Genomic DNA, 70,709 nt, shown 5'->3' with positions numbered 1-70,709 from the left:
TTATTCTGCGTGGCTTTAATAAATGTTTGATATGCAATACATGGGGACTTTCTAATTCCAAATTTTTACGATTTAACAGTTGGGGCTTTTTCCCATTAATTCTCGACACACAAAGTTTACCATTTGCATTGTGGGCATTTATTAAATAAATATGACACACACAAAAAAAAAAAAGTCGGGAACAAAATTATAGCGGGGAGCGTGTGGGGGGGGGGGGGGGGATTAGCGCACGCGAGTAAAACAAAAAGTTTCAACTACCGGTGCGTTTATAATACAAACTCCTGGCTCGTGCGCGCTGGGATCTGGCAGATGAAGTATTTAATTCTTTGCTTTAATAGATTTTTTTTTTTCTTTTTGGGGTGGAAAATATGGAAATGCCCTTGCTCCAGACTTTCCCCACACGGTGTTAGCAAATCTCTGTGTTTGTCCTGCGTTGATGAGATTTTAAAGTCTTCTGTCGTTTCTATAGACGTCCGTAATGTTTTCCAACTGGCAGATTTACAAACAGAAGCATCTGGAGACTCTACTTAAGGGTGGCTTTCGTCTGTCTGCTCTGTACTCCTTTAAAATTCAAGGATTACCACCCTCTGGGATTTGGTACATGACTATCCATACCTTGTGCCGTGCTTTTTTTTAAATTTATTTTTTTTACACCTAAGTCTCTGCGAGAAATGATTCTGCGTTTCGTGCGGGAAGAGAAAATCAAACTAAAATATATCTGAACACAATATCAGTTTTTTTCATTCACTGAATTGCTGAGGAGCAAATTCATGTTGTCATTTCAAATGACTTCAAATTCAATTTTTTATGGTTTCACCCACACAGACTTTGGTTTCTTTTGTTGTGATCGCTACACGTCCATGTCCCCATTGCACATGGTTTGAATGAGGAGCTTCAAAACGACAGTTTTCATCTGCGATGTGTGGTGACTTGTGTTATTATTCATGTGTATAACACATTCAGATAGCTGTCCACAAAATATATATATTTTGTTTTATTAAATCATTCTGGTAATCAGTTTTAAAGACTTTTCAAGATGCTAATTTCTTTTACATTTCAAGCTCATGTTTTTAGTTACTTTCTTTATTTAAACACAAGATACAGGCGGGAATCGAACCCTTACCGCTGTATTTATGTGGTGCATGGTACTTAACCTCTTGGCTTCAGTAACAGACGCCGTGCGCTAAAGACGTTAGCATCGAATTTGGGTTTGATTAGTTCATGTATTGCTGAGTTGACGTTAGTTGACCGTTGTCTGCATGTGTTTGTGGACTATTACACTATCTAGTGCACTTTTTAGGAGGAAACTCATTGAAACTCATTGAAAATCGCAGTCACATTTCCCGTAGCCCAGCATCACAGTTTCGCATTAGCATTGAAATGAACTACAACGTATCCTCATACATCCTCATCTCATATCTGCAAAGATTTATGAAAAAAAGGTGGTTTGGTTTAAAATAATTCTGCAAGTGACGCAACAAACCTTCAACTCAAATAATCTATCACTGCAAAATGTGAGAGACGTACAGTTAGCTAACATTACATCACCCCAAATCATCCGTAACGTACTCTCTAAAAGGAGACATTTGACTTAATTGCTTCTTTTAAACCTATTACCGTAAAAGTCGGGTCATAAGCTGTTCCTGCCTTCGGTGGGTGTCCCCGCTGTAGCAGCGCTAGCGGAGAGCTAGCAGCAGAGCTAGCTGGCTACAGCAGGGAGCTAGCGAAAACTCTCACCAAAGGTAGTTGCGGCTTGTAACGCGATTTTTACGGTAATGGGATTCAATCCAACTGTAGAAAGAGATTAGACTCAACGACTGCTGAAGACCAACGCTGCAGCGAGGAACCAACACATGACACGATTAATCATAAGATAATGAAAAACACGCAGAATCTGTGCCCAGACAAGTCATCGCTATACGGCGTTAAACAATAACGGAGATGCTGTACCACCCTGACATGGAAATAATCAACATTTCTATAAGCTGCATGGTCAGACAGGTTTACCAACAACAACTTCAAACCAGATGGTACAAGCCTGTCTGCCTGTGACAGTTTGTGTTTCATGAGATGCTAAGGGGCTTTGCTGTTCATTATAAGGTGTGTGTTGAGATTGAATTCGTCATTATATACTAAAATAGCACATTTATATTTAAATCTATCATTTGGTGCATATTAAAGCTCACACAAGGCCGGATGTGAAGGTTTTTCCAGCCTCAGCCATCAGCACGAAGGCGTCTCTGAGTTCTCAGCCCACAATAAGTGGTGTGGGCAACATTAATGTTTGCTCCTGCGATTTAAGGCTCATTGACACTTACAGTTACATCCTAAAGCTTTTTTATGGGCCCACTCCTGTACATTTGAATGATGGCGATACTTTCTTTTTCTTTTTTTTTCAACATTGCCGTTGCCGATTCATCTGGAGCAGGTTCATGAAAAGGAGACGCGTTGTCACCAAATGTCATCAATACAATTGGATGTGTGCTAACACGCTGACAATGGAGCAGTTAGCATGACCTGATGAAGATCCAATGAAGACCCAATGAAGACCTGATGAAGATCCAATGAAGACCCAATGAAGACCTGATGAAGACCTGATGAAGATCCAATGAAGACCCAATGAAGACCTGATGAAGACCTGATGAAGACCTGATGAAGATCCAATGAAGACCTGATGAAGACACAATGAAGATCCAATGAAGATCCAATGAAGACCAAATGAAGATCCAATGAAGATCCAATGAAGACCCAATGAAGACCCAATGAAGACTCAATGAAGACCAAATGAAGATCCAATGAAGACCCAATGAAGACCCAATGAAGATCCAATGAAGACACAATGAAGACCAAATGAAGACCCAATGAAGACCCAATGAAGATCCAATGAAGACCCAATGAATACCCAATGAAGACACAATGAAGATCCAATGAAGACCCAATGAAGACCCAATAAAGATCCAATGAAGACCAAATGAAGACTCAATGAAGACCCAATGAAGATCCAATGAAGATCCAATGAAGACCCAATGAAGATGCAATGAAGACCCAATGAAGATCCAATGAAGACCCAATGAAACCCAATGAAGACCCAATGAAGATCCAATGAAGATCCAATGAAGACCCAATGAAGACCCAATGAAGACCCAATGAAGACCCGATGAAGACCCGATGAAGCTCATATGTGGATATTCTTTGTTCATTTTTCCCTCCATGAAGCAGTAAAGAGACAATTTCAGACGTGGCCTCTGACTCCTAGAAACATCTGTCCATCTCTAATCCATATCTGTCTCAATCCATCTCTTATATCTGTATCTAGCTGACTAAATCTATATCTGTATCCATACATCGCTCTCAATCTATCTTCATATCTTTATCGAGCTATGTCTCGATATAGCTGATTCTGCTCTTTCTCTATGTCTCCATTAATGTCTATATCCCTATCTATATATCTATATGTCTCAATCTATCTCTATGTTTTTATCTATCTCGATATATATGTCTCAATCTATCGCTTTCATATATTTATATATCTCTCTATATGTTAATATCTCAGTCCATCTCTATAAATGTCTCAATGTATTTCTACATCAGAATATATCTCTAATATGTCTCTCTGTCTCCGTATAGCTCTTTTTATATACAAGTATATGTCTTAATTGGTGTCTATATCTTTATGTCTCAGTCTATTTCATTTTCTCTATCTCTATTCTCGGTGCATATGACAATTGAGCCAGGAATAATCTGATAAAAATCATAGATTTAAGTCTACGATTTGTCGTCAATGTGATGTCACAGCGACACATCATTCCCCACAGTTAAAGTCTTCATTCATAGTGGAAGTTGGTAACGGTGTTGTGTGTTTGTTGTCTCTGTTGAATCAGTGCGTCCGCTGTGCGGCACTGAGGAGTCGTGACCTTCTGGCGTTGGCGCTCGAGAGCAAAGCGTTTCGTGGAGTTGCTCGGAGGTCACATGACGACAACACACACACACACACACACACACACAAGAAGGAGCGGCCGCAGTGTATAATGTGTTTGGCTGACTGTGACCCTTCAAACAACACAGACCCACACGTTCACATGCTCTCTGCCTTCATGGTGCTTTTTTTTCCTCCAAAATAAATGTCGCGCCCCACGAGGCAGACCTCCTCTTTGTGAGCAGGAGCCGTGACGAGCTGCGAGATCAATTACTCGAGGGCCGATCAAACCTCTACTTGGTTTAGTCTTACCTCCTTTTATCTGTTTGGTTTTCAGAGGCCGATACAAATGTTTGACATGTTCAAGTCAGTGTTGTCCCTTTGTGCGTCGCACGGCTCCTCGTGCAGGTTGCCATGAGGTCGCTTTCCTGAAGCCGAGCGGGTGAACGTGAACGGGGGTCGACGACCAATAAACTGTTTGATTAAAGACCGACTTGTAGAAGCGTGAAGCTTCCTCTTCAATGGAAACATCAGCCGACAGCGGATCTGTTTGCAAACTCCACCTTTCAGAGCCGAGGGTTTGAAACGTGGAAGAGGAGAAGAGCGAGTCACGGAGGGGAACGTGAGATGTCAGATGTGATTTTCCTCCAAACTCAAACTCCTTCAGTCGTAACTCCGTCAAATCTGGACTCACAGACGAGACGCACGTTTTTTTAGATTCATTCTGATCTCCATTTGCAGTCAGCGTCGAAAAGGTACTTCAGGCACTTGTACTTTACTTGAGTATTTCCATTTCAGGCTAATAATACTCACGACTACAATATATATATATATATATATATATATATATATATATATATATATATATAATATACACTACTATCATACATGCTTTGGGACATTTACGTATATTTACGTAACAAATCAAGAGTTTACATACAAATTACGAACAATGTCTACTTTAATAAAAAAGATCTGTAATTTTAATATCAAAATATAATTTATGCAATACGTCTGCTCAAGTAAACACATTTGTTTTACGTCACAAAAGATCCAAATGTAAATGTAATTTTGTCTCTGCTGTTACTTTACCTTATAAAGGTTGCGTAACACGCACATCAGCGGATGTTTATAGCAAAGAGTCCAACATAGCTAGCTCGCTAGCTCGCTAGCGCTACAGCAAGCTAATGTTGTTTACTACCCAAAAATCCTTCTTATACTTTCACACATGACGAAAAAATATAAGAATTTTCTTCTTTTTTTAACTAATGGGAAATCTTTAACTAATTTAACTAATTTAACTAACTAATTTTTAACTAATTTTTTAACTAATTTTAACTCCAGACTATTGATCTCATTAATTGTACAAAAAGAAAACAGTTTCTATTTGTATGTCTTTTTTTTTAAGCATAGAACTTATTTTTTACAGTCAAAATTAAATATGAAATGACTTCAAAAGCTTTTTATTCATATTGGTAAAATGATTTGGAAGCTTTACATAAAATGGAAATTTTCTTGGAAATCATGTAAAAATCCTCGTTGACACTGCACTTGACTCAAAAGCATCGCGTTCGGTTTCCTTCAGTATCAAAGTATCTTGCGATACTGACACGATGACATTCTGCACACAGGAACTGGAAACAAGCGACGAGGTCGATCCCCTTGTGCGAAACGTACAAATATTCAAAATGGACGCCACCGAGGCTCCGAAATCTGAACCAAGACTTCATTCCTCCTCTCGGCCTTCACAGAAGCAGCGTAAACCAGATCCACTCCTTTTGTTTGACCCTTCACAATAAAAGCCCTGGACATTCATCAGAGGGAGCACATTCACTCAATAGAAACGTAGCTTACAGCAGCGGAGGCTGAGGCGCTGCTTCTGGGTCAATGAGATCTCGGTCGTTGGTCTTCGTGCTGGCGCTAATCTCCTCAAAGCGTTTATTGAAGTGTTGCAACTATTCCAAATTCACATCGCTGCCGATATGAATAGTTTGGATGCAAAACATTGCTGTGTCGTTTCCTTCTTCCGTGTTGTTTATCCGTCACGCCTTTATGCAGATGACTTGTGTTTATACTTCAGACTCAAAGGTTCTTTAATGCTACTTTACTCTCGTGAAAAAGGATGTATATTAAAAAAAAGGTCTGTATACTGTTCTCCAAACGTGGCACATTATTTTTTTTCAAGCGCTCGCTTGGTATTGATGATCAATACGTGATGAAATTGTTGAATCTCTGGTCTGGACGTGTGTCTGTCACTTCTACGCTCCGGTTAACCCCGACCAGTCGGCGCCAGACCTCTATTGAACAATTTGTCTCGTACGCTGGAGATAAATAACACACGCTTTATCTCTGTGCGTGTGCATGTGTGTGTGTGTGTGTGTGTTTTAACTCTCTGATGCTGAATCAATGCGACACCTCAGGGATGGCCCTGTGGCGGAGGAGGAGGGGGGGGCGAGGAGGGCCTCGTGCATGTGCCAGGCTCGTTCTTCACACTCTTTTTTTCCGTTCTGTTATAAAGGAAAAAGGGTGTGTGTGTGTGTGTGTGTGTGTGAGCGAAATAATACCCGCTCATTAGGAGCGTGCGGGCTCCTGGTTAATTCATCCTGGCCTGTCACGGGCCTGTGTACGACCCCCGGGTAACACATAAATCACGCGCGGAAACCAAACCGGTGGAGCGGGCCGAGCGCCGCGCCCCTAACGCCGCTGATTTATCAACCAAATTACTGCGAGTTCCTGCTCGGCCCCAACACTTTGCCGAGGAAATCACCGACTAACCCCTGAGCGTACCGATTTATTGAAAAGATGTCCCTCCTCCCTCCCTCTACCTCCCTCCTTCCCTCTCCACCTCCATCTCTCCCCGCCCCTCTTTCTGTGTCACTCCACTCATCTCTCACTGACTTAATTAAAATCTATCCCGTTGGCTCGCTGGCATTTATTACAACCACTGGGCTAATGAAACAAAGAACACGACAAAACCAAAGCTGCTTTGTGCCCATAAACGTTCATTACACCACACACACACACACACACACACACACACACACACACACACACACACACACACACACACACACACACACACACTGACTGTACTTATTGGCATTTAAACAAGGTGGGCTTATTGGGATGTGTGAGTCTCAGTCAGCATCTACAAACCCCAGAGGGGGTTTTGAGATATTGAAATAAAAATAAAAAAAACTATTAAGTGCCCAAAACACCCCCTGTGTTTGTTTTGCCTTTGATTTTTTTTTTTTTTTTACTTGCTCGTTGTTTGAGATTGCAAAGCTGCAAGTACCACATTAATAATAATAGTGCTTGTAATAATAGCTGAAGCAAAAAATGTTAACTTATTCTGACCTTATTAAAACCCGACATGGAGGAAAGTGGTGAACTTTCCTGTTGCTCTGCCGGCACATTAAATACACAAAGTGTTGTTGAAGCACCATGAGGAAAGAGTTCATATTGAATATGTTAATATATAATATACTCACAATTTGTTCACTTTCAATCAAATGTCTGTTTTATTGCTTAATTTCTGATTAATTACTGGACAACGGGAAAGATGCGACTCCCTGTTCAGCTATTTCGAAACTCCGATAACAGAAATTCAAAATTGACTTATTTGGGATTTGGGAGTGCTGAAGATACAATCAACACAAATCACAGAGCGCCTGAACGTCCATCGTGTTTCAGCCGGTTTTACAGCAGCAACGGGACGTTTTCCTCCAGGTGATGAGTCACGCTTGTATAAGCTTTTGTTTTTATTGGGGGGAAAGTCTTGAAATACACGACGACGCAGCTTAAAAGTTGCACTTAAAAGAGAAAATGTTTGACTAACAGGCTATTAAAGTAGGAAAAAGTTGTTGAATACTTCTAATTAACTTTAATTTAATAACTCCAATTAGTTGTGAGAGTATAAATTGATTCAACCCTCGTACGGTGTTCATGTTTTTGTTACTCAGCAGGTGTTGTGGGTCTGTTGGACCCGCCGTATTTTGGGGTTTTTAATTCAACACAATCAAACAATTTTATGTTAAAAATACTCAACAGATGTTTTCTTCATCCCAATTAGAACAATATAAACAGTAAATATGGTGATTAGCTCGCTATCTGGGCTGAGCCGCTCGTTTTTTAAAGGGGCCTCATGGTTTTAAACACATTTGATTGAGCTCGAGTGATTGAAAATGTATATTAATTAGGAGGGAGGGACTTTAGTTTTTGTTAAATCAGCCTTTTCATCCTTTTAACCTTGGAAATAATAATAATAATATATAGTTTGTTTGAACCTAAACTTTGGGAGTACTTTTCCATATCTCATGCTCTTCATCGTCGAGTCCATCAGTGATGAAAAAGTAACTTTAATAGTCTAGTTACTACAAGGTGCTTCATCGTGCTGAAACCATGCAAGTAAGTCTCAGTTTTTTAGTTCTCCAATGCATTATACATGTGTTTATTATATGACTGCATAAGAGGGAGTTTATTAGGCCTATAAAGCGCTCAGTGAAGCCAGCAGTCTGGCAGAGGAGGCTGCTGCTGCAGGCCCTTCAGCCGGATCAAAGAGCCCAAACCGCACCACAAAAGCTGCTAATTTACTCCGTGTCGGAGCGAGGGAGGTGATGGAGAGTCAGAGAGGAGGAGGAGAAGGAAGGAGAGGGGGGGGGGTAATAGGTTCTTGAAATTACGTCGATAATTAATTGTGCAAATTTGTTTCTATTAAATAAAAACAACACGTATTGAAGAACTCAATTAGCGTTAATTAATCTGCTTCTAAACTGAGTGAGATTGGAGGACTCTCTCTCTCTCTCTCTCTCTCTCTCTCTCTCTCTCTCTCTCTCTCTCTCTCTCTCTCTCTCTCTCTCTCTCTCTCTCTCTCTCTCTCTCTCTCTCTCTCTCTCTCTCTCTCTCTTTCTGACCTCTGGGGCTTTTTCTTCTTCTGCTTCTTCCACTCTTGGAGGTTATATGCAGCCATTGGACTCTCTCCTCTCCTTTTCTTGTCTGCTCTCCTTGTTTCCTCTCCTCTCTTCTCCTCTCCTGTTTTTTCTTCTTCTCTCCTCTCCTCTATGTTTTTTCTCCTCCTCTACTCTTCCTCTCCTGTTTTTTCTTCTTCTCTCCTCTCCTCTGTTTTTTCTCCTCATCTCCTCTCCTCCTCTCTGTTTTTTCTTCTCCTCTACTCTTCATCTCCTGTTTTTTCTCCTCATCTCCTCTCCTCCTCTCTGTTTTTTCTTCTCCTCTACTCTTCATCTCCTTCTGTTTTTTTCTCCTCCTCTCCTCTTCTCCTCTCTGTTTTTTCTTCTTCTCTCCTCTATTCTGTTTTTTCTCCTCATCTCCTCTCCTCCTCTCTGTTTCTTCATCTCCTCTCCTCCTCTCTGTTTTTTCTTCTCCTCTCCTCTCTTCTGTTTTTTCTCCTCTCTTCCCTTTTTCTCCTCCTCTCCTCCTCTTGAGGATTGGAAATGGGGGGATGGAGACGGGAATGTGGAAGGTGCTAAATTAGCCGTCTGATCCGCGCTCGTGGCCGCATACATCCCTCCATTACCGCCGCACGGCGCGCTTAGTATTCCGTCCATGGGCGCGCGCCGTCTAGATAGCAGATTTATCAAATGGGAAAATGAATGTATGATGATCAGTTAAATTGAAAATCAGCGCCCGGGTGACAGGCCGCGCTGACACCTCGGTAATTAGAAAGAAAAATGATGGCGTCCGAATGCATAATAGAGCAAAAACAATTTACGCCCCCCCCCCCCTCCCCTCTTCTCTCATCCCCTGCGCGCGCGAGCCGTAATGATCGCGCGCCTCCAAATTGAAAATTTTCTCCCGTTTTTCGGAATTGAATTCATAAAGTGTGATGCATGAGCGGCACGGACACAGCGGGAGGCCTGTCCGGTCCGGGCTTGATCGATTGGTCGTTTTGTGCTCGTGCCATCTCTCTCTCTCGCCCTCTCTCCCTCTCCCTCTCCCTCTCTCTCTCTCTCTCTCTCTCCATGCCCTCCTCCCACCCCCATGATACATGTTGAAGCCCTGTGCATCGATAGAGGTAAGTTATAGTCTGATCCATCATGTTTCTGCGTTAAGATATGGACACACAGGCCTTTTCTTTTTCCAGAATTGACAGGAAAAAAAAAACAATAAAAAGCATCCAAAGCTGTTTCTGCATCTGATTGGCACCACGCGGCCATAATCTGTGCAGAGTTCTACTTTAAAAGGCGTTTGGCCCGCAGATTTATGGCCCGTCCCTGATTGTGAGGCCTTTTAATTACAGCCACAGGTCCACACGGCGCGCGCACGCAGTGAGATACTTTGATAAGCTTTTAGGGGGCGTGGCCTGTGATGATACGGAGGCTCAATATGTCCAAAGTCAAATCATAAGCCTGTGTTTCAGTTCATTTATTTCATTATTTTAAGGGGGGGGGTGGGGGGGGGGGGGGGGGGACTATATAACTCCAACAAAGGCGCATGTGCACAAATAAGGCCTTGCTGAGGGGAGATCAGACCTATATGTTGTAATTAATCACAGTCTTGAAGCCAACCGATTATAATAAAAGCGTTTTCCCTCCACCCTCCCATGTCTCCAAAAAAAAAAAAAAAAAAAAGAAGAAAAGTAGAAATTTCACACCGCGCACGCGAAGTGAACGATTTAATGTGATTGTTTCGGTCGAAGGGGACGTTTCCGAGGCTTGTGGGGAAATAATGTCCTTATGAATTAAATAATAGGGTTATTACTTTCATTGATTTTAGCTGTCTGGAATTTAGTGCTCAGCTCCGGTCTTAACCCATCCTCCTCCATCCTCTCCATCCTGCTGTGCCCCCCCCCCCCCCCCACACCCCTCTTGCTCGTCCTCTTGTCTAATTATTCCCCATAAGCCCCTCTCCGGCTTCCTTACCGCGCAAACAGCGGAGTCACCGAGCGAAAATTATGTAAATATTATTAAAGGGACTCAGGCACGGAAATTCATTTTGGGTTCGGCGCGAGCGAGCAAAAAAAAAAGAAGAAAAAAAGAAAAAGTAAAGCTCCGTCCCTCGGATCCACCCTCAATTTATTTGCAAATAAAGGCGAGGTGACCGGGAGGGATCAGGGATGTTTAGCCGAGGCTGTCAACGCGCCTCCTGCGCGCAGAATAATGGTTTTAATAATTGGGATTTCACTTCCAGGGAATTGGTGGCGTTTACACTTCATAAGCTAAAACACACTCTTCCACCAAACACACAGAGAGAGAGAGAGAGAGAGAGAGAGAGGAGAGAGGAGAGAAGACGAGAGAGAGAGAGAGAGAGAGAGGAGAGAGAGAGAGAGATGCAAGTTAAGGAGAATCCGTCTTCTCTTCTGTCCCAAAACATCTTTTAATTCAGTCATTCGTCACTTTCTTACTTTTTTGTGTGTCTTTCTTTCTTTAGCTCAGCCAACAATTGGTCAAAAAAAATTATTAATGCACGCCTGGCACATCCCTCCCCTTTCCTTCCCTCTCCTATATCTTTATCTGCCCCCCCCCCCTCCATCCACCCTCCTCCCTCGAGGGACTCGCAGTCCTATTAGACAAATGACGAGGGGCCCAGGCGCTTTTGTACCAAAAAAAAAAGAGAAAGAAAAGGCGCAGGCGGGCGCGCGCCTGTCCTATTATGTGCGACACATGATCAATAGGGCGATACGCAGCAACATCAATATAAGCGACAGAACAATGAGGGATATCATCGAACATCTATCTTAATATAGCCGACTACAAGGGCCGTCTGACAACCGCGGCAGCTCATGAAATTCCGCCCCACGAATCTATAGCGCCATCTCCTCCTCCTCCTCCTCCCTCCTCCTCCTCCTCCTCCTCAATAGACTATATGCGCACACACGCGCCCGCTTGCAAAACCAGGCGCGCGCACACACAGACACAGACACACACACACACTGATGCAGCTGGCGCGGCTATTATTTTCCCCATTTCAATTTGACACCCCTGCCTTTCATGCTAATTCTATTATTGTAGGAAGTTATGTGATTCCGTATCACTAGAAATCGGTAATGTCTAATACCCTTTGGCTGAAAGAGGGAGGAAGAAGAGGAGGAGGAGGAGGAGAGGGAGGAAAAAAAACTAAAAAACTGCCTCGAGACCCGCGGCAGCCAGTGGGAAAATAATTACTTTCATATCAAAACTCAGCAGGAGGCGCAGGGTCCTATAGCCCGCAAGCCACTAACCTCATTCCAGCTCGGCCTTTCAAATGAATAAATTTGTTAAAGCAATAAATACAAACAGCCAGACGGACTCGAGGCCCCGGCTCACTACACAGAGAGGGAAGAAGGGGGATTTATCTGCTTTGGAACACGACAAAAAAACGTCCAGCCGCCATGATCCAAGGTCCTGCTCCACCCTCCTCCTCCTCCTCCTCCTCAACAGGGGGAAACACAGTGATTCAATTTAAACAATAACTTTATTTATCAAAATGTTCACATATAATATCATTTTCTCGTTGTTTTTTTTGTACAATATCTGAGGATCTTCGTTGTGTGTGACAGGGGTGGCCGAGTTTCTTTTGTTACAAGAGGACAGAGAGAGAGAGAGAGAGAGAGAGAGAGAGAGAGAGAGAGACACAAAGAGAGAGAGAGAGAGAGAGAGAGCGAGAGAGAGAGAGAGAGAGAGAGAGAGAGAGAGAGTTAGAGAGAGAGAGAGAGAGAGAGAGAGAGAGAGAGAGAGAGAGAGAACCTGCTTCTGGTGTTTGGGCCCTGAAGCCTGAAAGCTTCCTTTTTTTTCAGGGGATATTTGGGTGAAGGGGGAGGAGCCCATCTGGATTGATCACACGTTATGATTAAAAAATAGATGAGAATTAAAGTCTCCTGATTCCTGATATGTTTCTTTTCTTTCCGAGTGTCTCAGCGGAGCGCTTTGGGAATGTTTGAATAGTCTTGAGCGGTGTTTTCCTGGTCCTTTGTGTTTGTGTGTCGCTCCATTGCGAGCGTTAGTCCATATCCACGTCCTCTCCGTCTGTCCCGGGTGTTTCGTGACAGTCAGTCTCGCCGCGGGGCCCCGGGGACGCTCGCTCGCCCTCGTTGATGGCGGCGCCGCCCGGCTCGTCGGCCGTCGCCGCTTCAGTCCGAACCCTCGCGCTCCCGCCGCCGCCGTCGTCGCTGCTGGTGTCGCCGGACCGCGCCGAGCTCGGCCCGTTTGGCGGGGGAGACCCAGGGAGCCTCCCGCCGCCGCCGCCATCCTCCGCGTCCGTGTCTCCGTCCGCTCTATTGCTAATGTGGTCGCGGCGCTGCTCCGCGCGAGCCGAGGCCGCCGGGACGAAGCCGAGGAGGTCGGAGGGAGCGGCGGGGCTCCCCTCGCTCGCCACGCACCTCGGCCCGGAGCCGAGCCTGTGAACGCCGTTGTCCTGACGCGGCGACGAGGCCTTCAGGGCCGCCTGGGGCACCAGAAAGCCCAATGGCTGATGGGTGATTGGGTAAAGCAAGAAGTGGCCTTTACCCACCAGCGTCCTCTGGCTGGGCAACGAGGGGAAGTCCAGCTGAGGCTTCCGGCGGGGCGTGGCGTCCGAGAGGAGGCTCTCCACGCTGAAAGGGTTGCGTTTCTGCAGGGCCGAGGCCCTCGGGCCCCCGGGGCTGCTGCTGCAGCTGTGCGTGCTGCCCGGAGAGACCTGCTCCGGTTCTCCCGCCCTCGGCGTTCTTTGGTTTTGCTGGTTTTGCAGGTGGCCGACGAAGTCGTGTGGCGTCGTTTGGTCACAGCTGGATTCGGTCTGGTGGCCCCCCGGGCCCTTGGTCGCCGGCAGCTCGATGTGAATGGTCCCGCCGACGCTCGACGACTGCTGCTCGCTGTCGGTGAACTGGGAGACGCCGCTGTCGCTCTCCGACCCGCCGGGCGTGTGGAAGCAGTCGCCGGCGAGCAGCTTGTTCTGCGACTTCAGCAGCTTGCGCTCCTGCTTCCGCTTCTTCTTCTCGGCGCGCTCCAGGTCGCGGCGGGCGATCTCCTCGGGGTCCATGGGCTCGCCGCTGCACGTGGTCGGGTGGGAGTTGTGGGCCGGCCGCCCCGGGCCCTTCTTCGTGTTCTCCTTCTTCCTCCACTTGGCGCGTCGGTTCTGGAACCAAACCTGCATGTGCACACGGGACACAACTATGAAGCACACACACACACACACACACACACACACACAAACACACACAGGGAGTTTCCTTCCATGGAGGCTTTTGTCAAAACACCGTTTTATTTAATGGTTCATAATTTGGTTTTGCAGTTTTGTTGGATTTAAGTCGATTAGTGGATTATTCCATTACCAGATAATTAATTGTCAACTATGTTGATGAGCGCATAATCATCTGAGTCATTTAAAAAAAAGTCTGATATTTGCTTTGTTTTAGCTTCGTGGTGATTTTCTGCTTTCTTATTATTTGTTATGTATTTTTCTAAATGAAGCATCGTTGTGTTTTTGGACCGCTGCTGGACGAGTGAAAGCAAATTGAAAACATGACCTCGGGGCTCAGTGGATTTTTTTTCTTCTTCTTCTTCTTCTGACGTTTTACAAATCAAACAATCCTGAAGTGAACCGGCAACAAACCCAATCTCTCTCTCGTTGGGGCCAACGATGAACAAAACAGCTTTTTTATAAAACAGCACATTCATTTGTTTGCACTGCATCTTGGGACACAAACACCTCCAGTATGTGATGCAACACAGGCTGATAATCCTGCAACAAACACTTCCTGTCTGGACTCTCAAAATGTTCACTTTCTGCCAGCGTGCAGATCCAACGTGAAGTCATTTCATGTGCACGACTTTGTGTATTTGGACTAAATTGTCCATAATAATTTACCCCCATCTGATAAATTAAAAAAAGTGTATGGCTGCACACATGTCCTTTAAAGTGTGTGTGTGTGTGTTTAGACAACAACAGACCTCACACCTGCCACATAGCAGTGGTGATAAATCATTGTCAGCGCGGTTATCAGACGCTATAAGGACGAAACCAGATTGCCCACAAATCCAAACAAATTCCACAAAAGCCCGCAGACGACAGAGAGATCATCGTCGCTGCGGATCCGCGTCGTTAGTTCCGCGACGAGAGGCGACCCGGCGGACGCGCACAGATGTGTGCCGGCTGTTTAATTGAGTCCGCGTGACGCGTGTAACTCCGCCAATTACGTCTAATTGTAACCGTATACAGCGGAAATAGTCCCACATCCGGGTCCCCACTCCTCTCACGACGCGGGGGCTCGACGGAGCGTCTCCGCTTCGCCCGCCGGGAGCCCCGACACGCGCCCGCCGGGAGGGCCGCCGGGCCTCTGCTCGGCGCTGATAACAAGCCGAAGAGTTTAGCAAGCGGGGGAAAAGATCCGGGGACGTTGCATAATAAAGGACGCGGGGACACACCGACATCCCGCGCGACAATAGGCGCTGCTTATGAATTGTTAATGTCGGTTATATCTTCTTTTTTTTTTCCTGCCCGCAAACCTGCGATAAAGCAGCGCTAAGCAGCTTGGGGCACAACAGTAATCTGAGGTTTAGGAGCGAAATCCCCCCAAACAACACGCAGCAGCGAGCTGCTTCCGGCCGCTGCTTCTTCTTCTTGATCAAAATGTGCACGTGGCTCATATAAATACATGAATATACGTTAAATTACACGTAATATCAGACGTGCATACACATGCTGAACAAATACTAAGGTATATCAACCTGTATGTCTTTCTTGCATTATTATCATTACCATTGTTATTATTATTATTATGCTATGAGGCTCTTATTATCAGATTAAATGAGCATGTAATGGTGATGTGAAATGTAAATGTGAAAGATGGTGGCGTCATCTTTTACAAAATCATATGTATTTTTGATCTTTTAATAAACACTGCAATAATATCTGGCTATATTTGTTACATTATTATATTTTTTCAGCTTTTTAGAAATAAATAATAACGACAATAATATTCATATTAATAATACCATCATCACTACTATTAATAATGTAATAATCGTTACTAATAGCATTACCTTTACTATTATTTGTTATATGGTGTGTAAGTGGTGTTGCTAAACCATTACAATATAGCACACGCTAATCTTAAAATATTGTTGATAATCGTTTAATTTGTGTATTTTGTCAATTTATAATAAAATAATTAAAAGCTCAATAATGATAATATTAGTAACAATAATAACAATTAATAAAAGGATATAATGGATTTATTGAATTATCATAAACCTTAAATTGAACCACCTAAACGTCTGAATAAGGGTATTATACGGGTAAAATTGAAAATACACAGTCCACTAATCAGATATCAAGCTTTATAATTTTGTATGGCTGAATGTAAAGGAAGAATACTAATTACCACTTTCACCCCTGGGTTTGCTCAGTAAATAGCCTGCTTTTTTTATTAACCCATAAATCAATAGGTTGCCTCCATGCATAATTCAAAAGAGACCCTTTATTGATGCTTTGATAATTGACAAATAGCTATCTGTGTGGAGAAGGCCTTCGCAGAACAAATAGCCAGCTGACGTCTGTTTTTAATCATGTTTTGCAGATTTTGACGATTAACATTTTATTAAAAAAAATAAAAAATAAAATCTGAACAATGACACGAAACTATTTGTTTTCCCCCAAACACATGCAGTGATTTGGCTCCCAGAGCATTTATTTTTGTTGCATTTTTTGGCTGCTTCCCTTCGTGTCTTTTACCTGAACTCTGGACTCCACGAGGTCAAGCCGGAGCGCGAGCGCCTCCCGCATGAACACATCCGGGTAGTGGCTCTCGTTGAACGCCTTCTCCAGCTCCTCCAGCTGCCACCCGGTGAAATTCGTCCGCGTGCGTCTCCTTTTACAACCGGGACCGTCTTTATCCGGGTCCCCCGAATCTGCAGGGGTCGAGGCGTGTGTGTGAGCACAAGCGTTTGTGTGTGTGTGTTTGTACAAGCGTACGTGTGTGTGTGTGTGTGTGAGAGTGTGTGTGTGTGTGTGTGTGTGAGAGAGGGGAGAGAGAGGACTGTCATGACAGGCTTTGCTTGTAAGGCATCAGTTTAGTGTAAAGTTCAGTGTGACCGTGTCAATCCTTTTCTAAATATGCTGTTGAACTCTGACAAGTCACGTCACAACTCATAGAGACGTAACAGAAATGCTATTTATGATATTTCCAATTTTTTCCAATAATTAAAAAAAACAACTATTTTTTTAACCATATGGCATATATCAACATCATGGAGTTTAATCAGACATTGTTGCCTTTATTTTAACCTCTCTGCCATTTATTTTGTATAGTAATCTTATTACAAATGATCCTAAACATGAACTTTTTTTTCATTTCCTTTTTTTAAATTTTCAAAACTTTTAAGCGACATAGTTTCTCTGCAGACTATAACTTTCTAGTTGAAAATCTGACCCTGCAGACTGATCCTTTGTTCTTTTTTTTAAAATTATTTTAGCCTAAAAGCCTCCTATTATATCCTCACGTGTTGGCCATGAAACGACAGTGCCTCCGGTGCGTTGTTTCTCTCCAACCGGGCCTTACCTGAGAGTTTGAACTGGCTGTCGGGCGACAGCAGCGGGTTGACCACGGAGGCCGAGCAGGAGCCGTTAAGTAATCCGTCTATAGAGAAGGGGGCGGCGGCCGCGGACTGCAGCTGGTGTCCGCCGGCGGCGAGCTCGAAGAGGTGCTGGTGGTGGTGGTGCTGGTGGTTGTGGTGGTGGTGGTGGTGGGGGCCGAGCCCGTACGGGAAGCCCACCAGCCCGCCCAAGGAGCTCGCGAACTGGGCGTGAGGATGCTCGAGGACCCGACTGTCCATGCTCGCCCGGGCTGCGGCGGGGCCGAAGTGAAGATGCAGAGGGAGGCGGTGTGGCCGAACATGCAGTCGCGGTGTGTGGGGGGCGGAGGGGCACGAGAAAAAATACAACAACCCCACAAAAAAAAAAAAAAAAAGTCAAAGGAGAGGAAGAAGCTTGCGCGAAGGACGGCGAGTCGGTGGCGGTGGAGAGAAGGGAGAAGAAGGGGGGGGGGGGACCCAGGCTGGACGGACCCGTCTCCCGCGGCCACGGTACACGCGCTCTGTGGAGGAAGACACCGGGGCTGCGCGAGAGAGATGCCGCCTGCGTTCACGTTCGCGCTCCGGCCGAGATGTCAACCCTGCGCGCTCCCTCCGCGAGCCAAGCTCATTAGGACTCCTCCGTCTGCTCGCGCGGGACCAATAAGAAACGTTAATCGCCCCGTGACGTCAGAGACGCGGTTAATGGTGTAAAGGAAGGCGTAGAGCAGGGAGGGAGAGAGGTAGAGAGGGAGGGAGGGCGAGAGAGAGAGAGAGAGCGCGTTTCTTTCTTTTTTTACTTTCGCGGATCGATCGCTAATTACACCTGGCGCGCGCGCGCGGTCCTTTAATTCCGCCTTGTCGAGACATTGAGGACGTTGAGGCTAAACCGGCGCGTGGAAATGGCCACGTGATTGATGGACCGACTCCGTTAAATTATCAGGAAATACAACCGACGTGTAACGTGAATTTATCACGATAATACACGTTTTCGTCTAACTTTAGGAAGCAGTGAATCTTCCCTTTCCTTTCTTGTCGCCTTCGTCTCTTCTCGCTCGTGCGTGCGTGCGCGCCTTTGCATCCCGTGTGTGCATGCGCGTGGATGTGTGCGTGTGTGTAAGTGTTTAACAGGGGCATTCAGGGCCAGATTGATCCAATAACAGCCTTTATCACACACACACACACCCCTCCCCCTTTTTTTCCTTGAGCTGTCACATTGCATTTTAAACTACAAGCTTCTCTCCATCTCCCAGACACACACACACACACACACACACACACACACACACACACACACACACACACACACACACGCACACACACACACACACACACACACACACACCGCATCATTATCTCGATTTTTCACCTGAACAGCTTACACCGATGTTTTAGTTGTAAACGACGAACAAAGTGGGTTGTGGCCTACATGATTTGGTGTTTCCAAGAATCCAATATCCGCACGTGCAGCTCCACTCGGCTGCATGTCCTGACAGGACTAGGCTTGTTTTGTGTTTTTTTTTATGGTGTAATGTTTGGGTTGGAATCCTTTGCAACTACTATAAAGGATTATTTGTGCAGATTAAATACAATTTAAAAATAAAAAATATGCAAACTGAGGCTTGGGATGCTTTTTAGCTTTTATTAGCCTAATAGTGAAAGTAGCCCCTTGAAAAAAAAAAATTAAAAAAGGACAATAAACTTATTACGTGATATGATGTAAAGTTTTTTTCAACATGTTTATGAGGACAATATGAACTTTCAAACTTAGTTACAGGGGGGTACATGTAGACAGGGTGGCCCAGAAAGAAAATATTTATAAAAAAAAAGTCAAATTCATACCATTATGATCTCATTCTACAATAAAAAACAATAAATACATTATGCAAATAAACTATTTGAAATACATATCTTTTTCTATTAGTATTATAACATATGCAGTGATGATTGCTGGGTAATATGTACGTTTGTTGTTGTCCAATGTTGTCAAGTCTCTATTTGATCATGTGATGAGCAGATACCCTTCAGGCATTTTCTCATCGGCTTCTGTACAACTAGAGGAGTCGCCCCCTGGTGGTCAGGAGAGAGAATGCAGCTTTAACACATGAAACATATACTTCTATACAACCCGAGGAGTCGCCCCCTGGTGGTCGGCGGAGAGAATGCAGGTTTTAAGACACTTCCGCATCGGCTTCCCTCTTCAGAAGCGGAGGTGGCCGTCTGGTCCATCCAGATCGTTTTACAAGTAGCTGGTTTATGAGCTCATTTTTAAACCAATGAAAAGTGGCATCATCGCCAGACGACAGCCGGGGGGCGGAGGGGAGAGGGGAGGTGTTCCTGGGTAACATTTCGGCCAATGATTGTTTACCTGCACGCACCCAAAGCCTGCTCGAACGTGATTGGTCAATATATATCTGACATTAAACGGACTTTAAATCTTTATGCGCAGGATATCAATTTAATAAGCACTTCAACCAAACAGCCGCTACATTTGTAGATTAAATCAGGAAGTCATGTTTTTCCGTGAAAAAATAAATACAAGATCGAGAAAACAACTCATTTAGGTTGAGAAGTAATCGCTGCAGAGCATCCTGAGGACCAGCGTTTGATCTCAAAAACACACAGATGATGACTTGTTTTACGTCAACTATAATCCCGCCATGATTGATAAGTCAATCACATCGACATGCACTATACTTATTTATAAATTCACACCATAATTGCATGCTTATTCTCCTGGTATTCCTTCCACGCCTACGTGTGGTCAGTATTCAGTGCATAAAAACAGTTTGGACCACCACACAACATGCTCGCTTGAAGTTAAAACGTCTTCTTTTCCATTTCAAACTGTATAAAAGTCCAAATATCGGCTTGAGATCGGCGTTTACTAATGTTATGAATCAAACCTCGTCAAACACGGACGTCATGAAATGAATAAAGGAGGACAGAAAGAAGCTCCAAGACTTCACCTGGTGGTTTCTACAGGGATCCTTCTCTCAGTTTGCCATCTTTTTATTAGTGGCCCTTAAGATTTACAACATGTTAACTCAGGTGTGTGTTCCTCTGAGTGTGTTTTCCCTCTTCCTTGAATGGAGATCTGCTTCTGAATAAAAACCACAATGGACACAAAGCCTTAAACGGCGCGGGGGCTTCAGCGGCTAACGGATCGCAGCAGGAAAAACACACAAAAAGCACACAGCTCCTGGAGTTAGTGGCACCCGGTGGTGTTACGTCGACCGCTGTTATCGCTCCACTGTGCGCCGTTTGAGAAACTTTCTTTCCGCCATTGTGGACTGCCATCGCGGGTCAGAACAGGAGCAGAAAAAGCATGAAATTTGACTTCTTTTGCTTTTTCTGGCTCTTTAAATAGACTTTCTAATTAAAAAACTAAGTATGTCCCATTATGAGCTCAAATCCCACCTGATCAGGGGACGATCGCATCGGGGGAAACCCAAAGGTATAGGATCTTATACTTTGATCTAGAACATTCATAAGGAACAGGAATTACTGCTTGTTAATAAAGATTTCAATGGTTAGATGAAGCGCATTTCCGTTTATGTTCGTCCCTCCTGACACAAATCAATTTAATTGACTTTCAGGTCTTCGCAACCTCGCCTATAAGCGTCCTGCGGTTAGCCTATAACACTGTAGGTCTGCTAGCTTGTACTTTGGCACAGTGGTATAAGCAACCCTTCATGCTAACATGCTAACGTGTAGTGGGCCTAATGCTCGCACCGTTGTAGTTATTTTGCGGGTATCTGGTCTCAAACCAAAGTATTGTGATGAAAATATTTGAGCTGATGTAGACGCTGTTCATCCTTCAGGGGACGTGAATTTCACGACAATCCATCCAATAGTTGACAAAACCACAAAAAGGCCACCTCAAGGTGGCGCCGAAGGTAAAGCAGGGTGTCACCAAAGTATCCTCTGGAGACCACGAATGTCTGTATAAAATATTGAGGTGACTAAATAAAACAAACTGAAGAATTTATAATGCCATAAAATGACAAAAGTGTAAATTTAACCCGCTTCTCTTTCAGAATGTACATTTTAAGTTTTTGATTTCTTTTGTGACTGAAACTGAATGTAGAAATTTTTAGATACAAAGAAAGAAGAAAAAAAAGTAAGAGAAGGTTACCGCAATTAAAATGTGAAGTTGTGCCATCGAGTTGAGGGTCTTGTGTAATGCGGGGGAATCGGTGCTCCAATTGAAGTGCGCGTTTGGAAAATGAAAGGTTTTGGAAATGTACAATCATCACGACGCAGGCTAGGAGCAACCGGGGTGTCCAGGTGGACATCTTTAGGGAGGGAGAGAGAGAGAGCAGGGCGGGAGGGAGGGATGGGGGGAAGATTATACATATAAATTGTAAGCGGTGTCGCAGGGGCCAAATCTTGCCCGAGGCGGTGACTGCTTCATTTTGTGTTAAATTTCTTGACAGAAAGCCACCCGCGTGCTGGTGAATACTGAATGGTAATCAGAGCTGCTTGAATAAGTGCCTCCCCCCTCCCTTCCTCCCTCTCTCTCTCCCCCTCTTCCATTACTGTGAATTAATTCGACTTTATTTATCCAATTTCTGGAGCTGACAGAATGTTAATTTGAGTTGAGATTTCTCTCTGCTGTTCTGCCGGTGACCCGTAGCCCTGGGATTGGCGTGTTGTAATAACCTGAATCTTTCACCAGAGGCTCCGATAATTGTTACCTTATTAGCATGTAAATTGTTTAATTAATATTATTACGGCGAACCATATAATCCCTCCGTTACTTGACCCCCGCGAGTCCACGAGCGAGCAGGCTTTCCCCGCATTTCAATGTCTAGTTTTTTAAATAGACCCTTTAATGTCGGGCCTCCAATCTCAGAACAACTTTGAACGGCTTGAGAGGCGCTTTTGATGTCTCCCCCCCCCTCTTTCCCTCTCTATCTCTCTCTTCGGCTCTTTCTGATGTGTGTTTATTTTCCTGCTGCCATTTTTTGAACATCAAAATCCGACGCCTTCTTGTCGTTTGCTCATAAAAGCTCTTTTTATATTGTTAACCCTCCACCCTCTCCTCCACCCTCCCGGTGGCTGTGCGAGCCAAACGCGTGCGGCGCTCGATGAAAAGCAGCCCTTGACACGAGGTCCCGGGAGACCCGCAGCATTTAAATTTGCTTTTCTTCCTTCCTCCTCCTTTTTTCGTCGGGCACGAGTGACATTGTCAGATGTTCGCTTTAATTAATTTGATAATAAGATGGGCGACGCGCACACAAGCCGTGGGGTTTTTTTTCCGGCTTGCCTCTCGCCCCCAGCCGTCCTCTCTCCCTCTCGCTCCTCTCGCTCGTCTTTCTGTGTGTAGACGACACACACACGCAGACACACACCGGTCTGAAGTCTGTCACCGCTATATGTTGTTCGCAACACTTTCAGCTCAGTCATGCAACAACAACAACACCCTGTGCCGCGCGATTGAAGCAACCTGAAGGGGGCGCTGCTGGTCAGAGCGTCATGATGACACAAGAAATGCTGAATGTTCTGAAAAGATTCACTTTGCCCTCGTGATGTTTGACAAGTGGCGTTTTTTACATTTCATTTCATTCAGCTGACACTTTTACCCAAAGCGACTTACATTTTTCTAGACACAGCCGGGGCTCGAACCACCGACCTTCTGATTGAAAGACGGGCACGCTAACCACTGAGCCACAGAAAGCAAGTTCACATGCTTGTTGTTGGACCACCTGCTCCCCCCACAGTGACCTTTGACCCCGCCCAGCCACGAACATCATAAATTAAAAATAACATAACGTATCCCGAACCGAAAAACACGATTTTTGGACTAGAAATGCTTGATAAGGGGTCAGTGGTTGTGTTTATTGTGATTATTATTGCAGATTTGGATGCTTTAGGACTTAATATTTCTCAAAGAGGTGTTGTATTGCTCTGTGGCATGATGGGAAGACACCAAACGTACAGTTTAAAAAAACTCAGGGAGCAATCGAGGAGTCATTTTTTGATCAGACTCTTAACTTTTGATCTAATTTATGCAGCAATTAGTACTTTTTTTTAATGGCAAGAAGTTGCAAATTTTTGAGATACCGAGGACAATCGGGTCTGGTATGTAGAACACCCATGATTAAGATTAAGATATTCTTGGTTTCACAAGGGACACCGTAGCGGTTTATTTTCTTTTTTTTATACAATGAAAAGATGACATCACCTGCTCTGACTGTTGCTTCGTCACATGAATACATTCAGTTTGTGTCCAACATAAAAAAAGGGTCCTAATTGACTTTTCCTGAGCTCCACGAAAGAAAATCTGACAATCCGTGTCCCTGTACACGAAACCAATAGATTGCATTTCATGATTATGTGTGTTTTCTTTCTCCACGAGCTGCCGGGATGCTGAGCTGATACTTGACATCCTGACTCAGCTTGTAATCATCTGAGCGTCAGCGTGTTCGCGTCTGCTGGACTCTTCATAGATCACAGTGCACGATATCCGTCCCTCACCAGGAGGGGCCACAGACACCCAACGCATCGAGGCCCTGAGGGGCCCGATCAGCACAAAAACGCTGAAAAACGCCTCAACTTTGAGGACTGAGGGAGTTTTCACACGAGCAAATACACTCCCAAAATATATTTCTTACCAAGGGTAGTAGCCCTTTAGGCCATCACCAAGACCCCCAATCCTATTTATTGGTTGAGTTGTGTTTAGAGGTTGTACATGGGGATTATATATTATTGTAGCCCTGATTTGTATGTTTAATTTGACATGTTTTTCTAGTTGTTGTTTTTTTATTTATATCATGTTTTTTTCTTGCTTTTGAAAAAATGTATACCATGTTTTTTTAGGTGTTTTTTATGTATACCATGTTTTTTTGTTTTTTTTATTCATACTGTTTTTTTTTTGTTTAATTTTTTACCAGGTTTTGAATGTTTTTTATTTGTACCATGCTTTTTTTTCATTTATACCATTTTTCTTTTTTATTTAAAACATGTTTTTTATTTTTTTATTCATACCATGTTTTTATGTTTTATTTTATTTATACCATATTTGTTATGTTTTATTTTATTCATACCATGTTTTTCCTTGATTGGTACCTTGTGACCTGACAGGGCTCAATTACACGGTGAGTATTTAGGTTAGACTTTAAACGATTATGAAATGTATTTTGAGGCTTACTGACAGACTTCAGTCCTCCTGTGTGTCCAGACGCACAGAGACTTCTTCACCTTCCCTCCAGTATCAGTGCAGGTCCTGCAGTTTCCTTCACATGAGGACACGGCAGCACTACACGTCTGAATATTCAGAAGAAACATCCGTTTTCTTTTTCTTTTTGTAGAAGTCAAACTGTGACCACGTACGGGTCTCTACAAGGAACAGAAATCTCTCCAAACCCCTCAGCCGGCCTCTTGAGAGGAGGAATCAAGTCATATTTATTTTTTAATTAGCAAACTAAGGTGAAGCAGCGGAGAGTTAATTACTCAATTACGGAGTACAAGTTAATTTTTAACTATTTGGAATGAGGTCAGTCATTATTTAGGCGATTGGTCGATAATTAAGAGTCTAATCTAAATGAGTTGTTGGCGTTTTGATCCTTCAGAGCTGCAGAACCAGCGAGGAGGCCGCTCCAATTAAAAGTGGAGGGATTTAACGTATTGATGTTTGGCTTCTTTTTTTGTACCACAAATCTTTTTCCTGACACACAACGGAAGCTTTGATCATTTAGAAACAGGAAAGAACCCATTTCCAGTCGAGTATTTCAGCTGCTTCTCTCCGCGCAATTATAAACTTTTCCTCCATCTAATTATGAGTCTGACTGAGGAGAGAATCACACCGAGAAGGACCGAGTTACTTCACTGAAATGACCTTTCAGATAGACGTGGAGATGTGAACGTTAGTGTATGTTTGTAGATACAGGTGTGTGTAGTTTTGTGTATGTGTGTAGATGTGTATGTGTAGATGTGTAGATTTGTGAATGTGTAGATGTGTAGATTTATGTAAGTGTAGATTTGTGTATGTGGATATGTGGATATTTTTGTATGTGTAGATGTGTTTATTTGTGTTTGTATCTACAGATGTGTGTATTGGTGTGTGTGTGTATATAGATGTGTATATTTGTGTATGTGTAGATGTGTATATTTGTGTATGTGTAGATGTGTATATTTGTGTATGTGTAGATGTGTATATTTATTCACGTGTAGATGCTTATATTTGTGTATGTGTAGATGTGTATATTTGTGTACGTGTAGATGTGTATATTCGTGTATGTGTATATTTGTGTATGTGCATAGATGTGTATATTTGTGTATGTGTGTATATATAAATGTGTATCTTTGTTTATGTGTGTAGATGTGTAGATCTGTGTGTTTGAAGATACAGATGTGTGTATTTGTGTGTGTGTATATAGATGTTAATATTTCTGTATGTTTGTAGTTGTCGTAAATTTGTTAATGGCTGTACATATACATGTGTATAATTGTGTATGTGTGTTGATATGTATATATGTAAGTGTGTATATATATATGTTTATATATATACAGTATATAGATGTGTACATGTGTATATTTGTGTATATGTGTGTATGTATATGTGTGTATATACATACACACTTATACATACATGAAAATAAAATCAAACTTTCTCTCGAGCTTTAATTCCAATTCAATTAAAAGTAACTTGTCACCTTTTTTCTAAAACGTGCTTATTACGCCAAAAGTATTGGACGCTTGAAAGAGTCTGAAATGCTTTTTTAATTGTTATCAGCGAGCCGGATCTCCCCCTCTCTCTCCCTCTCTCTCCTGCTTCCCCCTTCTTTTTTTTCCTTGGCTGTCTTGGCACAAGCCGCTCGGAAATAGACCTAATTAACCCCCCTACCCCACGGGGAAATCCGCTATGCAAATTAACATTTTCAAAATACAGTAATGATATAATTTGAGAAATGGTGATGCCAATTTTTCACGCACCGGCTCTAAGTATTTGCATATACATTTTAGCGGCGCAGTCAATGCGGCTCTTCTCACCTCTTCATCATCTGGAAAGCGTGTGCGTGTGCGCATGTGTGTGTGGGGATGTGTGTGTGTGTGTGTGTGTTTTGGAAGGGAAGAGGGAGGTGGGGTTAAAACAAATGCTCAGATCTGATGGGCACAGAGGAAGAATGGATGCAGCCACTGGCTGGCTACTCGAGCCACACAAAACCATCTGCCAGGGAAACGATGGAGGAGTGGAAGGGAGGAGGAGAAAGTACACACACACACACACACACACACACACACACACGAAGAGCTCAGCTTAAAGCCGCTCTGTAAACGAGGAAAGATGTTTTAATTAGGGAGCGAGTTCACGCGCATCTCATTTAAACGGCTTTAATGAATAGCTTAGTCGGAGTGGCCTGAAGTGAAAGTACTGATGCTGCTTGAAACAAAGGTGTTTCCTTTGGCTTATTCTTTTCTTTTCTTCTTTTTTTTTCACCTTCTCAATGTCTCCTATAACCTCCCTTGTAATTTCAATTTACACTACAAGCCCCATTTCCGCTTACTTTGTCTTTACACGTGTTAAAGCTAATAGGAATTGTTTCTCCGAGGGTCCAAAATGGTCTATTATACAACATTTTGGATTACAAATAAGCCAGAACAGCCCATAATGATCACAGTTATGGAGAGGAAACGGTACAGATCAGGTTCGTGCAGGATGAACTTCATCTTATCCACCAGGCACGAGGTGAACGAGGTCATCCACACGAGCTAATCTGTAATTATTCTTAGAAGAGATGTGTAAAAAAAAACAACCCTCCTTTATTGTTTCTTCAATATTCTCCGTATCATGTCATATAATTAACTCACGAGTCGAGGCTTTGACATCACAAACGTAAAGTCCACGCAAAGTGAAGTAATTCCTGTTTTTTTCCCGGACATCTTGACGAAGCCGCGTTGGCGGTTTTTCGTCGTCGCGCGTCTGTAATTTAATGAGCAGATCAAAGTGCCGACATGACAAACAGTTCGTGCCACAGCGAGTAACGATATCAACGGCTATTTATAATCCTCGTGAACGCTTTCTGAAGGAGCGTACAGCGTTCCTCACTGTGTACTTTGTGTATCATTTACACGTGCGGAAGACTAAATGAGTGACTTTTGACGTTTCAAGGGGATTGGACGCGTTCTGCCCACGTCGTGACCTTTGACCTCCTCGTGCCTCTCTGCATTACGGACGTTTCTTGGATCCCCACAGTCGATGCAGATGATACAGAGGAGTGGAAAGGCCTTTCTGTGACAAATCCCACACGTTTCCACGACTCTTCATCCTTTAAATGTTCTATTTAGACGCTCAGGGGACTCAAAGCATGAAGGTTATTCTTAAATCCTCTCTTATGTGAAGTTTGATGCGACTAAGAACCCTTTTTTTTTTGGTCCTGGTCGGTTAAGAATTGATATTTGAGTGGAAACAACGGAGTTGTGCTTTAAGTTTAACAGTCTGGATTCAAGTTTTCAGTATTGTGCGCGTTTACTGTTCCATTTATTGTGGAAACGATGAAGAAAAACTGTAATACTGTTAGTTTTATTCTCAGGAATGTCGCCACAGGTTGTCATGATGCAATATAAATATTGTCTGGCCTCCTTCGGTAACTTTTGCACTTTAACCTTTTGAATACCGTGCGCGAAAATCCTCCTGCGCCCGTTTTAATACCCAGCATGCCCCATTCAGTTAATCTTTTTCCATAAAATACGTAATTTTTCCATTTTTATACCGAACGACACAGTTTCTTGACTGAAACTCCTTCCTTACGGAACAATACTTTGTTTTATTGTGATTTCTGTTGCAGATTCTGATTCTTTAGCTCCTAATCGTTCCAAAAAGGTGTCTTATTGACGCTCCAGGAGTCATTTTTGTGGAATCTGGCTCATATCATGCTGGATGTTCATAGTTACGATCAAAATATCTTTTAAAAGTGTTTTTTTTTTTTTGCAGGTATACATTTTTTTCCCCCAAGACTTTGCTGAACAAATACACACAATGAACACAAGTATTGGAATTAATTTGGGGTTCCTACGGCGACTCAAACACAGAGAAAAGGAGGTCTGGAGCCAACATTGGTTCCACAGTTTTCAACGGGTTAAGGCCCTTTTTCTCTTCCACTGCACAAACAAAGTCCACTTCTTTTCATTAGCCAAAACAACCGCGTTGAGAGTCGATTCCTCGACTCCTCGAATTCTCTTGCAGCCTTATTATTATTATTCATATTTTTGGGGGTGGTACGCCGCCAAGACGACGGGACAGTTTAAGCAATTCGCGCTCAAAGATATCAGCCAGTGAGGGAACTCGTTTCAGATAAACTGCCAGTCGCCGCCTGACGATACCCTCTGGAATATCCCACCCTAACATATGCCTAATTGTTTACTACTGCTTGTTTACATAAATACAAAAATGTTGCAGCGGGGGAGGGGAGAGAGTGAGAGAGAGTCAGTGCACTATAAGCCTGAGTCGGAGAATTAATAACAATTTGTGGCAGATAATTACTTATCAATTAAAGCTGTTATCCTGCCTAATTAGGCAACGTTCATTAAATTCAGCCAATTTAAACCTTAATCAAAGTTAGCAGCGCCTGACAGCTGAGAGGGGAGGAGCGCCCCCCAGTGGAGGAGAGGGGGGGGGGGGCGGGTCCCTCGGGCCGCATCTGTGTGGCAGCTTTCGGTTTTATTCATTTCATTTTGTTTTGTTAAGCATTAAGAATGGATGAGAATTAATGGCTTTTTATATATATTTTTTATATTCTCCTTTTATTATTATTGTTTTTTTTTAATTATTATTGGTGTCATTTATTTTGTTATTATTGTAATTATATGACGTAAGACCCTTTAAAGAAGAACAAGTATCTTACAAGTACAACAACTGGGCCTGTTAATATATATTATTGTTAATATTGTGTGGTTGATGGACTAATGTGTAAGCAGACATGAATTCACTATAATTTAGTTCAAATCTGTGCATCCGTGAGCAGAAGATCAGCTTAAATATTATAGTTCTGGAGCCGAGATCTTGATCCAGACTGAAGGTGAGGAAGTGTGACCCAAAGAATCTCATCATCTAATAATCTGGTATTATTATTAAGTTGTTAATGCCCAGATTATGCACATCCCCGCCCCAAAGTGTGAGAGTTGATTATCATCCACTGATATGTAAAACATTAAAGTTACTAAACAAAAAGACAATGTTGCTGATGATGTCACAGGCCTGAACTCTGTCTTTTCTAATTAAATAATAATAAAAAGTCCTCAACAATGAACTTGGGGCTTTTAGAGGCCCCTTGTTGCATAATCCATCGTTCAGGACAAGTTATAAGTACAGTTGTACTGAAGTAGTCGAGTGAAGTTACTTTGCATCAGTGATGAAGATGATTATTGTCATCAAAAAGTTTTCCTTATCATAAGAAAAGTTTTTTTAGCTGCAAATGAGCGGTTTTAGCTCTCGGGTATAAACACATGTGTTTTAATGTAAACGTGTTTAAACCATCACGTTTAAAAAATACATTTTGTGTGTAAAAATTCACAAAGAGACTTAAAAATGCAGCCGTTAAAGGAGCTTCATGCTTTATATATCAATTTAGTGATTTAACTTTAACTGTAGCCGCGGTTTGCGCTGTTAGCCCCGTTAGCACGGTTAGCTACAAGCTGCCACTGCCATGTTGAGAGCCGTGAGAGCCAATCGAAATGCTCCTATTTGATCTTGCACTAAGGGTGGCATATATATACATATTATTTCATCAATAAACATGATGGTTATGATAGATTTTATATATATTGTATATATATATATATATATATATATATATATATATATATATATATATATATATTGTATATATATATATATATATATATATATATATTGTATATATATATATATATATATATATATATATATATTGTATATATATATATATATTGTATATATATATATATATATATATATATATATATATATATATATATATAGTCAAAAGTACTACATTTCCCTCTAAAATGCATGGAGTAAAAGTATGAGTAGCATAAAAATGGGAATAAGTTAAGTACCTCAAAGATGTTAAGAAGTTACTTTCTGAGGATTATTAATATTTTTAACAAAAGCCACAACCCTCGTGCACAAGCACACGTCAGCTCTGCTGCTGCGGCCACGTCGACGCGCTTCTTCTCGGGGGCGCGAGGAACGAGTTAATTAATATTGGCTCTTGTTTGGTCGAGTTAATGAAGGAGTGAATTATGCACCTCTGGGACGCACCGCCTCCCCGATCGGTTTAAATTATCCCCCGCGCCCCCCCGCTCCCAACATTGTCCTCCAATTTCCCCACTCTGATCCTGCACTGATGGGGTCCCTGTCACCGACCAGACACACACCCACATACACACACACACACACACACACACACACACACACACACACACACACACACACACACACACAGAGAGAGAGACCCAGGCTACCCCTGCCGTCTCCATCTGTCTGTCTTTGTCCTGCTCGGGTGTGTTTTACTTCTTTGTCTCCAGCACATTTATTGACGCCTTCTTCTTCTTTTTTTCCCCCTTTCTTTTTTTTTTTATTCAACGCTTCTGTTCGACCTCGCATCAGCAGCTCAGGGTGGCAAATAACTTCCATCCCATTAACTCGTTTGAGAGGGCAGGCTAGTCAAACAAAGCTTGTCCGCAATATGATCCTGATCCAAACATACACACACGAGCACACACACACGAGCACACACACACACACAGTCCTGTGGGTCAGAGAGGGGGAACGAAAAAAAAAGATCCATATTATTTGCATTAAAAGCCTCGCACCGTGAAATTCATGTATAATTACAAAGCAGGGTGCTGTGTGTGTTATGCAGATCAGGGACATGTGTGCATGTGCGTGTGCGTGTGTATGTGCGTGTGTGTGTGTGGAGTGATTGGCTCAGATTGGTTATTCTGTGATATGCTAACACGGAATGTATGGTGACAGATTGCAATTATCCCGTTATTGTAATTGTCAAAGTCAATTCACTGCAGGCTGCATGACCGAAAAAGAAGAAGAAGAAGAAGAAGAAGAAGAAGAAGAAGAAGAAGAAGAAAAAGAAGAAGAAGACTTGGGATTCACACATGATTTAGAATTAGTCTGTTTGACCCTTTATCATGTATATTTTAAAACAAGTCTCTGCTTGAACAAACTTCACGAGGGTTGTTTGTTTATTAACTGTGTGAAAAGTGACGGTTTCATAGTTTACATGTTGTTTAATTCAGGATTGAATAAAAGTAATACTTTGAGTTTACGTGTCGTCCTCGTGTGAAGTGTCCTGTAATAATAATATCTGTGTCATTGGGTCCAGACTCAGCGTCTCACTCACTGTTTCCTTGGCTCTTCCGCGTGGACCTGCAGCGCCCCCGTGTGGTGAACAAGCAGCACAGCAGCTAATGGGCCTGTCAGGGCCTCTGTGAACAACAACGTCATATTAATATGAATGACATCAAAAATAATAATACTTGTAGCCATAATTATAAGAAAGGTATTAATAAAAATAATTACAATAATAAAACTTGTTATTACAACACTAATAATTCTAACAATAATGACAAAAAACAATTATATATAACAATTATATTGATATCATTAATATTAACAACAATGATAATAATAATAATGCTATCTACACAGCTCCTGTTAAAACCAAGTTACAAAGAACATATAAATCATCATATAAAACCAGGATATAATCATTTAAACATAATATCATCAAACAAAAGCAGCTGACTTCAGTATTACATATATTTCTATGCTCTCGTCATCACCATCATTACATGTAAATTAAAATATTAAGAGCTGCATTGACTTGACAAGTAAATAACAGTTTGTGTTCTATTATATAAAGCAACTTCCATATATTATGCAGACTAAATCCAGAATACTGAGACTAAATCCAGAATACTACCTCCTAGTTTTCCTGACAGGTGTCTGAGCAGCGAGTTGGCTTATTTTAGCCCAAACACAGGAAATGTGAAACATTCGTAACCAAAATCTGGCTACCATCACCTCTAAAACTCAAACAATTGATATCTCGTTTAGTTCAAATCGATGATTTACTGTTCATAAAAGTAGGTCAACATTTTTTGGGAAAAAGGAGGTTTGTGCGCTCCTGTTTTTTTTAAGCAACCGGTTAGCTTAGCTTTGCTAAATTACTCTAAACCGCGCAGGAAACAGCTAGCTAGCTAGCGTATTGGTTCTGTTCACGCGCATAGAGCTCAGTCAACAGCATGTCATATCCCGTTTGTTGAATTAAAACACAAATTAAAGGGTAAGAAAATACAAAAAAAACCGCAACATTTCAGGATTTTTAGTGGGTTATTTATGCGAGTGAGCTCAAGCTATGAGCGGTTGCCATGCAACCAGCAAAGTTACGGCGCCAGGAGAAAGCCGGCCACTAAAATATCTTGTTTTGTCTCTCGGTTTTTGTTCAAACAACACAATATGTACATTGTTCTGGAGTTTTAGAGGCGATGTCATTTTAATTTCCTTGTCAAATGGGAAGAAGGAAGGCAAGTAACCAAAACGAGTGGCGCAACTGCTCACGTACTCCGTGACGTCATACCGGAGCACACCTGCATCTACTTCTCCTTAATTAACGAGGCCTCGTTCAAACACACACACACACACACACACACACTCACTCACTCACTGCGGACGTGTCGTCGTGATGGCTGAATATCGCAGGGTTCAGTTGACCACGCTGTCCCCGGGTCAGGGACCTTCGTTCCCGGGTCGAGCATCGCCGTCCTCCGCAGGGGAACCGGACTCGGGCCTAAAGCCCTCCTCCTCCGGAGACCCGCGGCCGGAAGTCGACGGTCCGGACCCCGGCACGGTCCGACTGGAGCTCGCGCTGTTCGAGGCCGATGAGAGCAGCTGTCCCGAGTTCAACTACACGCAGCTGGTGGACAATAAGGTGGCTTTCTTCTTTTTTTTATTTCTTCTTTCTCTTTTAATCCAGACTTTTACTTAGAAAAACCCGAGTTCACTGATGGATTTAACGACCTGCACTTTTATTTTTAATATTATAGCTTCCACTGAATCAATCCACACGGAACCTGTGTGTCAACACCTTTTTAAGTAAACCAACAAAAACAAACATTAAAGGACTCGTGACTGGACTTTTAGCAATAAACTGAACAAAGCATATTTTTTAATTCATTTTCATTTGCAAACAATTGCTGGTTACAACTATAAACATTTTAAAAAAAACACGTACAGTTTTATTTATGTACATTTTGGATCAATATCATGATTGATAATAATAAATACTTTCAGTTAGGACATTTTAAGATTCTTGTGTTTGTCATTGTTTGACTATTTACTGAGTGATTCTCACTCACTTTAAATGTCATATGCTGTTTTATTGTTTTTTTTCAAACTTCTAAAATAAACAGAGGGAAAAACTGAAGTTTAAATGCATTCAATTCATTTTTAAAGTTGGCTGCAAGACAATTTAAAGTTGAACCTCATCTTAATGTGGTCTAAGATGAATCCTTGTTGGTGCAAACCTTCAAAATTGATGCTTTGTCTGTGTATAATAAGCTAAATGTGCGACTTTAGTTCATGTAAAATGCCTGATTGGTTTTTAGCTCAACGGTACGAAAGAAAAAGTCCCACTAAACATATTTAAAGACGAAGAATTGAAGGAGACCGATGAGGTCGCTGCCATTTCAAGAAAGTTGGAAAAAATATATGTGAGTATGTTTTGGTTTTCTTGCAAACCCACATTATTGGTAAACAAGTCAAATGGAGACTGGGGTCCTTTTTTTTTGAAGCTGTGAAGTTGGTTTGAATTGGACGACTGCAGTAAACTGAAATCAGAATGGTGTAATTTACTAATATTTTGCATCCTCTTGTTGCAGGGCGGTAAACCGAAGGAGGAGAAGAAAAAGGAGGACCGCATTCAGGACTTGATTGATATCGGATTCGGTTATGATGACGAGGATTCTTTCATTGACAACTCCGAGGCTGTGAGTCGCACATTTGAAACCGCCACACTATATATTTTAAATCCACGCGTTTTAAAACCTGAAGAGTTTTGATAGATCTTTTTTGTTTTTACTTTAGTTTTTAGGGCTTAAGGCTCAGAAATGTTGTTGCTCCGTTCATGTTTGCCTTCAGCTTTGTTCCCAATTTGGACTTTTTTTTATTTTTAAGAGGTCCATCAATCTGTCTCGACCTCTTCTGTGTCTTGAACTGTAACTGTACTTCTGGCTGATTCCTGTAGTACGACGAGTTTGTGCCAGCCTCACTCACGACCATATTCGGTGGATTCTATGTAAATTCGGGCGTGCTGCACTTCCGCCAGGTTTCTGACGCCGAGGGCCTCGCCACAGACGAGGAACCACTCGAGTCGCCAAAAGTAAGAGATAAATTGGAAATAAAACAACAAAAATACGGGTTGAAATGGATGTTTTTGTTTCGGGGGAACAGATTAAGAAGGCTCATAAGTGTGGCTGTTTGTTTTAAACGCATTTAAACATGACCTCTTTAGAAACACAAAGTCAATGGAGGACAAGATGAGCCAAAGAAGAAGCGCTGCAGGGAAGTTGGCGCGATCATCACAAATGTGGAGTCCAGGTGAGGCTTAAGTTATTTCCACTCCCAGTTTGACTCTTGTGTAGGAGACTATCTCCTGTACGCGTAACACGTCTCATATTGCAGCACTTTGTCTGAAAATGGATCGGACGCCGAGATGATGGTGAGGAGGAAGAAAAGAAAGTCTGCCGGCCCTTTGAGCGTCACCAGCATGCTGAAGAAGTTTCAGAAGGAGAAGGAGCGACGGAAGATGGCGACAACCAATCGGAAGAATGCGACAACCAGTCGGAAGAATGCTGCCGTCCCGGGGATCGTCCCCATCCCGCTGTGTCCGGCGGACGCAGGTGGCGGCGGGTCAGGACTGACCGACCCGCTCCTCAGTCTAATCGGCTCCACCAATGACCACGCTCTCATCCAGGCGGCCAACGCGGTGGATTTCGACATCGACTTGGACTCCTTGTTGGACGTCACCGAACAGACTTCGTCGCCGACGGTGGCGCCGCGGCCAGCGACCGAGGCGCAGCTTTTCGGGTCCAAGGCGGACGATCTGCCGGAGCCCGATGCCGGACCTCGAGACCGACCTCCGAGTGCGGAGAAGGACGCGAGGCCGAAGCCTCATTCGGAGCAAATCCAGCCGCCGCCGCAAAGTGGCTCCTCGACTCATCCGTGTGTCCCGCTGCCGGAGGGACTTCCCCCGCGGCTGGAAGACAGCATCCGAAAACTCATGGCGGTAAGATGGGTTGTGTTGCGTATGCTGAAGCCAAAATGCGTGCGTGCGTGCGTGCGTGCTGACGGATCAATTGTAAATGGACAAGTGCGTGATGATGTGCGTTCCTATTTCAGGTCGTCAAGACGTCGGAGGGCGAGTCGAAGCTCAAGTTCTTCACTCCGGAAATCAACTCGGTTCTGCTCGAGTGAGTCGCTGGCGAGGCAAATACTCAAGATCTGTTTTTGTCCAGAATCCAGTTAAACATTGTTGCTGCTCAGACTGATCCAGGTTCAAAGGCCAAGATTTCTGCTGCTCGTGTGCATCGTATACCTTCTTGTCTTTGTATTTTTTAGCCACGCTAGCGATGTGGCTGCTTTGATAGAAATACCCATTGGCCCACTTTTGGTCTCGACTGCCCATATCATGACTACTCTCTCCCTGGGGATGAATACACACTTTCCCCCTCCCTCTTCAAGATTAGCTGCTAGCTATCAGGATGTAGCCGTCAAAGAGGTACTGGCGTTCATGTAGACTCTTCAATCCAGACTCTACAATCCTTCACGCCACAATCAAAACGCTTATTTCTCCTCTCGTCTGTAGAGCTAGATTGATTTTTTTTGGGTGTGTTGGAGATATCTGTCGTAGAGTCTTCTCTCCACTAGGACTAGGTGTCACTCGTCTTGTGGTGGCCAAAAGAAACATCGACAGAAATAGTGAAAACTGAAGATAGTGCTGACAAATCCGACCATCTAGGTTTTAAAAATTCTGGCTGTGACTCGTGTGTGCGTGCTGTACAGTAGCTGTCAAACAGTTTCAACTCTCTCCGTCTCTTGATCCCAGTATCGAGCTGCAGTGTCGGGAGCAGGGCGTCCAGCTGCGCTCCAAGGTTTACACGCACCTCTCGTCCTTCCTGCCCTGCAGCCGAGAGACGCTCCTCAAACGCGTGAAGAAACTGTTCCTCGCCCACAGGGTGAGCTGGTTACAGAAGTCGCAGGCTGTTCGGGGTTGTTTTTTTTGTTTTTTTTCTCGTTTTGTTTGTTTTTGTGTCCTCATGTGACTCTCTTCTTGACTATTTGACGCTGACCGGAGGAGCCACCCGACGTGGACGACCCCATGCAGAAGCTGAAGGAGGCCATCGGCAGAGCCATGCCCGAGCAGATCGCACGTTTCAACGAAGAATGCCGAGTATATGAGCAGGTCAAGGCTTCAAAGTAAGTTCATTTACATTTTATCTGTGCTGTCAGGTTTGATAGTGGTTCATAATCCGATGCAGTGCATATGTGCCTCTTCTCAAATACTCATTGGAGATGTCTATCTTGGTCTTTCTATCATCTTGGATTCTCCTTATCTCCATGTCAGGGCAACTGAGGAGGAGAAAGAAGGCAAGCAGAAGGTGAATGTTGTCCCCGAGGACAATCCAGAGGAGAAATGTGGGAGGAGAGGCGGAGGAGGTCCGAGGAAGTCGTTCAAATGGAACGAAGAGATCAGGTCTGCTATGATTAAGATCATTTGATATGTTAGTTAAAGGAATACTTCGCCCACAAAATGTCAATTACTCATCGCGTGTATCGTACTCCTCTGACAGATGGTCTTACACTTTAACTGATTTTAAAATGTGTTTTATTCCCTACAAAAAATTAACTTCCTTACTAAAAAAAACAACGTAAGAGCTTGTTCCTCCTCTAAATTCCGAATTGACCGTTCAAAACTTATTTTTTTAGCCGTTAAACGGCGCACTCTGTCTTCCGGTTTAACCATATTTTTCACCTTCAAAATAAAAGCACCTTACAACAAAACATGAAACCAAATATATTTTTCTCATAGCAGACCAAAACAACAATTGATTGGCAAACAGTTTCTAACGTTGGCACACATTGAGTTACTTAGAAAACATACTGAATGAAAGCCGCGTTAACGACAAAACGATGTCAAGACATCGCTTAACAAAGTCACTTCCGAATAGGTTCACGTGATCACTTTTCCCGCGTTACAGGCGGTGCTTGTGCGAGGTGTTAAAGGTGAGAATGGAGAGGTATGAACAGAAAGGGAGTCCAGAGATGGAGATGGAGCTCCACGTGAAGACCTTGTTGGAGAACGAGGTCCAACCGCTGTGGCCGAAGGGGTGGATGCAATGCAGGTACGCGCCCCTGGTGCCCGGCTGTTTCACACTTTAAAAAAAAAAGTAATTATTTACGCGATTGTACGTGCGGACTCATCCTTACTCTGCTTTTTTTTGCTTCAGGGTGCTGATAAGGGAGAGCAGGAAAATGTTGAACCTCTTTACGTCATTACCGTGAGTGCGAAGAGGAGTTGAGCTCCACCTACAGTTATTTTTCACAGCCATTGCCTGGCTGTTATTACTCCTTTCAACCTTGACGAGGCATCGCAGACCACATCTTTGCACTCTTACGTTTCACAATAAAAGCCCTAGTTGTTCATACTTCCTACTCGTGAATGATTACTTTGACTACATGCAAATGAATTGAGATCAGCAGTTAAGGGTTAAAAGCTTCCACAGATGTTATGAGAAGTAAATTAGTTCGAGATGCAAATCCCCTTAATGTCTCGCGTGTGTTCTCAGCCTAAAGCCGGCCCGGTCCGAGAGGAGGCAGCCGTCTCTCGGGGGCCCTCTCGGCTGCAGCGTCCCCGGGGGGCCTCCCCCACTGAAAGAGCTCCCCCAAGAGGCCGACGACGTCATCATCGTGAGCTCCAATGTCAGCTCCAGCGGCTCTACGGCGCTCAGCACTCGGAAGGAAGCCGCCGCCGCCTCGCATAAGGCCGAGGAGGAGGAGGCGGCGGTGGACGCCGGCTCCTCGACGCCCGCGGAGGCGAACAGACCGCCGGTCAAAGCCACGCCCGCCCCGACCCGCTCGCTCCTGGACCTCCTCGCCGATCAGGCGCTGGCTCGGGACCAACCTCACTCGCTCTCCCAGGAGCTCCTGGCGGCGGCCGTCGCCAAATACAAACGTTCGGTCCGGCACTGGAGCTTTGGGTCGGACACCAAAAGTCCTCCTCTTCCTCCTCCTCCTCCTCAGTCCAGCCCGGTGGGCTTCCCCCTGACCGGGCTCGGCCACGGGGCTTTGCCGCAGCTGCTGCAGGTGGCGGACTTCGCCAGGCACATGGACGCCAGCCACGTGCAGATCATCTCCGACGACGATGACGTCGCTCTACAGTGACGGTGCAGAGTCACACGCGGTGAGTTTTATTTTATCTACGTTTGGGTGAACTTACAGTTACTCTCTTTTGAAGTTGGCAGAATGTTGAAAAGGGTTCTCTGTTGATTTAGTATTTTATTATCAACAGAAGGTGCCACATGAATCCATAAAAAGTGATGCAGTAGTTCAAGCTAAGACTTATTGTTCCCTGCTTGCATTAAATGTGGTTGAAAACTCAGGAAATCTGGATTAAAATCTTTTTTTTGGTCAAACTATTTCCAATATATTATACAATTTTCGAATAAAAGCATGAATATGACTCGCGGCTAAATTACCATCAGTCTTTATTTATTTTAAGATCATATGTGAGGGTTATATATTATATATAAGATGTATGTTTTATTCTATTGTGTGTTTTATTTTTTTCCATTTGTTGTCTGTAAAGTGTTGGGCTCTTCTCTGACAACAAATTTCCCCTTGGGGATTAATAAAGTATCCATCTATTTATTTATCTATCGATGATTCAGTGCAATAAAAGTAAAGGATGTGTTTTTTGTTGCCAAAGTGCAACGCAAAGTTGTAGTTTTGTAGACTTTAATTGTACATAATGAGTCTTGTATGCATTTTGTCTTTTTGTTTCAAAGGAGCAGTTTCCTTTGGCAGCGGACGCATGACGGGATTCCAACAACCGGGAGTTAAAATACCAAAGAAATACCGACTAAAGTCTAATATTAATCTGTCACGTTGTGGTCCTTTGTTTGGATGAGCACATCGTCTGAGAAAAGGTGTCGCCTCGCTCGTCATGTTTCTGATCAAACTGAGTAAGAAACATCTCAGGGATCAAATGAGATAACGAAGCTTTCACCGACTTGTAAATGATTTACTTTGAATTAATAAATATTGAGCGCTTACATGTTGTGTTGTTTCGAGCCTAAAGTTTTAGTGTCGATGCAGAACACGACGCATATGCAGCACCTATTCACATGCTGGTATTGTGTTTAATTACTTCACTAATTTTATCTTTTTCATGTGCAATCTCAATATCCTATACAATATTTCTCCAACCTTTTTTGTCTTTCCACCAGAAACCTTAAGCGCTCTCTTGTGAGTAATCTTTTACATTTTCCAGGATCTCAACCTGGAAGACCTCTTGGACTCGTCAGGAGCAACAATCAGGAAGCTTCATGACTGCGACTCCACTTTGCTGTTTCTTTATACTGCAGAAGAATGAACATATGTACACGGGACAGAGACGGAAACATTGTTTGGCAAATGGTGCAGACAGTCCATAAACATCCTCTCAAAAAAAATAAAAAGGGGAGGCCGACCTGTATATAGTTGTTGATTATTACATTGTTCACGATTTGTGTTTTCTTTCTTTCTTTCTTTGGAAGATATGAAAGTTACAAAGAGGCCACTTTATTCAGCTATACTGTAAAAAACAATAATGTACCTATGCAGAAGCTCTCAAAGAGAACTATCTGCTTCTAACGTGACCTGAGACGTCAAAACAAAGCCATTTGAACAAATGAAGACACACAAAAAGACGAGTCTTCCTCCCCTCTTCTGACAAATGTTTCTCTAGACAGGAGCGGCTCATCCAGACGTCGTGGAAAGAAGAATAGTCACGTTGACTTCCTTGAGCTTTTCACAGCCAGTTAATCATCTGAACCAGCAGGACGGCCAACAGGAAATGTCCATTACTGCCATTTGTCGTTCCTAGACGGAGGAAGAGACGAATTTAATTCCAAAAAATACAAGAATTCAGTGGAAAAACAAACATTTATTGTGAATTCCGGAAGGAAGATAAGTTTAAACATTTGTAATTGGACCTCCGATAAAAGAACAATGGGACTTTTGTACACGCACCGCTGCCGGGAAGGACCTCCACCTCCACTGTGAAGTTCTTCTGTCCGAGGAGTCCCTCTGCCCAGACTGTGTATTTCCCAGCATCCTTTGCGCTCGAGCGCGTGGGCAGGGCGACCGCCCGTCCGTCCCTGAACCACACGACCAGCGGCCGGGGGTTTCCTCTCACCTCGCAGCTGAGACGCTCGCCCTCTCTCACCCGCAGCTTCAGAGGACACTCGAGCTGTGGACCGACTGAGAGAAGAGTCAGGATGAGGGAGAGTGTTTTTACAGAAGGACATGTGGGTTAGCTAATGGTAGCGGTGCGTTGTAGGTAGCTAATGGTAGCGGTGCGTTGTAGGTAGCTAATGGTAGCGGTGCGTTGTAGGTAGCTAATGGTAGCGGTGCGTTGTAGGTAGCTAATGGTAGCGGTGCGTTGTAGGTAGCTAATGGTAGCGGTGCGTTGTAGGTAGCTAATGGTAGCGGTGCGTTGTAGGTAGCTAATGGTAGCGGTGCGTTGTAGGTAGCTAATGGTAGCTGTGCGTTGTAGGTAGCTATGCGTTATAGATAGCTGTTGGTAGCTGTGCGTTATAGGCAGCTATTGGCAGCTACACGAGAGAAATAAGAGTTGATATAGTTTTGATTCTGTCGTGAGTACTTTCACACAGTGTGAATATTACACATTGAGTTTTTGCATGAAAAAACCCCCGCAAAAACAGAAACTTTTGCCGGATTACTGCACATATACTTGCTGTGTGTGTGTGTAGGGTGTTGTGTGTCCAAACCAAGATGGCAAACGTTGTTACTCCTTTCGATCTTGACTAGGCATTGCAGACCAGAGTTTCCGTTCTGACCTTTCACAATAAAAGCCCTTTAGCAGCGACGAGGAGAAGTCGGTCTTTGCAAAAAGGAAACTCAATAAAATAGCTTAAACTATACAACAATTCGTGTCATACTCTGCCAGACGCTGATCTGAGTCAATAGGATCGCGGTTAATTGTTTAGTTTTTTGCATTTTCATGTTTTTTCGTCACACCCTCCGTGTCTATCGAGGCCTTTAGAGGTAAAGACGACGCAAACTCACAGAGAACGGTGTCAGTGATGGTTTGTGACGTCACCACTGGAGGGCGCTGCGGTCCGTCAGGTCCCAGTTCCAGCTTGGCTTCACACCAGTACTGGACTCCATCGTCTTCTTTGCTCGGGGTGATGTTTAGAGAGAAGGTCTCGCTCACTGGTTTCACAGATTTGTTGTCGGACCGCAGCTGACCCAGCGCTGTCCGACCTCTGTAGAAGGTCACGGTGAGGTTTTCAACAGGAGCCACTTCCTGCACCGCGCAGCGCAGAGTGTACCGCTGACCCTCGAGCATCGGCCCAGTGTGGTCACCAAAGCTGATGGACACGTTATCTGGAGGCTCTGTGGAGGAGACGGATTAACATATTAACCCCGCAAGAGGAAAAAAAAGGTTATTTTCCTAAACGTGAACGCATAAGACTCACTGTAGACTCTCAGAGGAAGGTCAATGTGGCATTGGCCGGCCTGGTCAGAGAGCGCGAAGCACTTGGGCTCATCGCTCCAGTCAGTCATGCTGTCGACGCGCCAGACCAGAAACCGATCCATGGAGACTTCAGGAACTGCCTGTAGTTTAAAAAAGATCACAAATCACAGAGCTACTAGGATTCTGTCCAATAATATAATGTTATATATTTTTTATGTGATCCACGCCATGAAGAACAAGTAATTATGATTAGAGTTACTATAGTTATGGCCACCTTCAATAAGAAGCGCCCACCTTGAATAAGACACACCCATCTACAATAAGACACACCTACTTACAATAAGACATGCCTACCTTCAATAAGACATGCCCACCTTGAATAAGACACACCCTTCTACAATAAGACACACCTACCTTCAATAAGACACGCCTACTTAAAATAAGACACACCCTCCTTCAATAAGACATGCCTGCTTAAAATAAGACACACCTGCCTTCAATAAGACACACACATCTACAATAAGACACACCTACTTACAAGAAGACACACCTGCCTTCAATAAGACACGCCTACTTAAAATAAGACACACCCTCCTTCAATAGCACACACCAGACAACATTCATTCTCTTACCAGAGAGACAATCCAACCGATGGCAGAAAAGTCCGTACTCGAGATGGAGCAGTTCGCTGTGAATGGATCCCCGAACCTGTGACGGGAGAGTTTACGTTTAGCTGGGACAGAAGTACACGGAAACGGGGTAAAAGTACACAGAAACGGGGTAACATGTTGAACACTCCCTTGTTTCATAAGTTGTCTCATTACTTTAGCACAAACCCTCTGCGTGAATCTCCTCCACCAAGTGAAGGAAAGAGAAATAATCCTCGGCGTACCTGACCACCAGAGAGGAGGGAGACGTCGTCAGAGGGCAGTCGACTTCTCGCGTCGTCTCCGAGTTGGGCGGAGACGGGAGGACCGGCGGAGGCCGAGAGGGAGGAAAGACTTGCACTGGAAGAGGTAGAGCGGGCGTGAACGTGGAAACGGGGGATGAGGTAGCTGAGGTCACGGGAGAGGTCAGGGAGAGGAGGAAAAGACACAATAAGTCACTTTGTGAACACACATCTCTGAAAGACGCCCTGCTGGAGTGGAGGAGAAGCACCACAGCGAAGAAGAGACACTAACGACAGGAGAAGTGTTTTTCCTCAAGAAAAATACACATTTCACAATCTTTAATGTTGTATAATTAAAATACATTAGATCTGATCGACTATAATATATATATATATATATATATATATATATATATATATATATATATATATATAGTATTACTGTTTTTTCTTTCTTGAACCTATGTGTGTATATTAATGTGTGTATGAGTGCATATATATGTGTGTGTGTATATATAATATGTCTATATAATATATCTATATCTATATTGTGTATATGTGTGTACATATATATATATATATATATATATATATATACACACACACATATACACAGTATATATATACATATATATATATATATATATATGTATATATACTGTGTATATGTGTGTATATATATATATATATTTATATATATATATACACACGCACAAACATATATGTACATGTGTCTGTGTGTGTGTTTCTGTGTGTGTGTGTGTGTGTGTGTGTGTATATATATATATATATATATATATATATATATATATATATATATATATATATATATATATATATATATATATATATATATATATGTATATATATATATATGTATATATATATATATATATATATGTGTGTGTGTGTGTGTGTGTGTGTGTGTGTCTGTTTCAGTGTCTGTCACATTAATCCATCCTCTTTAGGAGGAGCTGCTTCACTTCCTGGTGTCTGTATGAACACAACACAACACAACACGGGTCAGTTGGACTTTGCCATCCCGTGAAATAATCCTCATCTGAGCTGATCTCTTGTGGATCCATTGTGTTTGGTAGCGCGCTGAATACACCCAGTGTGTTCCTCTGAGGAAGGAAGGACACCCTGCCCAAGTCAAAGAACTCGCTCCTCATTTCTATGACCATTGTTCCCCCGAATCCTGAGCTTGTTCTGCCGCCTATCAGATGACCTCACTCTCAGTGGGCGTCGCCGTGCCGGCTGTCAAAAATGTATTAGTCGTGTTTCCCACATGCCAGTCTGCAAAAATGTAGTCTGCCAATGTCGTCCAGTCAGTGATGGGAGAAGCACTGGGACCCTTCACTTTGTGTTAAAGTGTCAGTACCACAATGTGGAAACCTGCATTCAAAGGGTTGTGAAAGGTTTGGTAGCAGAACTCATAGTCGTAGTCATTGTGCTGTCAGAGGGTTATTTAACCTTTTGGAAACGCAAAAATTGAACCGAACGACACAGTTTTTTGACTGAATCGTCCTAATCTTTCCAAAAATGTGTTTAATTGGTTGTCATTAAGACCCTGAACCATACAAGTCGGGGACCGCTTCAGGAGGCATTTTTGGGGAATCTGGCTCATATCATGCGGATGTTTATAGATACGATTAAAATATCTTTTTTAAATGTTTTTTTTTTTGCAGATATACATTTTTTCCCCAAGACTTTGCTGAACAAATACATACAATAAACAGTGTTGGAATAATTTGGGCTTCCTACGATGACTCACACACAGAAAAAGAGATCAACGGGTTAAAATGTGGGATTGTTATTATGATTCACGCATTAACGTTCAACCAGTATTTAAATATTCTGTATTAATCTACGAATCTACTTCATGGGGAAGAGGGGAAATTATATCCGAAAGTGCATTCAATTGTACGAGATATATTTAATTTTGTTCAACCAGCAAAGTACAAATACATACAAGCATATGTACTTAATAACGTTGCACCATATTGACGTATACTTTACACATACTACAGATTAAATGGCTCCTTTGCCCCCAAACTCAACACCAGTGTTTTTGGTTAAAAGAGAGAAACAGAAGACCTGTTTGTTACTGTTTCCACATCGTATTGTCGCACCTGTCGAGCTGTCGTTTCACTCACCTGAGCCGAGCAGGCAGCACAGCAGGAGCTCGATTGGCCGTCCGGATGCACACATCCTTCATCGGGGGGGATCCCTGGCTCTGAATATCTGAATGGAGTCTCTCTGTGTGTGCGTGTGTGTGTGTGTGTGTGTGTGTGTGTGTGTGTGTGTGTGATGCTGGCAGCGACACGGCCGGAGACTTCTGAGGAAAACACGGGGAACTTCAGGTTTTTATGGCAGTGTGGGGTGTGTGCATGTGGGGGTGTGTGCATGTGGGGAAGGTGAGGGGAGGGTGTGGGGGGGCTGATCATCAGGCAATAGCTTTGCTTCAGCCTCTGAAACACAGCATGGGCGTTTCTCTGTTAGTAAATCAAGAGAGGAAGGAAGGGAGGGTCAAGAATAATGCAGTGCACTGAGGGCACAAGTGTGTGTGTGTCCTATGTTTTCTTATGTGAAAAAGTTACTTAGCAGTGGATGAAAAAGTACTTAAAGTACCAATAAGTACAGTATGTGTACGCCTCTGGAAGGCCGGCAGTAACGTTTCGGGGTCTTCAAGTTCGGGGCGTTTAGCAGCTGAAGCGGTGGTTCTCAAACCCCACCAGAGGGGGGCGCCTCTTACCGCCCCCCTCTGGTGGGGCGCCGGGGTATTGCAAGGTGGGGCGCAAGTGGGGAAATGCAAAAAAATAATAATTTCAAGACCTTTATTGAGAACTTCACATATTACAAAAGTACAAAGTACACAGACATACAACGTCATGAATAAAATATTTGGCAAAAAAAGGCCTGTACTTTCGTGAAAACGTTGCGTCTCTCAACACAGAATACTGATCTAAGCTCAACATTGAGCATCAATTGAGAGTCGCAAATGTAACAAATGTAGAAGGAAAGCAGCTCATTGCAGCTACTTATACTGATAAAACCTGATGGCTCACACAAAGCTGCACTACTTTTGATTTGTTTTTCACAGATTACACGTTATTGTTATTATCTTGAAAAGATATTCAGTGCAAAACAGGTTAATTGCACCCTCAATAAGCCATTTTTCCGCCTAATATTAGTTATTTTTTGCACAGATCAAACTTTATTTGCATTGATGGAGCAATACTGTTCACTTGAAAGTGATTTAAATTTTCTTCATTGGATTATTTGAAAAGGCACGGTGGAGGACTCACAAAAAGTTGCGTATTTCTCTGCATGTCTGATGTGTTTACGGCTTCACCGCTTCATGGATGTGTAGACAAGCCATATAAGGTGGTGTATGAATATTATATTGCAGGACTTAAGGGGCAGTAAATCCTCTCTCCGTCCAACCTCTGCCCCCGTCTGTTAAATTTCCACCGTGACGTGTATTCAATTCACGCCCATTTTTCTGTGCTGTCGGAAATCTTCCCGTCAGACTTCAAGGATGTTTCCAGCTAATAAGTATCGATAAAGGTTCAGGTGCGCTTCAGTTTCGGTCTGGTGTCGGACCGTTTTGGGCTTCGGTGAAACGTTTTGACTCATTTGAGCACCGATACACCGACGTCAGGTAGGTGCTCCGTGATTTACAGTATATTCCTGTTATTTAACTGTAAGGCAGATAGAGCGGTGAGAAAGATGTGCTTCTGTAGGACTCTATCTGGATATTAGAATTTTTTGCTTTTATGAATTTGCGAATATAAAATATTTTAATGTACAGTAAAAAAAAAAAACGTGTATTTCCAAAAAAAGGAAACCTTTATTGGTCTAGCCTGACGAGGAAAATTTTAGTCATTGTTTTAACTATTAAGATCAATAAAAGTGTAAAATAAATAGACATTTAATAGATGTCAGGATGTTTGTAGGGGTGTTAAGCTTTATTATGAGGATTTATTGATGCACTCTGGCACATAATTTACATTAAAAAAAACATGTTTTTTTTTATCATTTAAACATATAAACATTTACATTAAAAACTGTTGATAACTTTCCAGATTAATTAAGAATTTTAATGTTAAAATGATTAGTTGTTAATAATTAGTGTTACGGATAATTATTAGTCATTTAATATATTTATGAAGAAAATTGACTTCAAAGTCAGTTCAAAAGACATGAGTATTATAATTCCACAATCTTCCAATATTCAAACAGCTATAGAAACAAATCCTTAAATGTGTAAAGTAAAATTCCAATAGCAGAGACTGTATTGGAATTTTACTTCACAAATTTAAGGATCTGTCTTTATAGTTGTTTGAATATTGTAAAATTAGTAATATATGTATGTTTTTTGAGCAGACTTTGATGTCAATTTTCTCCAAAACTGTAGAGTAATATCTCATGAGCATAGCAGGGGTCCGCCTGAACAAGACTGAATTGAAATGTTAATTTACAAGTTTAAGGATCTGCTTTTATAGCTATTTGAATATTGTTCAATCATGTATTTCATTATTTCATTTAAACTGACTTTGAATTCAATTTTCTCCAAAACTGTACAGTAATATCTGAAGGCCATGGACATAGCAGGGGTCAGTCTGAACAAGACTGCATTGGAATTTTAATTTACAAGTTCAAGAATATGCCGTTTGAATATGAATATCATCATTTCATTTGAGCTTGGCTTCTATGTGCTGTGTACCTTTTTTATTGTCTTCTATTCTGAAGTTTTGTTACGGCAGTCAGTGCCTTTCGGGTTGCGCTTTTATTTTGATGGGACAAACACCGGAAGTTGGATGTGATAAACGGGACGAATTAGTAGTAAGTAGTAGAAGTAGTAATTAAAAGACTGCGGATATGTTCGTTTTAGCACATGGTCGATGCGGGCACAAGGTTAGTATCTGTTCCAAGTTCATTTTTCAGGACATACTGTTTTAAATTGTTACGGTTTCTGTTTGTGTCAGTGATCAAGCTAACCAACTGCTATTTCCGGGGTTTTTCTTTTTAGTTCTTACGGTGAGTTCAATAAACATTACTGAACCATAAGTTAATGACTACAGACCATAATTCAGCCGGGGATGCTACAGTCGGTGCTACGGTGAGTCCTTTTTTTTATTATCAAAGTCTTTATCTGATGATTCTTCTGCTTCTGCTGCTTCGCTGTTTGAGCACTTTGTCAAATCAACCGTGAAAGTTACAGGAGAAGTTTTGCTAAAAACAACGTTATAACAAGGACTGTGGTGTCTTCTTTTAATGTGATTGTTTTTATATTTTTTTATGTAAATCATTCTCTTCATATCTTGTCGTCGGTCCCGTTTCTTCCCTTTTGTTTCTAAATATAAATATCAGATCCTGATTATGTAACGTCGTAAAGCATTTCCGGAAATGACTTTCTCCTTAAGCAGCCGTTATGAAGAGTTTATAAACCGAGTCTAAAAGCTTTATTAATGTTAGTGAATGATTTAATAATAACTAAACGTTGTGGTAAATCTTCATCTCTTCAAAGTGTCTCTGCTGTTTGTACACGACGTGTAAACAGTTGTTTAATGTACACAAAATATAACCCGGTGAATCCGGTTATTGCTTCTTTGAAAATGGGATCAAGTTGCATGATGGGAAATGTAGGATCCAGTGGGTTTTAGAGCTTAAGGGACTAAAAGTCAGGATATCAGTTTTGAATGTTCAAAAAGTATTTTTTTCAAGGATTGTGCCATTAAACAATAATACGGGATCCCTCACTCAGAACACGTTTTTCTATTATAATAAACACTTTTAATATAGAATCGGTGGTGGAATGTAACAACTTACGAAAAGCACTGTACGTTCCACATCCAGCCGACCCAAATGTTCTTCTTATTAATGTGCATATACCTGATCTGTATCAATATCATTACATGATTTGTGTAATAAGCTGCAGCCCCAGTATATTATTATTCGTCTTCTTATAAAGGCAAATTAATGTCATAAATTGAGAGCGCGAATTAGCTCCACGCAAGCACGCAAATCAAATAGTTGCACGCGTAATTTACTTAGGTGAGCGCTTTTACATCACTCTCGAGCAAAATCCCTGCTCTAGCGCGAGCCAAAGTCCCTCTCACGAGTTTTTAACCTGCTTGCTCTCGAAGTTTTAAACCGCTCACGCGTGTCCGTTGCTTGCTTGATTTTCTTTTTGACAGTAAGTGGGCGGACCCAGTCACCATCGTATCTCACAGCAGACTCATTTTCGCTCTCTATTCATGACATTAATTTGCCTTTATATTTCCTCATCTAACTTTTATCGACAAAGCAAATACAAGTATTGTCAGATTATTCCTTTCACATTGAACGCTCAACTTATTTCCCCTCATCTGCCTGCACAGTGAGCAGACATGTCGGTTCCACTACGGCTGCTTAGGACTCTGGATGATTTGAACCAAGAAGAATTTAAAAGGTTTCAGTGGTGGCTGACGAATGGCGTCTTGGACAGCTTCAAAACGATTCCCCGTTCCCGACTGGAGGACGCGGACCGAATGGAAACCGTGGATATGATGACACGGATCTACGGCAAAGAAATGGCTGTGAATGTCACCGTTGAAATTCTGAGGAATATTGGCAACAATAACGCTGCAGCGATGCTGCAAAACAAATACACAGGTGGATGTTTCTTTAATACGTTGACAAGTCAAAGTAAGCAAAATCAGATACTTTACCTTTTTCTCACATTATTCTCTGCATCTTTATGTTTTCATCAGCAGGGGGAACAGCTGCAGGCTCCACATCTCCTACAGAACCTACTGCTGCTGCTGCCGCTGATATTGCTGCTGCTGTTGCTGCTTTTTTTGCTCCTGCAGCACCTCCTCCTGCTGCTCCTGTAGCACCTCCTGCTGCTGCTCCTGCTCCTGCAGCACCTCCTGCTCCTGTCACAATGACGGCTCAGCAAGAAGGTGTGCTCATCTCCCCGACAGTCACAGGATGCACCGTTGAGGCTGTGAATATAACCATGAACAATAATACAACCAGCAATACACTCATGAAACACGTCAAGAACAATAAATGTTCATACATATTCTGTTTTATAATTATTTTAATTTGTTGTCATTATTGCCATCGTTGACATGTACTGGAGTTCCCCACGTCCAATTGGCCCTTTTGCTTTTAAGCCCCGCCCCCTGCTTCTTCATGGAGCCCACACTGTCACCCACTGCTGTGGGTCGGGAATGAGGTTTAAAATATTAATCTGTAATTGTCCTGAGACATGTGTGACTCCTCTTCCTGGTGGGATAAAAACTATGAAAATTAATAAAACATTACAATTTTAAAAAAAGAGAAGTGAAGCAGGTGTTTTGTAGAAATGGGGAGGAAATAAAAGTCTACTTTTTATGTGTTATATTTTGTTTCTTTATTTCTGCAATTTTGTACCTGAATTAAAGCTCAATTTTTTTTTACTAAAAATAAAATATTGATGAGATTATGAGATTCAAGACTATTGCGTTGTGTTTTGTTCGTCCAGATATAAAAATACACTCTAATGTAGTGTTTTCCTGGTGTTAACATTATACAATATGTCTGATACTATTTGACTTTTAGAGTGAAATGACGTACATTTCATGTCAACAGATTTGATGAATCTCTTCTGAGAAGTTCAAACGTGGATCTGTTGCTCTGTGTCTTTACTTCTAAAAGAATCAAACTCAAGACACTTTCTACTCTCTCACCACATTCTGTGGCCGTGTCTTCTACCGAACACTTTACGAAGTACACTGCAATACAGTGCACTATAACACAGTGCACTAGCATATGCAGTGCAGTGTGTCGCTGATAAGCGCTGTATCAAGTGGAACACTTACGTTAACCAATTGGCGGAAGTGACGGACGGAAATCTGTTCGCGGCACCCGCGAAAATTAAGCCGGAAGTGACGTCCACAAATCCACAAACTAAAACTGACAAAATGAACGCACTTCTTACCCTATTTTTGTCCCTTGTATTCCCCTTTCTCCAACCTATGTGGAAACTGCGACACCTCCACAATCGCGGCAGGAGGATACAAATAAATTAATAAAAAGCTGGCGAAATGGCTCCTCCTCTTCCGTTACGTGGCCAAGATGGCGTCCGTTCAGTGCGAGTAGTGGCCATCGCGTTACACTACATTTTTAGACCGTTTGCAGTGCGCCATCCGGGTACTTTCAGTGCACTGAATTCTGCTGGTTTTGTCAGTGTGGCGCACTAAGCACTGAAAGTAAGTGCTCGAAGTGCGCATAGCAACTCCCGCCATTCCGCTTGTCTCCTCCAGGTGTGAGTCTGCGGGCTGTCGGTGCCACGGTGAGTCCTTTTGGTATCAAAGTCTTCATCTTCTGCTTCTTCTGCTGCTTCGCTGTTTGAGCACTTTGTCAAATCAACCGTGAAAGTTACAGGAGAAGTTTAGCTAAAAACAACGTTATAACGAGGACTGTGGTGTCTTCTTTTAATAGTTATTGTTTTCATATTTATTCATGTAAATCATTCTCTTCATGTCTTGTCGTCGGTCCCGTTTCTTCCCTTTTGTTTCTAAATACAAGTATCAGATCCTGATTGTGTCCAATTAACGTCGTGAAGGATTTCCGAAAATGACTTTCTATTTAAGCAGCTGTTATGAAGAGTTTATAAACCGAGTCTAAAAGCTTTATTAATGTTAGTGAATGATTTAATAATAACTAAACGTTGTGGTAAATCTTCATCTCTTCAAAGTGTCTCTGCTGTTTGTACACGACGTGTAAACAGTTGTTTAATGTACACAAAATGTAACCTGATGAATCCGGTTATTGCTTCTTTGAAGATGGGATCAAGTTGCATGATGGGAAATGTAGGATCCAGTGTGTTTTGGAGCTTAAGGGACTAAAAGTCAGGATATCAGTTTTGAATGTTAAAAATGTGTTGTTGTTTTTTAAGGATTGTGCCAATAAACAATAATACAGGATTCCTCACACAGAACACGTTTTTCTTTTTTAATGAAAACTTGTACTGTAGAACATCATATAAAAGCTGTTTAAACAGCACTAAAGGAAGATAAAAAGGTTATTAAATGTCATGGGTTGAGTTTTTGTTCCTGTTTTATTTTATAGTCTTGTGTCCCCTGCGTCTCTGCACTTCCTCTTCTGGTGATTGTCTAGTGATTGTCTGTCTACCTGGTTCCTGATTGTGTGTTCCCTGCACCTGTGCTGCCCTCATTGTGTCCACTTGTTGCTCGTTAACCTCCCTCTTGGATTTAAACCCCATTTGTCTCCTGTCTCCTTGTCGGTTCGTACTGTGCTTTCCTCCGTGGTGTGTGTCATCGTCCTGTGTTTTCAGTTGCCCTGTCAAGTTGTACTTGATTCCGTTTTTGTTGCCTTTTGCTTCTTTGGACCCGGGGCCTGTCTCACGAAGCTGGATTTCGGCTTAGCGAGGTAACTTCTGGATTAACTCTGGGTTTAGCGGGGTCTGTTGCCCCGGTAAATTACGCTGAACGCCTAACCTGCTCCGGAGCAGGTTAAGTTCCCGGATAAGATCTCAGCGGGGATAAAAGACGCCTCCTGACCAATCATTGTCCTGGAAACATGACCTGCCCATTTCTATCGAGGAAGGCGCACGGATATTTAGAGCAGAGCTCCGCAGAGAGCGCGTGTTTCGTGATCGGCAAAATCATCCATCATACATGAGGCCTGGAAGATATTATAATAAACTCACTGACCGCTTTGAACTATGTTCTTGTATTTCGTTTTAACTTCCTCCCATGTTCTTTTAGCGCCACTGAGGTTGCAACTGAAATGGGGTTAAATTGTTAAAACGAAAAGGTAATAAAATATAAGAACATACATTTGAGACAGTGATTTAATATTATAATTTCAGTCATTTCCGCATTAACAGAATCGCTGTTTTTTTTTTTTTTTTTTTGCCACGATACCTTGCGGCTTCTGGCTGCTGCAGTGTTGCTTTTTGCTTGTATTCTTTATATTTTTCATACATTCTTAAGATCGTAATTTGCTCCTTCGTTGTAAAATACGTTGCTCTCGGCTCCTTCATGGTGCACGATTGGTCTAACTGAGTTAACTCCGCCCCTTTTATGTGCACGAGCACAGATCTAGATGACATCTGGTTAAGTGCAGCTGGATAACTGAGGGAAACCCCGGATATGTTAACCCAGCTTCGTGAGACAGGCCCCTGGGCTGTGCTCGAGCCGGTCCTTGTTTTGCAACACATCCCGTGACAATTAAATACCGGGACTTATTTAGATTTATAATTGTAAATGAATTTAAAACATCTGCTGGTTGCTTTTTTATAATATATAAAATATTTATTGGTTCAACCTGACGAGGAAAAGGTGTTTTAGTTGTCGTTTAAACTATCAAGATCGATAAAAGTGTAAAATAAATAGACATTTAAAATATGTCAGGATGTTTGGGGCTTGGTGTGGGCGTCTAGGGGCATCAAGCTTTATTATGAGGATTTAATAATGTAATATTTAATAATTGTACTTTTTATACTATAACATTTATGCAATATCTTACTTTTCAGAATAATAATGCAAAATGTAATGAGCTAATAAATAAAGACATTAATCACAGAGTAAAGTAAATATTATGAACTGTCGCTCAGTAGGCGACTGGTCCATTGGAGCACCTCTAGGTGATTCAAAGACATCACTAAATAAACGTTCCACATCCGGCCGACCCAAATGTTCTTCTTATTAAGGTGCATATTTCCCCTCATCCGCCTGCACAGAGAGCAGACATGGCGGTTCCACGACGGCTGCCGCTTGATACTCTGGAGGATTTGAGCCCAGATGACTTTGAAACGTTTAAATGTGAGCTGGAGAATGGCGTCTTGGACAGCTGCATACCGTTTCCCGGGTCCGGCCTGGAGAAGGCGAACCAAAGTGTCACCGTGGATGTGATGAAAAGGTGCACCGGCGAAGAAATGGCTGTGAATGTCACCGTTAAAAAAATGAAGGAGATGGTCAACAGTGACGCTGCGGAGAAGCTGAAGAAGAAATACACAGGTGGGTGTTTCTTAAATACGTTTAAAAAAAAAGTCAAAGTAAGCAAAACCCTATGCTTTACCTATTTTCTCACATTATTCTCTGCATCTCTATGTTTTCATCGGCAGCAGGGAACACAGCTGCAGCCTCCACATCTGCTGCTGCGCCTCCTGCTGCTGCTGCTGCACCTCCTGCTGTCACGATGATGGCTCAGACAGAAGGTGTGGTCATCGCCCCGACAGTCACAGGTGGCACCCTTGTGACATTGAACATAAACTTCAGTAATCCATGAGCTCATGAAACACGTAGAGATTAAGATCAGGGCATACATATTCTGTTTTTTTTTTTTTTAAATTTTTGATGTGTTTTAATGTGCTTGAAAAAAATAACGACCGGCTCCTTCTAATCGATGAAAACCCGAGAGACAAACACAGAGTGAAGACGTTGAAGTGATATTGCTGGAATAACGTGTTGATGAGCTAAATATCTGCAGGCGCTTGTCATCTCCACCTGGTGTCAGCAGGTGGCGCCACACTGACGTGAAAACCGGTCCGTGTGCTTCTGTGTCTGTAAACCTTCAGAGAGATCAGGACAGAAGGTCTCAACAAGTTGCCGGAAGAGACCTGAAAATGAATCAAACCTTTTTTTGTAGGTGGTGGGGTGTTGTGCTTTTTTTTAAATTTTGGGGAAGTTATGTGAAACATGTAGAAGATGTAATTAATCAAATGAATGCAGCTGAATATGGGGAAAGGAATGATGCAAAACTGAATTTGTGCCATTTTCTTCTTTTTTTATGCCTTATAATTGCAGTCTGGCTTTGTTTACTCCCTGCTGTAAATTATTCCACTGCTGACAAAAGCCGTGTTTGTGACGTAACACTGAGTATTTAGTGCATTCTCACTATAAAATGAGGTTTTTGTGCACGAGGGAAATGTGCTAAATCAGCAGGAATTTCTTGCGACGTGTCATTTTACTGCACATACGACACTGCCTCACAATGCATTGCGCCTGGGAGCCTTGTGACCAGCTGTCGGTAAGGTAAAAGGCCAGATTATTACTATTATTATTATTATTATTATGGATACGAATTAACTAAATATTAGTTTCTTTAAATGTTTTTAAAAGTGTTTAAACATGTTTTGTAAAAATGGGGAGGTAATAAAAGTTTACTTTTTATGTGGTATTTTGTTTCTTTGTTTCTACTCTCTCACCACATTCTGTGTGTTTTTCACAACTTCCGGTTGAAACCGGAACTAAAGCAACTCCCGCCATTCCGCTTGTCTCCTCCAGGTGTGAGTCTGCGGGCTGTCGGTGCCACGGTGAGTCCTTTTGGTATCAAAGTCTTCATCTTCTGCTTCTTCTGCTGCTTCGCTGTTTGAGCACTTTGTCAAATCAACCGTGAAAGTTACAGGAGAAGTTTAGCTAAAAACAACGTTATAACAAGGACTGTGGTGTCTTCTTTTAATAGTGATTGTTTTCATATTTATTCATGTAAATCATTCTCTTCATGTCTTGTCGTCGGTCCCGTTTCTTCCCTTTTGTTTCTAAATACAAGTATCAGATCCTGATTGTGTCCAATTAACGTCGTGAAGGATTTCCGAAAATGACTTTCGCTTTAAGCAGCCGTTATGAAGAGTTTATAAACCGAGTCTAAAAGCTTTATTAATGTTACTTAATGATTTAATAATAACTAAACGTTGTGGTAAATGTGTCTTCATCTCTTCAAAGTGTCTCTGCTGTTTGTACACGACGTGTAAACAGTTGTTTAATGTACACAAACTATAACCCCGATGAATCCGGTTATTGCTTCTTTGAAAATGGGATCAAGTTGCATGATGGGAAATGTAGGATCCAGTGTGTTTTGGAGCTTAAGGGACTAAAAGTCCGGATATCAGTATCTAAGATGTCCTTTTTTTCATATATATATATATATATATATATATATATATATATATATATATATATATATATATATATATATATATATATAATTATTAATTTTGATGTGAAAATGAGTAGTTGTTAATAATTAGTATTAAGGATAACTATTAGTTATTTAATTTATGTGAACAGTGGAATGTGCAATTTACTAAAGTACTGTACTAAAGTGCGATTTTGAAGTACTGTACATGTATTTTTTTATGTTATACTACTCCACTACATCTCAGGTGTTAATATTCTACTTTTTACCCTAAAAAATTCATGCAATATCAGCCAGAGAGGGCAAACAGGCTGTTGCTAGGTAAACTTTAGCTTTGAACACACTTACTCAAAGGAGATAAACTTGTGTCCCTTCATGATTGATTGATTTAACTTGTGACTTAATTGCGGCTAAACTTATTTCCCCTCATCTGCCTGCACAGTGAGCAGACATGGCGGTTCCACTGCTGGTTGAAACTCTGGACGATTTGCTCAAAAAGGACTTAAAAAGGTTTAAGTGGTGGCTGGAGAACGGCGTCTTGGACAGCTGCAAGCCAATTCCCCGCTCCTGCCTGGAGGACGCGGAGCAAGAGGACGTCGTGTCAGAGATGACAAAGAACTACGGCGAAGAAATGGCTGTGAACGTTGCTGTTGAAATACTGAAGAAGATGCGCAACAATAACGCTGCAGAGAAGCTGAAGAACAAATACGCAGGTGGATGTTTCTTAAATATGTTGACAAGTCAACGTAAGCAAAATCAGATACTTTAACTTTTTTCTCACATTATTCTTTGCATCTCTATGTTTTCATCAGCAGTGGCGGGGACAGCTGCAGCACCTCCTGCTGCTGCTGCTGCTGCAGCTGCTGCTGCTGCAGCACCTCCTGCAGCACCTCCTCCTGTCACAATGATGGCTCAGCAAGAAGGTGTGCTCATCGCCCCGACTGTCACAGGTGGCTCCATCGGGACATTGAATATAAACTTCAGTAAACCATGAGCTCATGAAACGCATCAAGATCAAGATAAGGACATACATATTCTGGTGCTTTTAAAAATGTTTTTTTTTTTTTTACTATTGCTGTAATTGACATGTACCGTAATTACCTAACGTCCAATTGGCCCTTTTGCTTTTAAGCCCCTCCCCCTGCTTCTTCTCCATCAAGTTCTCAGAGCACTCCCTGGATAAAAAAGTGATTTTTAAGAGAAAGCCACACTGCTCGTCTCCCTACTCTACGGATGACCTAATCCTGGACATTGATGTGACACCAGACCCGGCAGAACATCCGCTTTTAGACCTTCAGGGCATCCATTATCTGAACCGCTTATCCTCATTAGGGTCGCGGGAGCCAATCCCAGCTGTCAAGGGGTGAAGGCAGGGTACACCCTGGACAAGTCACCAGTTCATCACAGGGCAGACAACCATTCACGCTCACACCTACGGGCATTTTAGAGTCCAATTAACCTCCGCAGGACGTCTTTGGACTGTGGGAGGAAGCCGGAGAACCTGGAGAGAACCCACGCTGCCACGGGGAGAACATGCAAACTCCAGACCAGTATCCGAACCACAGACCCTCTTGCTGTGAGGCGTCAGTGCTTGCCACTACACCACCGTGCAGCCTTCAGGACTTTTTTTTATAATTGTTCGTTTTAAAATGTGTTAAAACACAAGCAGCCTGTAATTATACCAACATGTTGTATGTTCCTTGTATGTGTACATAAACGATTCTTATTCTGATGTGTTTACAGATATTTGTTTGTTTGTGTGTTTTATTCAGTCAATCATTATAATAGAATACAATATTATTATTATATATAATGTATAAAAAAGAGATCTAAAACTGAATAGGTAGAAGCAAAACATGCTTATTTTTTTCCATTGATGCATAGTCAATATATGAGTTTCTTTTGTTTTTTGAAGATAATTTTTTTGCGGATCTGGAGAAGTGAAGCCAATGTAGAAATGCTTTAAACTGTAATTATTTCTAACAGCCAGCAGGGGGCAGCAAAGCTCTTCTGGTTGTATAGAAGTCTGCAGAAACTGAATCGCTAGTTTTAAATCAATACGCATGTTTTTCATTTAGGAAATTATGGTCCCATTAAGATTATAAAATTCACCATGAAGCAATGGATGCTTTAGGGATTCTGTTAAATGAAGCACATTTAAGATGTTTTTTTATTTATGTCAAATTCCACTTTTCCACATGACTTCTGGTTTGATTCCATGTTGCTGTAAACACATCATGGATGTTTATTTGGACCAATTTGATGAATAAAATGTGTCAAAACAAACGCATTTATTCATTTTCAATGATTTATTGACTCAAAATGTTTATAAAATACAAACTTACATTACCAAAAAAGAATTGACATCCTTGTTCTGATTTAATTACATTGTCTTGATAATCTTATAAAAATATAAAATCAGCCGCGTCAGAATTGTTTAATCGGATGAGAGCGAAACAAGAATATCAAACTATTGTACTAAAGGAAGGAAAACATAACAAAAGGGGACACTGTAGATCCCGCAGAGATAGTCAGAGTGTGCATGATACAACATGTGAGCGTGGACAAAATAATAAGAACCCTCAGAAACATCGCAGGACTAAAAAAAAAAAATTGTCTCTGTTGATTCACCTTGGTCGTCATATGGTTGAACCTCCAACAGGTGGCGCACCATTTGGAATAAATGCTCTTGAGTATCTGTGGATCCGGGTGTCGGCTGGTCGGCGTTGGACTCCTTAACTTCATCACTTTGAAGCCCCTCCACTGTGAGACGCTGATCCAAGATGTCGCTTCACAGCTTCCTCTCCCGGCAGAGGGAAATCCCCAAAAAAAAAGCAAAACTCAGCAGCGAGTCTCCATCACCGGCAGCCCCCTCCCTTCATGTCAGCGAGTCGCATCTTCATGTACAAGCTCCGAGGATTTAGAGATCAGTTGTGTTCTGGCTCAGAGACCTCTAGAAGGACTTCCACCGGATGGCGGACAGGATGGTGTGCACGAAGTAGAGGAGCGTCGCCATGTACGAGAAGACCTGAGGAGGCACGAGGGAACATCAAGAGGAAGATTTTGGTTGGAGGAAAGGAGTCTTCCTCTCTCAGGAGAGTGTATATCTAGAGGATAATCCATCAACACCACACCAGCCTGTTAAACATGTGTGTGGTGTATTTGTGAGAAGTTCGGGTATTTAGGATTTTCGTATCATTTATATTGGAACAATGGAGCTCATGCAGGAAGGTTTTCTCTTCAGGTACGAGTGAGCCGCGACAGATTCATTTAACTTCGTAGAACAGTTTGTATCCCCCGCATGTGTATCAAGCGTGCATGCATGAGCATTGTAAATTAGCACAATTAATGCCCCAATAAGACGATATAAGGCTACGAGTCCTGCCCCAGATGTCTTATATTGAAGTCCTACTTTTAAAGATCCATAGAGGAAAAGTCTATACACTTTAACGGTGACAGCCGCAGACTTATGGAGCCTGCAGACTTATGGAGCCTGCAGGCTTATGGAGCCTGTAGACTTATGGAGCCTGTAGGCTTATGGAGCCTGTAGACTAATGGAGCCTGTAGGCTTATGGAGCCTGCAGACTTATGGAGCCTGTAGACTTATGGAGCCTGCAGCCTTATGGAGCCTGCAGGCTTATGGAGCCTGCAGACTTATGGAGCCTGTAGACTTATGGAGCCTCTAGGCTTATGAAGCCTGTAGGCTTATGGAGCCTGCAGGCTTATGGAGCCTGTAGACTTATGGAGCCTATAGACTTATGGAGCCTGCAGACTTATGGAGCCTGCAGACTTATGGAGCCTGTAGACTTATGGAGCCTGCAGACTTATGGAGCCTGTAGACTTATGGAGCCTGCAGACTTATGGAGCCTGCAGACTTATGGAGCCTGTAGACTTATGGAGCCTGCAGACTTATGGAGCCTGTAGACTTATGGAGCCTGCAGACTTATGCAGCCTGCAGACTTATAAAGCCTGCAGACTGTAGCCCGCTAAACATAAAGAATGGAGAAAAATAAAGAGCGATGTTGAGCGTCGTACTGTCACTAAATTAAGAAGAAATGGTTTTGTATTTTAAACGATGATGGCAAAATGAAGGGATGAAATAATTTAAGACGTTCATATTGATACTGTACCAATAGCCAGTTTTTTAATAATGCTAGGCTATGTGAAGAAATTAAACATTACACAAGTAATATAATAATGTATTAATGTGTCTATAATCCATGTAAGTGTCATTTGTTTTGGGTTTTCAAAGTAATGAAACGTATAATCTGTCAGTGAAAAACGTTTCGCTGAAGTCTGATTGCACACGACTCCTTTGAAAATTCTAAATATGAGAAAATAGGTGAATGCGGCAAGTCCTCCTAAAATAAATTTCAGAACAAATCTGTTCGTATGAGCGGTTCTTGCGTGAGGCCCGATGGTTTTTTTTTTCCACAAGATCGATGTTTGATTCTGGTTTTGTCTCCTGAAGTTTGTTTCTTGAAAATAGAGAGCAAACTGTCAAATATCAGCCGCTGGATCAGCCGCTGAGGAAATAGTTTGACACGAATTAGCAAAACGGGAGGAAAAAAGCAGAGCCGTTTCCAGTCTTTACGCTAAGCTAACCAGCTGCAGAGCAGAGTGAAAGAGAATGGGAGGAGTTCACTGAATGTTGAACTGTCCCTTTAAGATCCTTGTGTTTTGTTAGTGGAGCTACAGATTATTCTCATGGCTGTTCACGCCTGATAATCCTGTCAACACTTCAGAGGGTTTCTCAGCTGGTCCTGCAGGTTCAGGTCTCAACATGAAACAACTGGACTCACCACTGCGGCGATGTCCAGCTTGTAGTTCAGGGAGCCGGGCGCGACAACGCCCATGTCCAGGGTCACTTTGGCCAAAACCACCGAAGCACTGAGGTAGAAGAAGGCCGCGATGCCGTGATAGGCCAAGTCCTGACCGACGAGGAAGAGGAAGACAAAAGGAGAACGTTAGAAATGACTGTTTGCGTTGGCACAGAGTCAAAACACACAGAGAAAGCTGGTTCGTCGTGGTGGCATGTTGCATTCACAGATCTGTGGTTTCGTAAACGGGTCATTTATCAGAGTGAAGGATTATCCAGCTTCAGTTTTTTTTGTGTGTCTCATTTGTTAAAGTAGTTTGGTGACGAGTCTGTGTGGCAATCTCCCTGTGGTGCGTTCAGGTTCCTTCGTTATTTTAGAGAATCACAAATTCACTTTGTCTCAACTGCACTGAAAGTTAGCAGTCAAAGAGCAGAGCACGGAAATCAAACAAAAAGCAATAAAGGTTGTTACGAAAAGAAAGAATCATGTTGACTTTGTGATGCTTCGCATGAGAGTCTCAAACCTAAGAGATTTTACTGTCCTTGAACGCACCAAAAGGAAGAGTTTCCCAAACTTTCTCTGCTGTTCAATCAATGCAATGGAATAAACATCGACTGTGTGGATTATATCTGTGCAGGTTTTATATTTTTAATAATGTTTTTCCATTGTTTAACTCAAACTGCACGGTTTTAATTGGACTCTTCACATAGACAGAACCAACTTCACTGAACGTAACCATAAAAAAAAACAAATCTATAATGACCAATTATGAGTTCAATAAGAGTTTATTGAGGGTTAACTTGGCAAAAGGCCACGTTATTTCTGATATCAACGGAAAGTTGCGAGAAAAAGCAGAAATTTGAAGCCGCTGCTGGAAAATACAGACAAAATATGTGACAGTGAAGTTCAGTTTTATTTTGTCGCAGTCTTGTTAAAGTCTGTCGGACACCACAGGTAAAAAGATATTCCACCAATAATATTAAAACAAGCTCACTGAAGTTTGTAACGGATCTTTGAACAGCAGCCATGTTAGAAAACAGGAGATGACAATTTGTGAGTGAGTGTGCACCTCTGTGTCCGTCCACGGCGAATCTCACATTCTGCTGCAGAAAACTGCAAAAGATTTTCGACCTCTCGTGGTTGCGGTGACCCAAACTTTTAATAAACACTTTTTACTGCTGTTTTGGACGGTGTGTTTGGTTACCTAACGCTAACAGCTAAAAGCTAATGGAGCTATACCGGTACACTAGTTTAAAAAAAGTGTGTTTTACAACATGTTACAGGCCATCGGTGTCTAGATGGTGGATAATTATGGGTTGGATACATTCAATCGCACAACAAAGAAGTGGTTGTTGCAGACACCTTTCTAGGGATTAGCGTTCTATGTACACATCGTATAGTATATTGAGAGAGATGCTCGGTACATACCAAACAGATTAAGAAAGCGAGACCGTAGACCTACAGGGCATGTATTAGTCTTTTCTCAACAACTGTTGATCTGATCTACTTCATAATTGGTGGGCGTATCTCTCGGGACCCAAGGAAGCACAGTGAGAAATTTGGAGTTGTTTGGTTGGGCTGTTCTCGAGAAAAGCTGCGAGCACTAATGACAGGAATGAGGTCAATGAGGAGCAGGAATGTCGGGTGCAGGATTTGGAGTAAACCAACAGGAAGTTGACGTTTTCCATGTGACATGTGGCATGTGAAGAGGACTTACTGCTGCGGCCCAGCGGCTTTTGTTGTGATGCACCCCACAGGCGAACACCACCAACCAGATGAACGTCATGCAGAAGCAGAAGACGGACACGAACATGACCCAGCCCTGAGGGTTGTGCGGCAGCACCAGCGTGGACCCCACGAGGATCCAGACCAGACCTCCGAAGACCTGCGGGAACACCGGAGACTCGTGAGTGGAGATGGAGTCTATTTAGCAGCTACTCGGCGCTCCTTAAACTGTTTCTTGTATTACGGGCCTTATTGCTTGACCTTTGAACCTTTGAAGCCGTTTCAATTGTTAATAAAAACCCTGCTCAACCTGCTGCGGCTGTTCGTAGCAGTTCCTTTTTTATTGTGAAGTCCTTTGCAGCTGATGCGTTTGCATTATCCGTCCACCCTGTATTTCCAGCATAGAGCCGGGCGTCGCTGCTTTTCTTTACTCTACACCTCTGGTGATTGACAGGCTGCATTATTCATACCGCTCCACCAGATTCCACCTGCTCACCGGTTTGTGTGTTTGTGTGTGTGTGTGTGTGTAAACACTAGCAACATTTCTGCTCTGTTTTAAACTGTGCTGACGTCTCTTGACATCAAATCTGCAGAAAACAAAACCCTGATATATTTTTGCATTAATTTGTATTTTCATTCTGATCAATCCTCCGTCACGTAGGTATGTAAGGCTAACGTGGGCTAACGTATGGATGACTTACAGCTAACTTATGGCTAATGTATGGCTAACGTATGGCTGACTTATGGCTAACGTATGGCTGACTTACGGCTAATGTATGGCTAACTTATGGCTAACTTATGGCTAACTTAAGGCTAACTTATGGCTAACGTGAGGCTGACTTATGGCTAATGTATGGCTGACATATGACTAATGTAAGTCTAACATAAGGCTAACGTATGGCTAACTTATGGCTAATGTATGGTTAACGTATGGCTGACTTATGGTTAACGTAAGGCTGACTTATGGCTAACGTAAGGCTGACTTATGACTAATGTAAGGCTAACGTAAGGCTGACTTATGGCTAACGTAAGGCTGACTTATGGCTAACGTAAGGCTGACTTATGACTAATGTAAGGCTAACGTAAGGCTGACTTATGGCTAACGTAAGGCTGACTTATGACTAATGTAAGGCTAACGTAAGGCTAACTTATGGCTAACATAGGAAGATAATGCTGTTTTAAACACATTTATTATGAAAATAAACAATTCCTGCTTATCCCAAATATGTGTTCCGGCAATAAGGACGCTAAATATATATTCTGACCAAAAGAAATAATTCATAAAATCCATATTCCACTGGACCAAACAAAAGCCAAACTCTACAAATTTGGGTTTTGGTTTGTGCAAAGCTTCAGGGATCTTGCACGAATAGCCTCTACACATCAGACCGCCGTTTGTTCCTTCTGAATCTACAAGTTCACAGCAGACTCAGTGTTCAATCCTAATAAGATCATTCATCTGCCAAACAAAGAGTTTTAGATGTGGTCATGAAGCAGGGAAAAGAAAGGCGGTGAAACAACTCCTTGTTCTCAGTGCACTTTCCCCTCTCTAGTTTCAGGAAACACAAACTTGGGAGTGAAATCATTTGAAGAAAAAAAGCTCTTTAGGACTCAACACGTGTTAAGATTGAATGAACATGAGTCAGGAGCCTTCATTGTCCACACACAAGGCCAGCAACACGTTTACCTGCGTTATAAGTGGACACTTCTCTCCTTATTCGGTTTGCTAATTAATTCAAACTCCGTGATGGGATGACGTCATCATCCTATGAAGCCGGTTCAAAACGCCTCCTGCAGCCGCTGTTTCTTTCTTACCAGTTCGGGCAGGTAGAGGATGTCCGGGATGGTCGTACATATTCCGACCCCGCTGGGGAGGTTCCCCATGGTGGCAGTGTTGGAGGCCATCATCATCCTGATCCTGATCCTGATCCTGATCCTGATCCTGCTGCTGCTGCTGATCCTGCTGCTGCTGCTCGGACTGAAGCGGGGCTCTGTGCGGCCGCGGGTTACACCAGGTGGAGCCGACTGGAAAAACCGGAATCCCCGTCAGCCGAGAGGAGTCACGCCCGGAGGCCCGCCCGCACACACAGGAGCCGCTCAGCGTGTCCGCGCGCTCCGCTGGAGGCTCGACTGCTGGGGATGATGGAGGTTACGCGCGCGCGCGCGCACAAACACACACACACACACACACGCACACACACACGTATCAATGTTTCAGCAGCGCGACTCATTTATCACCTTGGCCACATGCGGCAGCTCAGTATCATTATCATCAACAACAACAACAACAACAACAACAACAACAACAACAACAACAACAAGACTAGTGAAAAACAACTGTTTGCATCAATTTGTATTTTCCTTCCGATCTCTAATCTAAAAACACATTTTTTTCTGATTGATAAAAAAAGCAGCACTTAAATGTCACTCACTTATAGCACTTTGTAGTTTTGCTTACTTCAAGAAATTGTACTTTTTTTATTCTTGTTCTGAGTTTGTACTCATGGTAGAATGAACTTATTGTAAGTCGCTTTGGATAAAACTAAATGTAATGTTATAATATCCTCGATGATGTCTTTTATTCTGTTTTTGTGATGAATGAGAATATGCTCATGATTAAAAAAAGTGTTTTTGTTTTTTATTATCTCAATCATAATTACAGTAATATTAAGGAAAAACAGTGATTCAATGCAATATTAACAAGGCACAAGTGTTGGTAAGAATAACTGCCAATTTTCCTCTTCTGGGCATATTCAGGCGGTGTGTTGTTCATGTGGAGGAATCAGTTTAGAGACTATTTCATAACCGGTTAAAAGTCGAAACTTATCAATGTTAAACGTCTTGTGTGTAAACAGGTTTATTCTTCTGTCAAATGAAACTGACACGAGGTTTCCAGATAATATCAGTTATCATAATAAAAGTCTCTTTTTTCTCTTACACTCTTCCTCATTCCATTCACAGAGATCTTTATATCTTAAACACACTCAGGATGACACGCTGCTCCAGATGGTGAGAGATGGTATTCTCTTCCTTTTTTGTACTTAAAGTAACATTAAATCAACATTACAAGCTTTGAATTCCCAAAAAGTCCAACTCATAACGGGACCCTCTGCCAGATCATTAGTTATCGAAGTCCTGAAGGATTTTTATATATTCTGTGTCTTAAAACGTTCTGGCATAGATTTCAGAAACCTTTAATATTCGTGACGTGGTAGCATCTGATCGGACCTCTCGCTGTGAACAACAGATCCATGGAAACAGTGAGCATCTCGTTTTGCGTCCGAGCTGTTGGACGAACACCTCGGGTAATCGCCCTGCGGGGTCTGGTTTCCAGCCGCCGGTCACCTGATCCTTTCTGAGCGGGAAACCTACTCTCCAAACGCTCCGTGGACCTGAGTCAGACCCGGTCCACAACGCTGGACCCAGAGCTCCTCTGATGCTTCTCTACTACTACAAACTACTAAATCATCTCCAATGCTACAATTGAGACAAAACAACGGGTTCTCATGCATCTCATTTGTCGTCGAAACCTTTTCGGCGTGCGTATCGGTGACCTGCGGCTTCTCGGGCTCAGCTTCCAGTTTTACATTGTGATGCAACTTGAGCTGCAGAAAATTCCTCCGTCTCCCCTCTATTGTCCGGCTGATGGATGTTGTCAGGCACTATGTTATCTAATCTTCAGCTCCATCAGCAGAGCGCGAGCTCAACGCTAAATACTTCATGATAAGACAGTACAGTAGATACATGTACAGCCCTGATAGCTGTTTTATAGTTTTGAGTTAATTTGCTCCAAAAACTCTGCATTCGCTGACATTTGCTTCAGTGACTTGCAGTAACGTTGGCGGCGGTATCGAACCAGAGAGTGTATATAATATAAGAAGGGGACGTAGTCACCGCCACGACACCCATTGCATTCTGGGCTTTTTGGGCCGGCGCCATCTTGTTTAGGGTTTTCAACCAGAAAAGACACGAGAGACTGAAATGTTACAAAAAGGCGGACATCTTCCAGACAACGCTGTGATGGTGACCTGTCAATCACAAGGTAGCCCCGCCCTAAGAGGTCACTCTAGAAAAGAGATCAAGGGCCAAGTTAAAAACGATAGTTTCCTCTGGGAGCCAGCCACTACACTGATTTTAAAGGACTCAGAAGTTCATTCGGTGAGCGATTCTGGATGCCGAAGTGTTCGACCGAACGACTGAGAAGCTCTTTTGTCCCGGCAGCAGTTCAATTTTTTTAATGAACACCTTTAGTTGTGGTTTTTAAATTTAAATTTAGCATCTTTCCATGTCGGCTATGTGTCTTGTTTCATATGGCATTTTCTGGTGTTTGTTCTTGTGTTTTTTGTCTCTTGTGCACTGTGAAACTTGTCTGTTGTTGTATAAGGTGACAAATGAGTTTCCCCACTGGGGATTAATAAAGTTTTCTATCTATCTATCTATCTATCTATCTATCTATCTATCTATCTATCTATCTATCTATCTATCTATCTATCTATCTATCTATCTATCTATCCATCTAAAGCATACTCTACCTTATTGTCTACTCCAAATAGAAGCATAATTTACTAAATGAACATCACAATGTATTGAAGGAGACTTGAACCTAGAGATTGGGACCATAAACCCATGTGTCCAATGTTTACTGAGGGAATAAATCAAGTGAGGAGTAGAGTCATTTCCCCATAGACTTCTATGGGGAGTCGCACCCCTGGTGGCCATTTGAAAGAATGCAGGAGAAAGGCTCTTCCGTTCTCTTCGCCCTGCTGTTGTTTACGAAGATCGGCCCACTTGTTTGACTGCAGCTGCTAACATCGACTGTAATCTGACCATCAACAAGGAAAGTAACGTCTGAACACATCACGTGAGCTCCAGCAGAGCGTTGTTTGTTTGCGAGCTTTCGCTGCTGACTTACCGTTTTTCTTTTTTTTTCATCAACTAGCTGTAAACCGACCTGGCAGGTGTTGAGTCGTGCTTGGTGACAAAGACTGATGGGCCCGGCTCGGCCTGGCACGGCTCAGTAGGGAAACTGTCAGCGCGTCTGGCTGCTGTTGTTCCCGCCGAGCCGTCAGCGGCTGGATCACTGAACACAGATAAAAACACGGCGAAGGTTCACGGGGACGTCTGCCTGCGGGGAAACGAAATGTTCATGAATTATCATGATTGAACGTCTCATTCTCGGACGCACACGAGGCTCCGAGCCCACAGATTACGCCAACAGTCCGAGAAGCGTTCAACGTCCTTTATTTCTTTTTCCCATTCTTATTTCTCTCTTTTTTTGTGCCTTTTATCCCCGCAGCAGGGGCGTCCTACGACAGAGATACCGACATTGTCGACATGTATTTCTTGTTAAGATACAACTTGGCAAAATAAAAAGAATGAACCCTGAACTCTCCAGTCCTGACATTATGTGCCTGTTCACCAGATCTCCTCGGTCTTTCCCACCTTCCCCGCTCACCTGACTCCTTCTCATTTCCCAATTATACCTTCCAGTATCCATCCCAGCTCGTCTCCAGCTGCTCTGGGACAGGAGGTCAACGTTACTTCTGCTTTCCAGCTTCTTTGACCTGAACTCGAACCCAAACCTGCACTTCTACATCTACTTGTACTTATTAATATGTGGATTATTAGCTGCTATATTCCACCATTAACATCGGCTGAACTGTCTTTGTCTGGCGGGTCCTTGACACACTCTGGTTGGAAATCTGGTGGAAAAACATCTTTTTTACTTTCTAAAACATACAAACAAATCATCATGAAGGAGGTCAACGTCGGGTTCAAACAGCAGCCTGCGAGTGCAGTTTAAACAAGCTGAGATTCTGGTTTTATGAGATGTATTTGGTCACAATCATGTGCAGGTTAGTGCATTCAAAGGGTTCACAGAGCGGAAAGAGAATCCAGCTGAACTGGTTCGCTTTCCATGACTCATGGAGTCAGAACGTCAGAGCAAAGTGACCACAAATAGACTGGGGACGAGGTATTTTCTATTTAAAGAACAACGGACAATGAACAATACATATTTTGTACGAGTTAAGTGTTCATTTTCATCCGCTTCAACTTTAAACTGACACATAATCGTCCCTTAATTCATATCTTAAAAAACTTAAACTTGTCAACATCTTAAAATCCGTTGAACAGAAAATGTATTAAAAACATTTTAAGATACTAAATTAACCCCAAATTTGAAACCAGGCCCTGAAGTTGCACCTCAATCCCTTCAAGTGTAAGAACTATTGGAAATGCAAAGCATTGAGCTCTCCAGGTCGTCCATTATGAAGTTATTACCCATTATCAGTAGAGGGCAGTGGTTCTCAACTCTTTTTCCAGTGATGTACCCGTTGTGAAATATGTTCCTCTTAACCAGTGGAAAGTCATTTTTGGTGGAAAAAAAAATGTAATATGTGCCATCAGTGCCTGATATATACATTTTATGAACGTACACTTATATATTTTATGAAATAACTATTTTTAAAGGGATGAAAATTCATTGCATATATATTTTAAAATCTCATGTACACCCTTTACGTCCCTCCATTTGAGACGCACTATAGTTTAGGGAGTGGATGTCGTGTTTGGTGAGATAAAGCAGCAGATGTCTGTGAAGGGAGGTTCTCACGCTGCAATGACTTTGCACGAATGGAGCGCACCTTTCTCGGGTGTGTCCCGAGCTGTTGATCTTGGCACCCTTAGGTGCAGCTGTAGCAGACAGGAGAGAACCAACCCAGAGTCTTTTTTTTTTGGGGAGGGGGGGGGGGAAGGGTCAAGTTAAGACTTTCTAGATTTTATGAACATAAAACACATGGTAATGATGTCATCGGCCATCTTATCATGCACTGTGCCAAATAAGTACGACATTGAATTGAATCTGTATAATAATTATCATGATGGTGATCCGTAGACTGACAGTTATTTAAGGCATTTAATTAAATATAATCACAAAGTATATTTATACCCTCATTTTTTTTCAACGTAGCCGTCTTTTCACATATGTAGTCGTAGCTATATGTAAAATAACAACACAAGATAAATGCATTAGAAAGATATCAGAAATGTATTAAACACATCTGAAAAAGATGATATATTCCTTTATTAGTGGTGAAATTGCAGGATTACAGCAGCAGAGAGGTAAAGTTCACAAAAGAAACATAGTAAAAACATTTTATAAGTAAGAGTTATTGTTATGAGTTATAGAGTTATGTATATCAAAGTGTTGAATACTTTGTTACAATAATAATATGTAAGTAGAATTTGAATATTCTGTTTATTAAAATGAGAGGTACTAATTTTGCAGAATGCCCTGGAATAACCGGATTATAATTATTGATGAATTAATGTGTTCATGATTGTAAATGACTCTCTCACGTTAGGGCGGTGACATATTCCTAAAAATCGTTATTTAGCTCGCGACTACCTCAGAGAACCATTTCCTTTTTTTGGTCCTTTTTATTTTCAAGCTTTCCCCGGAAAACAACCGGAAGTAGATGCATATTCCGTCTGAGTGTCGTAACTTGACTTTGCATGAGGGGAAAAGAGTACAATCATTGACGGTGAGTACTGAAGGAAAAAGTGTCTTAAGATATTCCTCTGCAAAACACGGGGTTACTTCAAGGTTAAGCACGTAGCTGGAACGGAAACAAGGTGCTGTGTGTTTTATTGTGCTTTCATGGCCATGTTCAGTGGCATCGTATCTTCTTTAAACGTGTTACTGTTGTTACAGCTGCTGGCTTTAAAGAAATGGGTAAACTCCAGCGCTGTAATGTGTTGCTACATCTCAGCCTTTACATGTGTTTTTAAAAGCACACATGAAGGAGGAACAATGATATAAATGCCCAAATGTATAGTTGAATGTCATTTAATGAATTAATACGAATTAATTATGATTTTTGTACTAAGAATTTGAATCTGTGAAGCAGCTCAGCCTTTAAAATAAATATGGTTTTAAAAAGTAGAGTAGAAGTATAAAGTAGAGTTTTACGAAAGGAGGGGAGGGGGGGGGGGGGTACTTTAACATGTTTACTTTAGTAGAAGTAAATATAATCTTCCACCACTATCCATATCTAAATGATGTACTTTTCATAAGGGGCTGTAGTGCCACCTGCTGGCCGGGAGCAGCAGCGCACGCCCCCGCGCCTTTAGTCCGAGTATTACGGTGTCGGAGCTGCGCGTCTCTCCGGTGTCTTACCGGACTAGTGAGGACAT

The 70,709-nt window shown here is 42.4% G+C and overlaps 5 protein-coding genes and 1 long non-coding RNA gene across 7 annotated transcripts in view; 3 read left to right on the top strand and 3 right to left on the bottom strand.

Annotated features, from left to right (window-relative positions):
• Positions 1–12,355: 12,355 nt before the first annotated feature.
• Positions 12,356–21,680, bottom strand: LOC137792899 (homeobox protein unc-4 homolog). Its single transcript, XM_068588700.1, has 3 exons — positions 17,388–21,680; positions 16,562–16,737; positions 12,356–13,975 (listed from the first exon to the last, which is right to left on the bottom strand). The coding sequence occupies exons 1-3, from the start codon at positions 17,659–17,661 to the stop codon at positions 12,851–12,853; spliced, it is 1,575 nt and encodes a 524-aa protein (XP_068444801.1). The 5' UTR covers positions 17,662–21,680; the 3' UTR covers positions 12,356–12,850.
• An 8,719-nt stretch (positions 21,681–30,399) lies between these two features.
• LOC137792914 (uncharacterized) lies at positions 30,400–33,337 on the bottom strand. Its single transcript, XR_011078169.1, has 3 exons — positions 33,069–33,337; positions 31,743–31,827; positions 30,400–31,133 (listed from the first exon to the last, which is right to left on the bottom strand). It is a non-coding gene; the product is annotated as an uncharacterized lncRNA (long non-coding RNA).
• Positions 32,752–38,842, top strand: LOC137792912 (ubinuclein-1-like). Its single transcript, XM_068588719.1, has 13 exons — positions 32,752–33,332; positions 34,009–34,113; positions 34,282–34,389; positions 34,647–34,781; positions 34,914–34,999; positions 35,084–35,687; positions 35,801–35,871; positions 36,507–36,636; positions 36,756–36,877; positions 37,026–37,154; positions 37,660–37,803; positions 37,909–37,959; positions 38,248–38,842. Exons 1-13 carry the CDS (start codon positions 33,087–33,089, stop codon positions 38,840–38,842), a joined length of 2,526 nt encoding a protein of 841 aa, XP_068444820.1. The 5' UTR covers positions 32,752–33,086.
• Positions 38,843–39,576: 734 nt separating this feature from the next.
• Positions 39,577–45,348, bottom strand: LOC137792906 (intercellular adhesion molecule 1-like). 2 transcript variants are annotated; one of them, XM_068588710.1, is made up of 7 exons: positions 45,212–45,348; positions 43,054–43,221; positions 42,794–42,869; positions 42,163–42,301; positions 41,750–42,079; positions 40,691–40,921; positions 39,577–40,540 (listed from the first exon to the last, which is right to left on the bottom strand). In XM_068588710.1, exons 1-7 carry the CDS (start codon positions 45,259–45,261, stop codon positions 40,470–40,472), a joined length of 1,065 nt encoding a protein of 354 aa, XP_068444811.1. In that variant the 5' UTR covers positions 45,262–45,348; the 3' UTR covers positions 39,577–40,469. The 2 variants fall into 2 exon arrangements, with proteins under 2 accessions (XP_068444811.1, XP_068444812.1); XM_068588711.1 differs by having other exon boundaries at positions 43,054–43,168; positions 45,207–45,340.
• A 2,514-nt stretch (positions 45,349–47,862) lies between these two features.
• On the top strand, positions 47,863–57,810 carry LOC137793310 (uncharacterized). Its single transcript, XM_068589402.1, has 9 exons — positions 47,863–47,970; positions 48,086–48,175; positions 49,437–49,710; positions 49,809–50,165; positions 51,348–51,376; positions 54,629–54,645; positions 55,338–55,366; positions 56,418–56,681; positions 56,781–57,810. Exons 3-9 carry the CDS (start codon positions 49,446–49,448, stop codon positions 56,960–56,962), a joined length of 1,143 nt encoding a protein of 380 aa, XP_068445503.1. The 5' UTR covers positions 47,863–47,970; positions 48,086–48,175; positions 49,437–49,445; the 3' UTR covers positions 56,963–57,810.
• Positions 57,811–70,656: 12,846 nt separating this feature from the next.
• The window catches only part of pgap4 (post-GPI attachment to proteins GalNAc transferase 4), a 4,926-nt gene continuing 4,873 nt past the window's right edge, over positions 70,657–70,709 (top strand). Inside the window, exon 1 of the mRNA XM_068588706.1 lies at positions 70,657–70,709. This exon is cut by the window's right edge and continues 39 nt beyond it. The gene's annotated coding sequence lies outside the window, so the exon portion shown is untranslated.

The sequence above is a fragment of the Clinocottus analis genome, unplaced genomic scaffold, assembly GCF_023055335.1.
Source record: "Clinocottus analis isolate CAN_PGR_092001 unplaced genomic scaffold, fCliAna1.0.p SCAF_22, whole genome shotgun sequence".
NCBI lineage: Eukaryota > Metazoa > Chordata > Actinopteri > Perciformes > Cottidae > Clinocottus > Clinocottus analis.
This window is presented reverse-complemented; position numbering and strand designations above follow the sequence as displayed.

Bases quoted from the DNA above. Each gene is read 5' to 3' on its own strand.
- LOC137793310 (XM_068589402.1), top strand. From the start codon at position 49,446: ATGTCGGTTCCACTACGGCTGCTTAGGACTCTGGATGATTTGAACCAA. The intron at 49,711-49,808 runs GTGGATGTTTCT...TGTTTTCATCAG, and splicing joins GCTGCAAAACAAATACACAG to CAGGGGGAACAGCTGCAGGC. The intron at 56,682-56,780 runs GTGGATGTTTCT...TGTTTTCATCAG, and splicing joins GCTGAAGAACAAATACGCAG to CAGTGGCGGGGACAGCTGCA.
- LOC137792899 (XM_068588700.1), bottom strand. From the start codon at position 17,661: ATGGACAGTCGGGTCCTCGAGCATCCTCACGCCCAGTTCGCGAGCTCC. The intron at 16,738-17,387 runs GTAAGGCCCGGT...CGACCCCTGCAG, and splicing joins CAGCCAGTTCAAACTCTCAG to ATTCGGGGGACCCGGATAAA. The intron at 13,976-16,561 runs GTAAAAGACACG...GTGCACATGCAG, and splicing joins TCGTGGAGTCCAGAGTTCAG to GTTTGGTTCCAGAACCGACG.
- LOC137792906 (XM_068588710.1), bottom strand. From the start codon at position 45,261: ATGTGTGCATCCGGACGGCCAATCGAGCTCCTGCTGTGCTGCCTGCTC. The intron at 43,222-45,211 runs CTCAGGTGAGTG...CTCTCCCGTGAC, and splicing joins CTGCTGTGCTGCCTGCTCGG to CTCAGCTACCTCATCCCCCG. The intron at 42,080-42,162 runs GTGAGTCTTATG...TCTCCTCCACAG, and splicing joins CCTTCCTCTGAGAGTCTACA to AGCCTCCAGATAACGTGTCC.
- LOC137792912 (XM_068588719.1), top strand. From the start codon at position 33,087: ATGGCTGAATATCGCAGGGTTCAGTTGACCACGCTGTCCCCGGGTCAG. The intron at 34,114-34,281 runs GTGAGTATGTTT...CTCTTGTTGCAG, and splicing joins GAAAGTTGGAAAAAATATAT to GGCGGTAAACCGAAGGAGGA. The intron at 35,000-35,083 runs GTGAGGCTTAAG...CTCATATTGCAG, and splicing joins ATCACAAATGTGGAGTCCAG to CACTTTGTCTGAAAATGGAT.